This window comes from Oncorhynchus nerka, linkage group LG28 (genome assembly GCF_034236695.1).
Source record: "Oncorhynchus nerka isolate Pitt River linkage group LG28, Oner_Uvic_2.0, whole genome shotgun sequence".
In the NCBI taxonomy this organism is placed as follows: Eukaryota; Metazoa; Chordata; class Actinopteri; order Salmoniformes; family Salmonidae; genus Oncorhynchus; species Oncorhynchus nerka.
Window position 1 is genome coordinate 15,460,593 of NC_088423.1, and position 71,234 is coordinate 15,531,826.

The 71,234-nt window shown below is 43.7% G+C and overlaps 5 protein-coding genes across 7 annotated transcripts in view; 1 reads left to right on the forward strand and 4 right to left on the reverse strand.

The window, feature by feature from the left end:
- The window catches only part of gucy2cb (guanylate cyclase 2Cb), a 26,291-nt gene extending 25,596 nt beyond the window's left edge, over positions 1-695 (reverse strand). The window contains 1 exon segment of the mRNA XM_029639975.2: positions 23-695. Within this exon segment, the coding sequence (XP_029495835.2) occupies positions 23-230 (208 nt within the window). The 5' untranslated portion in view covers positions 231-695.
- A 3,657-nt stretch (positions 696-4,352) lies between these two features.
- On the reverse strand, positions 4,353-9,035 carry csdc2a (cold shock domain containing C2, RNA binding a). The gene is made up of 4 exons (XM_029639668.2): positions 8,828-9,035; positions 6,702-7,127; positions 5,790-5,912; positions 4,353-5,478 (listed from the first exon to the last, which is right to left on the reverse strand). The coding sequence occupies exons 2-4, from the start codon at positions 6,890-6,892 to the stop codon at positions 5,316-5,318; spliced, it is 477 nt and encodes a 158-aa protein (XP_029495528.1). The 5' UTR covers positions 6,893-7,127; positions 8,828-9,035; the 3' UTR covers positions 4,353-5,315.
- A 1,599-nt stretch (positions 9,036-10,634) lies between these two features.
- aco2 (aconitase 2, mitochondrial) lies at positions 10,635-29,307 on the reverse strand. The gene is made up of 17 exons (XM_029639978.2): positions 29,200-29,307; positions 27,790-27,932; positions 27,284-27,542; positions 26,832-26,924; positions 26,432-26,590; positions 26,169-26,319; positions 25,853-25,957; positions 25,074-25,165; positions 24,882-24,987; positions 24,507-24,664; positions 23,994-24,067; positions 23,651-23,762; positions 19,358-19,639; positions 19,029-19,220; positions 17,051-17,183; positions 12,656-12,777; positions 10,635-12,467 (listed from the first exon to the last, which is right to left on the reverse strand). Exons 1-17 carry the CDS (start codon positions 29,233-29,235, stop codon positions 12,336-12,338), a joined length of 2,349 nt encoding a protein of 782 aa, XP_029495838.1. The 5' UTR covers positions 29,236-29,307; the 3' UTR covers positions 10,635-12,335.
- A 362-nt stretch (positions 29,308-29,669) lies between these two features.
- On the forward strand, positions 29,670-41,696 carry phf5a (PHD finger protein 5A). Of its 2 annotated transcripts, none has more exons than XM_029639979.2 (4): positions 29,670-29,776; positions 40,817-40,840; positions 41,039-41,205; positions 41,500-41,696. In XM_029639979.2, exons 1-4 carry the CDS (start codon positions 29,725-29,727, stop codon positions 41,587-41,589), a joined length of 333 nt encoding a protein of 110 aa, XP_029495839.1. In that variant the 5' UTR covers positions 29,670-29,724; the 3' UTR covers positions 41,590-41,696. The 2 variants fall into 2 exon arrangements, with proteins under 2 accessions (XP_029495839.1, XP_029495840.1); XM_029639980.2 differs by lacking the exon at positions 29,670-29,776 and adding an exon at positions 39,163-40,542.
- Positions 41,697-45,721: 4,025 nt separating this feature from the next.
- On the reverse strand, positions 45,722-57,827 carry LOC115112919 (thyrotroph embryonic factor-like). Of its 2 annotated transcripts, none has more exons than XM_029639982.2 (5): positions 57,500-57,827; positions 49,503-49,877; positions 48,707-48,927; positions 48,152-48,363; positions 45,722-47,912 (listed from the first exon to the last, which is right to left on the reverse strand). In XM_029639982.2, exons 1-5 carry the CDS (start codon positions 57,576-57,578, stop codon positions 47,891-47,893), a joined length of 909 nt encoding a protein of 302 aa, XP_029495842.1. In that variant the 5' UTR covers positions 57,579-57,827; the 3' UTR covers positions 45,722-47,890. The 2 variants fall into 2 exon arrangements, with proteins under 2 accessions (XP_029495842.1, XP_029495841.1); XM_029639981.2 differs by lacking the exon at positions 57,500-57,827 and adding an exon at positions 50,610-50,950.
- Positions 57,828-71,234: the final 13,407 nt, after the last annotated feature.

Below are 71,234 nucleotides of genomic sequence, written 5' to 3' on the forward strand. Positions count from 1 at the left end.
GTACAATTATGATTCCATTTACCATTTGGACAGCAGGTGAGTTCAGCATTGTGCTGTATTGCACGTTCCACAGCACCACGGACAAACTTCATACTCCAGGGAGAGACGTCGTCATCCAGCAGAACCACGTTCATCATGATCCCATCCAGACACGGTGGATAGGTCGCCTCGCATCGTCCTACGATCAGCACCAGCCAGCAGACCCACAGCGACAAACCTCTATAAGCCATTCTGAGGACTGTTCCAACTTTTCACAAAGTGAGTCTGGATTTTCCAGCCTCGACGACTTGTTCTCTTGTCAATTCTTTTGAGATGTTCAATTACAAGGCATTTGAGCTGTGGGTTGGCAAAATCCAATTGCCAGAAATGTTCTACTAATTCCAAAAAGTAAAAACTTAACAAAAAAGATTGTTACTTGTCACCCCTTTTGATTCTGTATTCCAAATATCTCAATATTCTGACGCTATATTCCTTTCATGTTCCATTCAGTCCAGACACCTTTTCCAGTTTGAAAATAAACATAAAATCTGTGTGCAAAACCTATGAAGGATATGAAAATGTAGTTCTCAGAATGTCCCAATGTTTTTGAAATGTAATGACTGACTATGACTTGACTGCTTTGTTTAAAAAAAAAGATATGTGGATTTTACACACCTGCTTTGTTCCTCTTAGATTTGGCAACTCACGTGTGCTTTCCTAACGCACCTGTTAATGAACAACTGGAATCAACACACAGCCTGAGGGAGGTGGTCAGACAATAATAACCTTCTCACCATTGTTCCAAGGTCCATCAAAACCAATAATCACACACACTTCACATCATCAGGGATCGTGTCAATTCCATTTCAATTCCAGTCAATTCAAGAAGTACACTGGAATTGGGTTTGCTTTCTGAATTGTCCTCAACCCTGCACATCACACAACCACAATACACACAGGCCAGTACACAGCCATAGGCCTGTAGAGGGCATGTAGACCTATGGGGCAGTGGGAATTACTGGGGGCCAGGGAGGGCTAAACAATTTCTATAAAATGCCATTTGTACTGCTACAGTGGTAAATATGAAAATAAAACTATTCCAAATGAAATCGGAAACATTCCACCTCTGTGTCATGATGTAAAGAGAATAATAATAATGTATTCCAGCACGTATTCAGGTGTCCTTTAGTCAGCAAGACGCATCAATTCATTCAGGCTACAAGAGTGTAGACCTAATGACATTTGCCGAATGTCCTTACACTTTTTGGTGTTTTGTAACAAATGTATCTTTCCCTTCATCTTGGGCAAATATGCGCAGATAGCCTACTTTTTGAAGTGATTTGTTTGACAGTAAGATGAAAACATCATGACTTTGTGTACCGTTTTCTTAGCTGAAGAGCTACCACTCCAACTTAACTTCGAACAATGGTAAAACAGGGAATTAGGGTTTCTAATTGCAAAGCTAATTCTAAATTCTACATTCTGTTTCAAATGGCAGCCGAGATAAGAGCATAACCATGTGTAGGCATAAGGTGGACTCAGTGTCAGAACATTTTGGAACTCAGTTATGTTTCAAATTCAGATTCAAAGCTAGATGGAATGGGTAAGTGGTTGCAATTGATCAATGACCCATGCTGTTCATTTGGCAGTGAGGGTAGGAATAGAGGGGAGCCGTCAGCATCATGCCGTCAGCCTCGTGCAGTATTGTTAGGATAGCACACCTAGTCATAACAGATGGACACACTCACCTGTTTACTCAGATACAGAACACACCAATGCCTGGCTATTGTCTAAAGGTGATCTCAGCTGAGTTTCACCAAAACAGCTCACCTTGTAGATCATCCTGTCTGTGGACACACCTCCAGACAAACATTATGTCCGGCTATGGCCCTATTTCCCACGCCCCCCCTTTACCTGCACAAACATCTCATTCATCAATATGCCAAGTCAAGAGGACAGACCATTAGGTTTACTTAGTTCTGTGTGTATATTTTAGCTTGTGTGTGTGTGTGTGGTGCGCGTGCGTTTGTACGTCCATTCAAGCATGTGTCTAGGGGTGTGTGTGTGTGAGTGCGTCAGTAAATGCATTGTTATCATGGACCTGGGGCAGGAGGTCCTTATCTATTAAGGCAAATGCTTAATAGCAGGTTTAAAGTCTGGTTACTGACCAGAAATCTGATCACATGTTTCTGCTGGGCTCTGTATGTACAGTTGAAGTCAGAAGTTTACATACATCTTAAACTCAGTTTTTCACAATTCCTGACATTTAATCCTAGTAAATATTCCCTGTCTTAGATCAATTAGGATCACCACTATATTTTAAGAATGTGAAATGTCAGAATAAGGGTAGAGAATGATTTACTTCAGCTTTTATTTATTTCATTACATTCTCAGTGCGTCAGAAGTGTACATACACTCAATTAGTATTTCGTAGAATTGTATTTAAATTGTTTAACTTGGGTCAAACATTTCAGGTAGCCTTCCACAAGTTTCCCACAATAAATTGGGTGAATTTTGGCCAATACCTCCTGACAGAGCTGATGTACATGAGTCAGGTTTGTAGGCCTCCTTGCTCGCACACACTTTTTCAGTTCTGCCCACACATTTTCTATAGGATTGAGGTCAGGGCTTTGTGATTGCCACTCCAATACCTTGACTTTGACCATTGACCATTAGGTTTACTTAGTTCTGTGTGTATATTTTAGCTTGTGTGTGTGTGTGTGTGGTGCGCGTGCATTTGTGCGTTTGTACGTCCACACACACACACACAAGCTAAAATATACACACAGAACTAAGTAAACCTAATGGTCAAGGTCAAGGTTGTCCTTAAGCCATTTTGCCACAACTTTGGAAGTATGTTTGGGGTCATTGTCCATTTGCGAAGCTTTAACTTCCTGACTGATGTATTGAGATGTTGCTTCAATATATCCACATAATTTTTCTTCCTCATGATGCCATCTATTTTGTGAAGTGCACCAGTCCCTCCTGCAGCAAAGCACCCCCACAACATGATGCTGCCACCCCCGTACTTCACGGTTGGGATGGTGTTCTTCGGCTTGCAAGCTTCCCCCTTTTCCCCACAAACATAATGATGGTCATTATGGCCAAACTGTTCTATTTTTATTTCATCAGACCAGGGGACATTTCTCCAAAAACTATGATCATTGTCCCCATGTGCAGGTCTTGGCTGATTTCTTTTGACATTCCCATGATGTCAAGCAAAGAGGCACTGAGTTTGAAGGTAGGCCTTGAAATACATCCACAGGAACACCTCCAATTGACTCAAATGATGTCAATTAGCCTATCAGAAGCTACTAAAGCCATGACATAATTTTCTGGAATTTTCCAATCTGTTTAAAGGCACAGTGAACTTAGTGTATGTAACCTTCTGACCCACTGTAATTGTGATACACAGAATTATAAATTAAATAATCTGTCTGTAAACAATTGTTGGAAAAATTAATTGTGTCATGCACAAAGTAGATGTCCTAACCGACTTGCCAAAACTATAGTTTGTTAACAAGAAGTTTGTGGAGTGGTTGAAAAACAAGTTTTAATGACTCTAACCTAAGTGTATGTTAACTTCAGACTTCAACTGTATGTATTTAATTAATTAAGATATTTTCTTTTTGATGCTGGCTTGGAGGATAGTTGGCAGTCTGGAGGATAGATTAGACAGAAGCAAAGTTGACATCCTCATAAAAAAGAACTGGAAAGATTTAGATCTATACCGCGTTTTAAACTGAAGCAGTGTCCTCATGGCTTATCTATCTTGGATTTACAGTGCCAAAAAGTGGATCGTCCAAAATACTGTATGATGCATGACATCAGGGGCTAAAACAGGGCAGGTTTAACCATTACTTCACCCCCACTTTAAAGAGCTTGAGAGTTCACCTGTTTTGTGAAGTACTGTGTTGTGTATACCTTTCAATTTCTCAGAAATTGGTTGAGGATTACTTGTCCTTGTCTGCCCTCTAATTGACTATCAATATTACATACCATTGTAATAAGCAATATTTTAATTGCTAATAAACTTTTTTTGACCACAAGTTAACTTATTAATGCAAATAATCAACAAATGTTCACACAGGTATGTGAATAATACAGTAGGAATGACAAGCCGCTAGTCCCAGTGATTCAACAGAAAAAGTGCTCTTGAACACAGTGAAACTTCAGTTTCCCAACAGAAGAAGAGCGTTATGTAGTACACTAGCTACTATATATTTTTTGTCGCAATCAAACATGTGATTAAACATGCATAGAACCCTAATTATGTTTACAAAAGGCTAAAACAAGGACACTGCATGATGAAAGTATGAGACTATTGACAACAGCGTATGTCCATAAAAAAGAAAAAGACGTGTCTGTTAATCTGGATAGCATTGGTTTTAATGATAAAAAATGGGGTTTGAACCACATATAGTAATCATCAGTAACTCTGTTACAAAGATGAATAAATGGTCATTGGTCAACATTAGACTGAAGGAGTAGGTGTTACCAGGGCAATATCATCAGAGTGAATTGTGTTGCACAAAAACACACATTTATAAATAATCTGATCAACAACATCTACCTCACCTGTCATAACAAATGGAAAATAAATAAGTCAATCAATCAATCAAAAGTATGAATAAAAACAATACAATTTAGGAAGGTTTGATGCTCTGTTTCACGTTTTCCCTACAACAGTGATTTATTAAACTTACTCGACTCCTGCTATTTTAAATTATCTTAAATAAACCATCAACCTTTAATCTTAAATCAAAGTTAACCTTGATATTTTTTCTTAAAATTAAATCTTTTACTTTTCCTCATTCACATTCCAACTGAAACCTACGTAAAACCATCTTAAGCCTTTTACCACATTCCAACCCCTTTACTTATTCACTCCTTCCTCTGCTCCCTTTGCCCGTTTACCTCTCTAGGCTCCTTCCTTCCCTGCCTTCTCTCCCTACCCTGGACTCCACTTCTCCCTCTTCCCTCCCCTTTACCTCTCTAGGCTCCTTCCTTCCCTGCCTTCTCTCCCTACCCTGGACTCCACTTCTCCCTCTTCCCTCCTCTTTACCTCTCTAGGCTCCTTCCTTCCCTGCCTTCTCTCCCTACCCTGGACTCCACTTCTCCCTCTTCCCTCCCCTTTACCTCTCCAGGCTCCTTCCTTCCCTGCCTTCTCTCCCTACCCTGGACTCCACTTCTCCCTCTTCCCTCCCCTTTACCTCTCCAGGCTCCTTCCTTCCCTGCCTTCTCTCCCTACCCTGGACTCCACTTCTCCCTCTTCCCTCCCCAACCCCACCCTCCACTCTTCCCCACAACGCCTCTCTGAAGGTGCAGGTGGAGGTCTAGGAGCTGATGATCTGTCCAGACCAGGTCTCATGCTTGGTTCCTGGGGCCAGGTGGGTGATGATCACCTCCACCGCCTGCATCTTCTGGTTCTTGGGGGGGATGGAACAGACTTTGTACGTGACCTCGTCGCCTTCCATCGGAACATATTCTCCATCGATACTAACGAGGGAGATCATTTTTATGAGAGACTGCAGACCTCTCTAGGTCTCGGACATTCTAGGTTCAATTATAATCTACAGCAAAACACTTTAGGACTGACAATTATAATCTACACCAAAACACTTTAGGACTGACAATTATAATCTACACCAAAACACTTTAGGACTGACAATTATAATCTACACCAAAACACTTTAGGACTGACAAGTGTTATACCGCTATGCGCTGTACATAATATCATATATTATAATCACAATATACCTTATTGCTTTATCATACAATTATAATCTTAATGCTTCAGAACCACTCACTCAGAGATGTGTACAAAGATATCCTCTCCACCATTGGAGGGCTTTATAAAGCCATGACCCTGGCACCTGTAGAAGGTCCTGCACACGCCCTTATACACTGGGCCTGATCTGGCCCGCACCGTCCTGAGACACACAGCAGAAAAACAACACACATTAACCCTTGCAGAATATTCTCAGACCTCCCCAACATTATCCCCTGCAGACTGTTCTCAGGCCTCCCTAACATTATCCCCTGCAGACTATTCTCAGGCCTCCCTAACATTATCCCCTGCAGACTATTCTCAGGCCTCCCTAACATTATCCCCTGCAGACTATTCTCAGACCTCCCTAACATTAACCCCTGCAGACTATTCTCAGGCCTCCCTTACATTAACCCCTGCAGACTATTCTCAGGCCTCCCTAACATTAACCCCTGCAGGCTATTCTCAGGCCTCCCTAACATTAACCCCAGCTGACTATTCTCAGGCCTCCCTAACATTAACCCCTGCAGGCTATTCTCAGGCCTCCCTAACATTAACCCCTGCTGACTATTCTCAGGCCTCCCTAACATTAACCCCTGCAGGCTATTCTCAGGCCTCCCTAACATTAACCCCAGCTGACTATTCTCAGGCCTCCCTAACATTAACCCCTACAGGCTATTCTCAGGCCTCCCTAACATTAACCCCAGCTGATTATTCTCAGGCCTCCCTAACATTAACCCCTGCAGGCTATTCTCAGGCCTCCCTAACATTAACCCCTGCTGACTATTCTCAGGCCACCCTAACATTAACCCCTGCAGAATATTCTCAGGGCTTGCATCCAAAATGGCTCCTTAATCCCCAATAGTGACCAGGTCACCCTCAAGGTCATGCACACACACACACACAATCACATACACTACTACTTATACCACCACAGATTATTACTACTCACGCTGAGTATGTGCGGGTGCGTTTGGTGGGCAGAGGGCTGGGTAGCTCGCCTGGCATCAAGGGGGGTTTCCTCTCCCTTTCCCACACCCGACTTCCCTGCCTGAGGAAGGGGAAGGACAGGGAGAGGGGAGTACGGGGGGAGCTCAGAGGCTGTGGTGGATCGGAGGGGGACGAGGGGTCGGAATCAGCCATCTCTGTGGTGGTCCCCCTGGGGGTGTGGAGCTCCGTGGGAGAAGCTGCCTCAGTCTCGAGTGGGACACAGCTTGGGAGACAGGCCTAGACTGCCAGCATGATAAGGGTGATGTTGGTGTGTCAGTGGTGGTGGTGGTGATGTGTCGGTGGTGGTGGAGGGGGTGGTAGTGGATGTGGTGGTATTACTGTTAGGATGCGTCTGGAAAGCAGGACAATGGAGGAGCTTGGAGGTTTCCTGGAAAGAGAGGAAGAGAGAAAGAAAAAAAGTGTAAGAAATAGAGAGATAAATATATGAATAAATCCTCAAAGACTGCAAAACAAGGAGGGACGACAACACAACAACACACTCAGTGAAATAACAATAACACAGTGATTTGGTTTGAAGCACCAACACTGACCTCAATGTTTTCAAAATATCTGTCTATATAACCCAGCCTCGCCGAGTAGAGCCTTAGCTCCAATATTGAATACATTATTATAATACCAACCCCCCTATTCACATAGAGCTGGATAGCATTACGTTACTGCTCTTATACTGTATTTTGTATTCAGACGTCAAACCCTTTGAACAGACTGAGGCAGCGCAACCAGCAGATTCTTTGACTGAATAATCCCTAGACAATATCAAATGATTTAGCCATTGGGAGCATTGTTGTGTCATTTTGAGACTTATTACCATAGCCCTCCCCTCTTAGAGTCTGCCTGCTGATGTCTGGCAGTGCTCTCTATGTAAAAGATGAGTGAAATGTGTAGCAGACCACATCCCTAGGGCTTCTCCATCTTTCTATGTGACAAGTGGCACCATCTAAATATGGCTTCCTGCATGGTGGAGTAGAGTCTGCCCCATTATTGACTGGAGGGTCAGGGTGGAGACAGGGTGGATACCAGGGTTTAGTGTGGTAGAGATCAATAATGATCCAATAACGAGGAATGGGCATCCTTTATTGTTTATTGGTAAGAGGAGGTGTTCTGTTTTATCCCAAAACTCATTTAAGGGAAAGGGATTAATCAAATGTCCCCCATCCATGTGTCAAAGAAAGATGGCAGGTTTTATTCTGATGACAACATCACATAGGCTGGTGCAATGTTGAATTGAAGGTGTACACATATCTGGCACAATTTGGCACAGAAAAAAAACACAGTTTGAAAACTATTATTGACTTGAATTATTAGCTACTAAATGACACATCATGATATATTAATAACAACTACCTTAATATAACAATAAAGTTTATCTAATCGTATGTGTCTCACGAGGAACATTTAATATATTCCCGGTTGTAAAAGTAGTGAGAGTGACTGTAAACCTATCAAAGAGATAATGGGATTATAGGCAGTACACTGATATTTGGGTCGTTTTGGAGCACTGGAAACCCCAGGGCGGACCAGAGTGGCTTCAACTCGACAGAAAGGCTGTCCCAACTAGCCTTGCGCCTCCCAAAATCAGAAAAGCACTGTGGCTGCTTGTCATTAGCATCATCAGCATGGGAGACACGTAAATATTCAGTACACTACACACACAGACAGTGACACTCACGACGCTGCTCTTTTCCTTTCTGGACGCCTTTAATTTGTCTAATCCTTTTTCATTTGTCAAATAGCGGTTTCAAATATAATGTTGTCTAGATTCTCACTCGCTCCCAAAATTAATCCCACTGGCATCTTGATTCCAGAACATTCTCATGTGTAGCATACCAGCTGAGACAACAGGAGAATACATTGATCACTCAAAATAAGGTAGAAGCGGCACAAAAAAACAAAACAAAAATGTAAAGGCTAGTCTACTCATCATAAAAGATTCATCAAGATAACAGTTTACATAGATTATAAATATTTAACCCGGGTGGTAAATTGTATATAAATAGGACCTTTAAGAAAAGATATAGCCTAAAGCGCACTATCAAACTAAAGGCTATTGATTTATCGAGCTCTTACCGTAAAATGTCAAGCTGTTTTCGGTCAAACGTGCAGATGTCTTGACTCTTAACTGTTATATAACGATAATTATATAATTAAATAAAAAATAAACCTGCACAGACATGTGGAGAGAATACCTATTGCTTGTGGCTGGCTGGCTGCGCGGCACAAGCTGGTCTGTCTGGATGATTAGGGAGCAAAATGAAAAGGGAGCAGAAAGAGAAGGGTACAGGGGTTCCTGTGCCGACACAATGAAGACTGCAGGTGCGTTTATGTTTTGTATATTGTAATAGGCCAGGCGGCTATAAATTCCAAGTAGCCCTAATCATAGAAGAAGTGGGCTAACAATTGTGAACATCGGTGAGTGAGCTCTGATCAAATAAATATTGTTGAAAAAAAACATCAAACTGTATGAGAGCAGTCAGATAAGATTCTGATATAGTCACTGTGAGTGAAAAAATATAACATGATCGGTCTAAGAGACCATAAGGACTTCTAGAGCAGAGAGTCAAATTAATTTTGCATTCGGTCTTCAACGAGGCCGGGACGGAGGGCCGCTCTGACAATGTGTTCTATTTCCTCGCCATCAAAATCTGCAAAAAAAAATTGCCCTCTATCCATCGGTTTTTAAATGTTCGATTCTCCCTGACTGTCGAGCTTTTATTATGGTGATTATTAGCGAGCTGGAGACAGTCCAAAAGAAACTGTGAATGTAGGTCCATTATCATTTCTACAGTTTCGATTTTGTTTTTGTGTTCCCAGAACACATTTTATGTTCTTTAAATGTTTCATTGGGTTGTGGCAAATGTTCCTAAGGTTCCCAGAATGTTTCATTAGGTTGTGGGAACAGTCTGGTGGGAACATTGTGGAGACATCACCAAATATATGTTCCCAAAATAAAAAATAAACGGTCCAGTTGTGCCGATGATTATGCAATGTTTATTTTAGGGTGCAAAAAACCTTCACCTGGTGTTACAAGAACGTTCCCAGAACACATTTAGTCGGTTCTTAAAAGGTTCCCAGAATATTTCATTAGGTTGTGGGAACATTGGGTCAAGGACATAGAGAGGCAGGTGTTACCCAGACTAGTATTCTAGGCCCACTACAGGGTGATATAGACACTGCATTTCATTTTATTCATAGGACATTTGACCAGCATTTAATCATACAAACATATGGACATATACAACAAAAAGGTAAATTGAAAAAAGGTCAAATGAAACACAGCTTATTTGCAGTCTTTCCAGCTTCAATTTGAAGTGATTGTGCTACTGTAGCTGTGTTGTTGGCTAGCGTCTCTTAACAACAGCGTTCTGATGAGAGCACATTCTCTATGCCAGGCGAAATCGCACCTTATTAGCTCATTGTTATGGATGTATCCAGATAAATGTCACTAGAAAACAATTGCAAACGCAGTTACTTTGCTGTTATTCTGGCTGAACTTGACGTGACTAAGTTAGTCGTAGTTGCCTAGCTAGCAAGCAAGGGATAAGAATGTTGCAAGGGATAAGAACGATGCCTCGACTTTGTCTCAGGCCTAATTACCTGTGCCAATATCCTCCAAACACCGGCTTCTCAGGCATTATCACGTAATTGTGTTCTAGGAACGTTCTTTCAACATCAGGCAAAAGTTTTATACAAACATTCTATAATCATCAGCACGACTGGGCAGTTTTGGTGTTATGAAAACATTTGCCGCAACCTAACGAATGTTCAGGGAACTTTTGCAGAACGAATGTTGGTTTGCTGGGTTCTCGCTCAACCCCACACACAAATGAACAAAGGAAAACTCCAGACAACACAACTTAACCCACAGAAGCAGTGGTCTATATTCATTGAAATGTCAGTTTATTTTACAACCCACCGTGACTGAATAACACTAATTTATTCAACATCAGAGAAAAAAAAAACAGGAAAACCAAAAATATTTAAATATACATGATCCAGACACATTCAATACTGTAGACAGGAGGGGAGTGGTGATGGTATACAATGGAGATTATTACAAAGCAGAACACACCAAAACAGACTCAGAAAGTTGCTGCCCGTGGTCACAATTTTAATGCTGTTGGAGTCAATGTTTCAATGTGGTTAATAACTTTACAGAAATTCATAATTGTAATTCATTGTTGCAATGTTTCTAAGCAGAGTTAGCTAGTGTGTTTGAGAGAGTTCCCATTCACTGCCAAGCAATGGGAGTTGTGCAGTGGTTTCTAACCTTTTTCGGTTACTGTACCACCAACTGAATCTCTCTCTGCCTGGAGTACCCCTAGTTGGGAACAACTGGTCCAGCAGTATCTAGCTTTGACACAGGGGTTCACTTCTGTGATAAAGACACAATGGAAAACGCATAAGGGCCAGGAGATTTTCCCTGACCAGGACAAACTCTGCACCCTAACATAACAACACCCCCCCCAAAAAAAGAAAAGGCACTCAAAAATACACAGAACAGCACGAAAGCGTCTGGTAATCCAAATAACACGTTTCTCCAGAGGAGACCAAAATACAAAACGAGCAAAACACCACTTTAATGCACATCCAAGCTTTTAGAGGAAAAATAGGTAAGTAATCACTCTAAAATATTGGAAGCTTTGACCAGTGTGGTAATATTCAGTAAGATCCAAAAGCACAGGGGTGTTATGGAGATTGGCTGTTGTTACGAAGAGTTAACGCATACACACTAATTAATATATAAACAACACATACATACACAGATGTCCGTTTGCTGTGTGTTAACCAGTCTGTGTATTCTAGTCTTTGAGACTACAAGAAAATTAACAGCAGCTTACAGGGTGTGGATGGAGCTGAAAGGACAAAGCAAACACTCCATCACACAATCACTAAAGCAGATATCTCATGCAGCCTGTGACAGATACAGCGTTAGACTCAGAGACCAGATGAGCAACTACAGTTTGGATGGACTGTTTGAACAGCTGTGATAACTGGAGGAGCTGCAGTTGGCAGTGTGTTAGGTTACCGTTCCACTCAAAGAAGAACGTGTTGGTGTGTGTCTCAAAAACGGTAAGCCTTCCTTTGTAAACAGTATCTGAGTCTACTACAGCAATTCACACTACCTTAAACTGTACAGTAGTACTGGCCTGTGTCTACGCACTCCTGTCGTCTGTACTGCGAGGTTAAACATGTCTCTTACATATGAGAAGTTGTTGGACTCTCTACGGTGTGGGCAGCGGATGACACATGCAGTGGTTGATGATTGGACTGGACCGGAAGCTTCATATAATCTAAGGGGGTGTGGCTTTTATTCTTTACCATGGCCATGTCTCAATACTCTTTAAATAGTTTCCTCTCCTCCTTTCCCTACTTATCACTGATTGGTTAAATGGAGCAGATAGTCATTCAAATTTACCTTCAGATCAGGGTAACGAACATAAGGAGGAGGAAAGGAAGCCGTTTAAGATTGAAACACATCCCGTGTCTTTACACTGAACCTGCCCCCATCTCTGCCTAACCAGTGTCCCCCATCTTCTCCACGCCTCCCCCTGTATCCGTAGATCTTCCTCTCCAGTTACTGGAGTTCCTTCATCCTGTTGAGAGCGGAGCCGGCCTGGAACCACTCGATCTGTGTCTCGTTGAAGGTGTGGTTCAGCTGGAAGTCATCTTTGCTGCCGTCACTGTGCTTCACTACTGCAGACAGGGGCTGGAGGGGGCAGCAACACAAAGTTAGACAGACATACATGGTGAACCTTATCTGGAAACAAACTTCAAGCCTAAACACTGGAGCTGGCTGGTTCAGATCTTGTCTAATTTAGACCATGATTAGTTAAATCAGATGTAATCATGATGGGCTGAAACTAAAGCCTACAGATTGGCATTTACACCACTCACTTTTCCTGGGGTGAAGTTTGCGAGTCCTTTGATGGAGATCTTGTCGTCTGGTCGGATTTTGTCGTAGTCAGCAGGGATCTGGAAGGTCAGGGGCAGCATACCCTGTTTCTTCAGATTAGTCTCTGCAGATAGAAGAAAGAAAAAAGGTTAGCTTCAGGAAAGCAAACTGGTGAGGATCCCCCCCCAAAATGTAACTTTTTCCCCAGTACAGAAACACAAATTCATTGTGAAGTGCAAGAAAATCCATTTGCCAGTTCAGAGAATAATTAAGTGTATATTATGCATTTGTTAATCTGAATACTCCAACTTCCCAACTCACAAGACAGAAAAATTGTGTCATGGGGGGGGGGGTCAGCGCAGGGTTGTTTATTTAAAAAATATATATTTGTACATTACCCCCTTTTGCTCCCCAATTGGTAGTTACAGTCTTGTCCCATCGCTGCAACTCCCGTACGGACTCGGGAGAGGCGAAGGTCGAGAGCCGTGTGTCCTACTGCGTTTTGACACAATGCCCGCTTAACCCGGAAGCCAGCCACACCAACGTGACGGAGGAAACACCGTACACCTGGCGACCATGTCAGTGTGCACTGCGCCCGGCACGCCACAGGAGTCGCTAGTGCACGATGGGACAAGGACATCCCTGCCTGCCAAACCCTCCCCTAACCTGAACAACGCTGGGCCAATTGAGAGTCGCGCCATGGATCTCCCGGTCGCGGCCGGCTGCAACAGAGCCTAGACTCGATCCAGGATCTCTAGTGGCACAGCTAGCACTGCGATAGTGCCTTCGACCACTGTGCCACTCAGGAAGCCTAGGCGCTTAAGGTTTATCATGACATTAAATTATAATGTCTCCACCGACAGGAAGACATAGGGAACTATAAAATCTTTGTTGCCAAATTAGTTTTTTTCTCCTTCAGGTTTTCAAAACAAAAGAAAGGTAGAAAAACTAAATTGGATGTTCTAAGTCCACAACAATGTTTAAACCACAAAGGGAGACATTTTGAGGTCTGGGGATGGGAGAGTCTACAAAACAAAAGCCCACCAGATTCATAATGATATCATTCTGCCAGGTAGGCAACGTTTAATTGAGAAGGTTCTGGAAAAGCCTTTAGAAATGACTTTTTAGGCATGCCAACTGCTTACACATCATACGGTACCAGTCAAAAGTTTGGACACCGACTCATTCAAGGGTTTCTTTATTTTTACTATTGTATACATTATAGAATTATAGTGAATACATCACAACTATGAAATATCACATATGGAATCACATAGTAACCAAAACAGTGTTAAACAAATCAAAATATATATAATATTCTTCAAATTAGCCACCCTTTGACTTGATGACAGCTTTGCACACTCTAGGCAGTCGCTCAACCAGAATGCATTTCAATTTACAGGTGTGCCTTGTTAAAAGTGAATTTGTGGAATTTCTTTCCTTCTTGATGGTTTGAGCCAATCAGTTGTGTTGTGACAAGGTAAAGGGTGGTATAAAGAAGATAGCCCTATTTGGTAAAAGACCAAGTCCATATTATGGCAAGAACAGCTCAAATAAGCAAAGAGAAATGACAGTCCATCACTACTTTAAGACATGAAGGTCAGTCAATCTGGAACATGTCAAGAACTTTGAACGTTTCTTCAAGTGCAGTCACAAAAACCATCAAGCTCTATGAGGAAACTGGCTATCATGAGGACCACCACAGGAAAGGAAGACCCAGAGTTACCTCTGTAGCAGAGGATAAGTTCATCAGAGTTACCAGTCTCAGAAATTGCAACCCAAATAAATGCATCAGAGTTCAAGTAACAGACACATCCACTGTTCAGAGGAGACTGCTTTCATTGAATTGCTGCAAAGAAACCACGACTAGGACACCAATAAGAAGAGACTTGCTTGGGCCAAGAAACACATTAGACAAGTGGAAAGCTGTCCTTTGGTCTGGTGAGTCCAAATTTGAGATTTTTGGTTCCAACCGCCGTGAGTAGGTGAACAGATGATCTCTGCATGTGTGGTTCCCACTGTGAAGCATGGAGGAGGTGGTGTGATGGTGCTTTACTGGTGACACTGTCTTTAATTTAGAATTCAAGGCACACTTAACCAGCATGGCTACCACAGCATTCTGTAGCGACTATCATTTGTTTTTCAACAGGACAATGTCCCAAAACACCTGTGTACGGGCTATTTGACCAAGGAGTGTGATGGCACTGCATCAGATGACCTGGACTCCAATCTCCCGACCTCAACCCAATTGAGATGGTTTGGGATGAATTGGACCGCAGAGTGAAGGAAAAGCAGGCAAAAAGTGCTCAGCATATGTGGGAACTCCTTCAAGAGAGTTGGAAAAGCATTCCTCATGAAGCTGGTTGAGAGAATGCCGAGAGTGTGCAAAGCTGTCATCAAGGCAAAGGGTGCTACTTTGAAGAAACTCATATTTTGATTTGGTTACTACATGCTTCCACGTGTTATTTCAGTTTTGATGTCTTCACTCTTATTATACAATGTAAAAAATAGTAAACATAGAGAAAAATCCTTGAATGAGTAGGTGTCCAAACCTTTGACTGGTACTGTAGGTGCAAATAAACAGGCATTACTTCAGAAAGTAGCATGTTATGATAAACGGTACAATTAATGTTCCATACATCTAACTTTCTGTGCCGAGCCCAGAGGCTCAGTCAATGATTTCGATACGAGACACGCCCCCTCCCCTTCGGATCTACATGATTCACTTGGATGGTCTATTTTGAGATCAAACCGGTGAATATCGCCAAAAAGCAATGACTTTGCATCCCTGTATTTGAGTGGATGTTGGGAAGGAAGCAATGTACACTGCTCATAAAAATAAAGGGAACACTTAAACAACACAATGTAACTCCAAGTCAATCACACTTCTGTGTAATCAAACTGTCCACTTAGGAAGCAACACTGATTGACAATAAATTTCACATGCTGTTGTGCAAATGGAATAGACAACAGGTGGAAATTACAGGCATTTAGCAAGACACCCCCAATAAAGGAGTGGTTCTGCAGGTGGGGACCACAGACCACTTCTCAGTTCCTATGCTTCCTGGCTGATGTTTTGGTCACTTTTGAATGCTGGCGGTGCTTTCACTCTAGTGGTAGCATGAGACGGAGTCTACAACCCACACAAGTGGCTCAGGTAGTACAGCTCATCCAGGATGGCACATCAATGCGAGCTGTGGCAAGAAGGTTTGCCGTTTCTGTCAGCGTAGTGTCCAGAGCATGGAGGCGCTACCAGGAGACGTGGAGCAGCAGGACTGCTACCTTCGCCTTTGTGCAAGGAGGAGCACTGCCAGAGCCCTGCAAAATGACCTCCAGCAGGCCACAAATGTGCATGTGTCTGCTCAAATGGTCAGAAACAGACTCCATGAGGGTGGTATGAGGGCCCGACATCCACAGGTGGCGGTTGTGCTTACAGCCCAACACCGTGCAGGACGTTTGGCATTTGCCAGAGAGATTGGCAAATTCGCCACTGGCGCCCTGTGCTCTTCACCGATGAAAGCAGGTTCACATTGAGCATGTGACTGACGTGACAGAGCCTGGAGACGCCGTGGAGAACGTTCTGCTGCCTGCAACATCCTCCAGCATGACCGGTTTGGCGGTGGGTCAGTCATGGTGTGGGGTGGCATTTATTTGGGGGGCCGCAGAGCCCTCCGTGTGCTCGCCAGAGGTAGCCTGACTGCCATGAGATCCGAGATGAGATCCTCAGACCCCTTGTGAGACCATATGCTGGTGCGGTTGGCCCTGGGTTCCTCCTAATGCAAGACAATGCTAGACCTCATGTGGCTGGAGTGTGTCAGCAGTTCCTGCAAGAGGAAGGCATTGATGCTATGGACTGGCCCGCCCGTTCCCCAGACCTGAATCCAATTGAGCACATCTGGGACATCATGTCTCGCTCCATCCACCAACACCACGTTGCATCACAGACTGTCCAGGAGTTGGCGGATGCTTTAGTCTAGGTCTGGGAGGAGATCCCTCAGGAGACCATCCGCCACCTCATCAGGAGCATGCCCAGGCGTTGTAGGGAGGTCATACAGGCACGTGGAGGCCACACACATTACTGAGCCTCATTTTGACTTGTTTTAAGGACATTACATCAAATTTGGATCAGCCTGTAGTGTGGTTTTCCACTTTAATTTTGAGTGTGACTCCAAATCCAGACCTCCATGGGTTGATAAATTTGATTTCCATTGATCATTTGTGTGTGATTTTGTTGTCAGCACATTCAACTATGTAAAGAAAAAAGTATTTAATAAGAATATTTCATTCATTCAGATCTAGGATGTGTTATTTTAGTGTTCCCTTTATTTTTTTAGCAGTGTAGTTGCAATGTTCTAAAGACGTGCACACGGTCCCTTTTGGCCTGTGCTTAATGTTACCGTGGATCCTGGCGAAGCTTTTGACGATAATGCATCTTCCTCCCAGGTGTCTGGGCTCCAGGGCGGCATGCTCTCTGCTGGATCCCTCACCATAGTTGTCATCTCCCACAACCACCCACGACAGACCGTTGGCCTGGGAGAGATCAAACACATCAGGGAAACTATTAACCCTCCTGTTGTGTTCCGGTCAAATTGGACCGAAGTTCTCTCTGAAAAATGTAGTTCAATTAATCTGATTGTCATAAGGTTCCATGACTTTGTTCACGCAGGGCATCTGAACACACAAAATTTAGGATTTTCATTTAAAAAAAATGTTTTTACAATTATTTAACTTTTGTACACCTGTGGTGTTCCTGGTCAAAAATGACCGGTCATAAGAAATCAATGGGTGAGACTACATTTAGTATATAAAATTGAGTTCAGGCACATGCCCATTCATCAGATGGACACACTTCCTCTCCAAGACCCCCACATGCATGTGTGTTTGAGCACACACACACTCAGATTAAATATATTGGCTTCCATGGCAACCCCCACGGGAACCTTTCCCCAATAGAATCTTTCCCCCACGGGAACTACACGTTGGCATTCTCACAAATAATTGCAACATAGTTTTAATAATATATAGAACTTTTGTCGCAGCTCAGGTATATAAAGATTAAGGCCTTGCTCACAATTCATTCTGTGGCAGCACAATGACCAAACGATATACTGTATGTGAGGCTCTTGAGCATATCTTTGATCATGACACTGGTGAGGAGAGAGTCCTTGTTAAACTTTGACACAAAACAGTCTGTGATAAATAGCACAATATATTTAATCTGAGTATTTGTTATAGTCAAAATAATCCATAAATTACACTTTCTTTTACTCAAAAACAAGTTGTATGAGCTCAGGTCAATTAGGCCTACAGGCCATAAATAGAAATTCAAAACTTGTAATGTTCACAAGAACTTAAGTTGGTAAAAAGATCTAACACAACATTAGGTGATAATGTATGTATTATTATGGATTTATAATCATTGCTATTTCCTACACGGATGGCCAAATGTTTATGGGTATTCTGTATCTATAAAAAGCGCACAGCATACTTTCAAAAGGGACATTTAAATCAAATTTTTAGCCCTAATTTCATGGTATCCAATTGGTAGTAACAGTCCTGCCTCTCCCGAGTCCGTACGGGAGTTACAAAGGTCGAGAGCCATGCATCCGCACTACACAATGCCCGCTTAACCTGGAGGAAACACATTACACCTGTCGACCGTGTCAGCGTGCATGCGCCCGCCACAGGAGTCGCTAGAGCGCGATGGGACAAGGATGTCCCTGCCAGCCAAACCCTCCCCTAACCCGGGCGACGCTAGGCCATGGGTCTCCTGGTCGCGACAGAGCTTGGACTCGAACCAGGATCTCTAATGGCACAGCTAGCACTGCGATGTGCCTTACACCACTGCGTCACTCAGGAGGGTACACTTTTTTATTTTATTTTCAATTTGACCCCTTTTTCGTGGTATCCAATTGTTTTAGTAGCTACTATCTTGTCTCATCGTTACAACTCCCGTACGGGCTCGAAGGTTGAAAGTCATGCGTCCTCCGATACACAAGCCGCACTGCTTCTTAACACAGCGCGCATCCAACCCGGAAGCCAGCCGCACCTGGCAACCTTGGTTAGCGCGCAGTGCGCCCGGCCCGCCACAGGAGTCGCTGGTGCGCGATGAGACAAGGACATCCCTACCGGCCAAGCCCTCCTTAACCCGGACGACGCTAGGTTAATTGTGCGTCGCCCCACAGACCTCCCGGTCGCAGACAGTTACGACAGAGCCTGGGTGCGAACCCAGAGTCTCTGATGGCACAGCTGGCGCTGCAGTACAGCGCCCTTAACCACTGCGCCACCCGGGAGGCCCCCGAGGGTACACTTTTTAATCTCAAGTGAGGATGTTGTTTGAGCCAGGGGTCAAGGTTCATCATCCGGAGAGCTAACCTTGTAATGGCGGGCGACGTCAGGAACACCGCCATACTCTCCAGTCAGCTGGTTCTTGATCTTGTTGATGCCGTCGTTCTCGATGTTGACTGCTCCGATCAGCATGTTGTTAGAGATGTTGTCAAGGTGACCACGGAACTTTAGCCAGGGGCCGGCAGCACTGATGTGGTCTGTGGTGCACTTCCCCTTCACCTGGATGGACAGAGAGAGCGAGCATGGTGGGATGCAAGAAAGAGTAAGTTTGACCAGAAATATATTTTTAAATCAGAAAGATATGCAACTTTGCACCCTCCTGAACAGACCCTAGTTTTCCCCCTTTTACCCCTGACCTTGATGAGGACTTGTAGGTCCTCCAGATCTCCGCCCGCCCACTTGTCAAAGGGCTCCAGCAGCTGCAGCCGGGTGCTAGTGGGGCTGACGTCCACCCTCAGCTTGGATCCACCCTCTGCAGGGGGGTGCTGGTAGGTGTCCTGACCAGGGTCAAAGTCCAACTTGGGCAGCTCGTCTGCGCTGGGAGGCTCCAGCTTGAACTTCTCTCCGTTGGCGGCAGTGAGGTAGTCAACCTCGGGGTTGAAATCCAGGGTTCCTGCTATTGCCAGGGCTGTGACGATCTGGAGGAGGAGAGGACAAAGTAGTTGGTAGTGTGTAGTGTTTACCGGTGTACAATATCTATCATGGGAGTGAGTGAGAACAGTATGAAGGCGAATCAGCAAAGAAGCAGTGTGTGTGTGTCAAGGTATCTATTAGCCGGTAATAAAAAAAAATAAAAAAACAGATAAATACAACAGGACAACGGCCCTAACTGGCGCCGGCCAGAAAAAAAAAGAAACACATTACAAAATAATGCTTTTTAGCCTATTCATTGATGGAAATACATATAACATGTAATGCTTATCGATCTATAAGTTGCATGATTTTGTGGAATTAAATTGGCTCGTGTCTATTTTTGTTAGTGGTTGTGTTTATCACACGCGCACATTATTTCACCTTTATTTAACCAGGTAGGCTAGTTGAGAACAAGTTCTCATTTGCAACTGCGACCTGGCCAAGATAAAGCAAAACAGTGTGACAGACAACAACACAGATTTATACATGGAATAAACAAGCGTACAGTCAATGACACAATAAACAAGTCAATGACACAGCAGAAAAAAAGAGTCTATATACAGTGTGTGCAAAAGGCATGAGGAGGTAGGCAATAAATAGGCCATAGGAGCGAATAATTACAATTTAGCAGATTAACACTGAAGTGATAAATGAGCAGATGATCATGTGCAAGTAGAGATACTGGTGTGCAAAAGAGCAGAAAAGTAAATAAAATTTAAAAAACAGTATGGGGATGAGGTAGGTAGATTGGGTGGGCTATTTACAGATGGACTATGTACAGCTGCAGCGATCGGTTAGCTGCTCAGATAGTTGATGTTTAAAGTTGTTGAGGGAAATGAAAGTCTCCAACTCCAGCGATTTTTGCAATTTGTTCCAGTCACTGGCAGCAGAGAACTGGAAGGAAAGGAGACCAAATGAGGTGTTGGCTTTGAGGATGATCAGTGAAATATACCTGCTGGAACATGTGCTATGGGTGGGTGTTGTTATCGTGACCAGTGAACTGAAATAAGCCGGAGATTTACCTAGTATAGACTTATAGATGACCTGGAGCCAGTGGGTCTGGCAACAAATATGTAGCAAGGGCCAGCCGACTAGAGCATACAGGTCGCAGTGGTGGGTGGTATAAGGTGATTTGGTAACAAAACGGATGGCACTGTGATAGCAAACTGGATGCAGTCTGAGTAGAATGTTGGAAGCTATTTTGTAGATGACATCGCCGAAGTCGAGGAAGATAGAACCTATGAGTGGAAAATCTGTCAGCTACAGCTTCTCAAACAGCTAATTTCTTTCTGCTGTTGTGCTTTTATAAGCCCAATCATTGCATAACAATTCTAATTGCAAATCGCCTGTTTTTATATTTATCAACTGGTAATTGAAGCATGCTTCCCATTCGCCATTCAAGTGCATATAGGTAGGCAGGCTTCAGCTTCACACCACTTTGCAATGAGCTGGAGACCGTATGCATTTTGAAAACACAGTGCATTCGGGAAGTATTTCAGACCCCTTCCCTTTTCCAAATGTTGGATTAAATAAAAGTCCTCACTCTACACACAATACCCCATAATGACAAAGCAAAAATAAGTTACTTTTTTGAGCTCAGGTGCATCCTGTTTACATTGATCATCCTTGATTGGAGTCCACTTGTGGTAAATTCAATTGATTGGACATGATTTGGAAAAAGGGAAGGGGTCTATATAAGGCTCTACAGGAATTGTCCGTAGAGCTCCGAGACAGGATTGTGTCAAGACACAGATCTGGCTTGGTCAGGGAGGTGACCAAGAACTCGATGGTCACTGACAGATCTCCAGAATTCCTCTGTGGAGATGGGAGAACCTTCTGGAGGAAACCTGGCACCATCCCTGCAGTGAAGCACGGTGGTGGCAGCATCATGCTGTGGAGATGTTTTTCAGCCGCAGGGACTGGGAGACTAGTCAGGATCAAGTGAAAGATGAACGAAGCAAAGTACAGAGAGATCCTTGATGAAAACCTGCTCCAAAGCACTCAGGACCTCATACTGGGGCGAAGGTTCACCTTCAACAGGACAACGTCCCTAAGTAGGGGACGAGATGGCCTACAGGGAGGAGGTGAGGGCCCTCTGAGTGTGGTGTCAGGAAAATAACCTCACACTCAACGTCAACAAAACTAAGGAGATGATTGTGGACTTCAGGAAACAGCAGAGGGAACACCCCCCTATCCACATCGATGGGACAGTAGTGGAGAGGGTAGTAAGTTAAGTTCCTCGGCGTACACATCACAGACAAACTGAATTGGTCCACCCACACAGACAGCATCGTGAAGAAGGCGCAAGCAGCGCCTCTTCAACCTCAGGAGGCTGAAGAAATTCGGCTTGTCACCAAAAGCACTCACAAACTTCTACAGATGCACAATCGAGAGCATCCTGTCGGGCTGTATCACCGCCTGGTACGGCAACTGCTCCGCCCACAACCGTAAGGCTCTCCAAAGGGTAGTGAGGTCTGCACAACGCATCACCGGGGGCAAACTACCTGCCCTCCAGAACACCTACACCACCCGATGTCACAGGAAGGCCATAAAGATCATCAAGGACAACAACCACCCGAGCCACTGCCTGTTCACCCCGCTATCATCCAGAAGGCGAGGTCAGTACAGGTGCATCAAAGCTGGGACCGAGAGACTGAAAAACAGCTTCTATCTCAAGGCCATCAGACTGTTAAACAGCCACCACTAACATTGAGTGGCTGCTGCCAACACACTGACTCAACTCCAGCCACTTTAATAATGGGAATTGATGGGAATTGATGTAAAATATATCACTAGCCACTTTAAACAATGCTACTTAATATAATGTTTACATACCCTACATTATTCATTTCATATGTATACGTATATACTGTACTCTATATCATCTACTGCATCTTTATGTAATACATGTATCACTAGCCACTTTAAACTATGCCACTTTGTTTACATACTCATCTCATATCTATATACTGTACTCAATACCATCTACTGCATCTTGCCTATGCCGCTCTGTACCATCACTCATTCATTTATCTTTATGTACATATTCTTTATCCCTTTACACTAGTGTGTATAAGGTAGCAGTTTTGGAATTGTTAGGTTAGATTACTCGTTGGTTATTACTGCATTGTCGGAACTAGAAGCACAAGCATTTCGCTACACTCGCATTAACATCTGCTAACCATGTGTATGTGACAAATAAATTTGATTTGAAGTACACAGCCAAGATCAACCTGACAGAGCTTGAGAGGATCTGCAGAGAAGAATGGGAGAAACTCCCCAAATACAGGTGTGCCAAGCTTGTAGCGTCATACCCAAGAAGACTCGAGGCTGTAATAGCTGCCAAAGTTACTTCAACAAAGTACCGAGTAAAGGGTCGAACACTTATGTAAATGTGATTTATTTTTTAGGGAAAAAAACAATTTAATCCATTTTAGAATTGCAATCCCCCAATAAAAGACTTTCAAATATGTGCGTATTTTTAAAAAAATATATGGAATCGTTCTGTCAAAGAGAACTTGCTTTCGTTATCTTCTTGTAACATAAAATTCAAGGGGTCTGAATACTTTCCGAATGCATTGTATCATCCCACAAATGTCCCAGAGTGTTTGGAATAAGCTATTTCTTTCTCACACAGAATGATAACTAACCAATAGAATAGGTAAACTTTTCTACTATGGGGGATTCACATAGGCTAGTGATTTTGCAGTTCATTAGTCGTCTTTTTTTACTCATTTTGGCTGAGGAAAAGTGCGCATTGGAATTTGGTAAGAAGGACGCACACCCTTCCGTCCTCGAGTTCGATGTTCTGTTAAGAGGAATAACCCTAATCTTAATGTGATTTCTGTCATTCTGTGCACCATGAATTGATGCCCTAATCAGGTTACGCTCCCAATGTATATGTGTCTGGTAAATTTCTCAAATGTCCGTTAAATTAAAATGCTGCCAGTCAAATGTCCAGTGCCACATTTCCTTAACGGAAACCCCGGTGTTTGTATATTCAGTCCTAACAGTACCTCAGGGGAGGCGACGAAGGCGTGTGTGGCTGGGTTGGCATCATTCCTAGCGGTGAAGTTCCTGTTGTAAGACGTGACGATGGTGTTTTTCTCTCCTTTCTTCACGTCACGCCTGAACAGAAACAACAACTTAACACGGTCCCAGATAGCACCCTACTCCATATGTAGTGCACTACTTTTGACCAGAGCCCTTGGGCCATGGTCAAAAGCACTGCTCTACATATGGAATAGGGTGCCATTTGATACACAGGCAATATCTTAAGACACTTTTAATAGAAGACTTTCAACTTCAAAATGAATGTCAACCGAATGAACATGAATGAGTAAGTCAACTGACTATTACCTGTCCCACTGTCCAATGCAGGGTCCACAGGCGTTGGCCAGGACCATTCCACCAACATCACCGAGGATCTTGGACTACAGAACAACATACATACATACATCTTCAGTCAGGAGGAGCTAGCAGTAGGCCAGTCAGGAGGAGCCCAAGACACAGCAGTATCCTCCTGCTGAGGATCTCAACATACACCTGCATTGCTTGCTGTTTGGGGTTTTAGGCTGGGTTTCTGTACAGCACTTTGAGATATCAGCTGATGTACGAAGGGCTATATAAATAAATTTGATTTGATTTGACATAGAGCTCCAATCACAAACCCCCTACTTGCGATGCCCTTAAAATAGAGAGCAGGGCTGGGCCAATGTTAACATCCTTGATACTTAGGAGGATGTCAACAATATTTTACAACTGTTATCCTGTTGCCCTGATTTGTTGGGTGGAGAGATCAGCACCCCAGACACCCCTGCAGTTCGAACCCTGGTCATATCCCCTTCCCATCTACTGGTACCAGGGACTCACATATCCGTCTCTCTCGATGGTGGCGCGGATCTGTTCAGACCCGGGGGTGATGGTAAATGCGGCCTTGCACTTCAGCCCTTTGTCCAAGGCCTGTTTGGCCACGGAGGCAGAGCGGCCCATGTCCTCATAACTGGAGTTGGTGCAGCTGCCAATCAGACCTGAGGGGAGGGGACAGATTAAGCAGCCACCCACTGCATGTCTACTTTCTCATATTGAATAGAACAGCTATATATCTGTGTATAAGGCTAAAGACAGATAAAGTATATAGTAATATCACAGTTATAGCCAATTAATATTAAGGTCTGAACAAAGACACATGGTGGTGAGACACAGTGGCCAGCTGTGAGGTCAAAAAGATCTGAAGACTGCACTGACCTACTTTGACCTCCAGGGGCCAGCCATTCTTCGCTGCTGTGGCCCCAATGTCTGCCATGGGGTGAGCCAGGTCGGGGGTGAAGGGCCCGTTGATGTGGGGCTTCAGCTAGGAAGGACAGAGAAAGATAGCACGGGTCAGGTTGGATGTATGTGTGTGTATGTGAGAGAGAAAGAGCAGGGGAGGGGACTCACCTCATCCAGGTTGATCTCGACAATCGAGTCATATTCACAGCCCGGGTCTGGAACCAGCAGGTCAGCATAATCGTCAGCCAGGGCAGCAATGTCTGAGAGGGGTGGGAGGGCAACGGGGTCGGATAAATGGATCAAGCATCTCTTATAAAGAAATGACAAACCTTCCCGGGAGCGTCCCAAATGACACCCTATTCCCTTTATAGTGCACTATGTAGGGTGCCTTCTGTCCTATTCGGTGTCCTGTGTGAATCTAGGTGTGCGGTCTCTAATTCTCTCCTTCTCTCTTTCGGTGGACCTGAGCCCTAAGACCATGCCCCAGGACTACCTGACATGATGACTCCTTGCTGTCCCCAGTCCACCTGACCGTGCTGCTGCTCCAGTTTCAACTGTTCTGCCTTATTATTATTCAACCATGCTGGTCATTTATGAACATTTGAACATCTTGGCCATGTTCTGTTATAATCTCCACCCGGCACAGCCAGAAGAGGACTGGCCACCCCACATAGCCTGGTTCCTCTCTAGGTTTCTTCCTAGGTTTTGGCCTTTCTAGGGAGTTTTTCCTAGCCACTGTGCTTCTACACCTGCATTGCTTGCTGTTTGGGGTTTTAGGCTGGGTTTCTGTACAGCACTTTGAGATATCAGCTGATGTACGAAGGGCTATATAAATAAATTTGATTTGATGCAGTCCCAGAACTTCACACAAACATATTCAGCACATCACCTGACAGATCATTGCACATCGCGCACACAGACAGGCTTGTTTGATGACATGGACTGACCTCCGCGGCCAGTCTTCTCCAGGTAGGTCTTCATGCGGTGGTTGTAAGGGAACACAGAGGTGGTGGCTCCAATCTCAGCCCCCATGTTGCAGATTGTGGCCATTCCTAAAACACACAATATGCTGGGGGTTTCTATGGGCATTCCTACAAACACAAAATGTCCTACAATATTGCTTGATAGTGAACACTGTCGATTGATGATTGTGCTCCTCACACCATAAATAGAAAAACAGAAGTACATTAGACCAAAGAGCAGCGGTGGTCAGCTGGTCACCATCCTAGTTAGATAATGACAGTAATACAGTGTGCAGTAGACCTGTGCAGGAGATGGAATCCACCCCAGGTCCGTGGTACTCCACAATGGCTCCAGTACCCCCCTTCACGGTCAGAATCCCAGCCACCTTCAGGATCACGTCCTTGGGGGACGTCCACCCTGACAGCTTGCCTGTCAGTTTCACCCCAATCACCTGACAGGAGGAGAACATGGTTTAGTGAGGTTTATGTAGTATCATACTGTACTACATTACTGGGACTGGGGAAAAATAAATGTGTTCAATATAAACTGGGAATCCCACTTACCTTTGGACATTTGAGCTCCCAGGGGATGCCAGCCATGACATCAACAGCATCAGCCCCTCCCACTCCAATGCAGATGGAGCCCAGTCCACCACCATTGGGTGTGTGAGAGTCTGTGCCAATCAGCAACACCCCTGGGTAGGCATAGTTCTCCAGGATTATCTGAATGGGTGAGATATAAGAGTCAGTTATGGCACTTACCACTGTAAACAGATAGCTCTGCTCTTCATTATAAAAAGGTGCAATATCTTCTGTGAATAAATAATGAAATTCATATCAACATCTTTTGGAACTTAATTCTATAAAGACAGCTTATCTATTATCAAGTGAGTGCACTGCCAGCAATTAACACCAGGGAAACACGAGGCTTCAGTGTCATTTCAGAGTAGCCTTGTTACAGTACCTGATGGATGATGCCAGAGCCTGGTTTCCAGAATCCCACCCCATATTTGGCTCCAGCACTGGCCAGGAAGTTATACACCTCTGCATTAATGTCCTAAGGACCAAGAGAAAAGGCCAAATATTATTATGGGTACATTATTCCCTATTCCTGTATCCAGCCACCAGGACTGACGACCTTGTCCTGGGTCTCCCGAGCCGCGCAGCGGTCTAAGGCACTGCATCTCAGTGCTAGAGGCGTCACCACAGATACCCTGGTTCAAATCCAGGCTGTATCACAACCGGACGTAATTGGGAGTCCCATAGGGCGGAGCACAATTGGCCCAGCGTCATCCGGGTTTGGCCCGGTGTAGGCCGTCATTGTAAATAAGAATTTGCTCTTAACTGACTTGCCTAGTTAAATACTATATATATTTTTTAATCCATCCCCTGCTCAGGCCTTCCCTGACCTTTCACCTTTGCTCTCGCTAGGTCCTTGGCTCCTCCGATCTGGGCCTCGATCAGATGATCACAGTGGATAGTGGAGGGCACAGCCACACAAGGCAGGCCACTGCTAATGAACTGCAGCATGGCCATCTGGGCCGTGGCATCCTGCATGGCCACGCGGTCCGGCCGCAGACGTAGGTACGTATGCCCCCTGGCGATGTCCTGCCCCACAGGGTCATCCAGATGGCCGTAGACGATCTTCTCAGAGAGAGTGAGGGGACGGTTGAGTCTGGAAGGGAGGAAGGCAGAGAAGGTGCTAAGTTAATATAAAAGCCAAGTGCTACAAATAGCTTTAATTGTAAAGCTGACACTGAACAGAAAAAAAATTGGGTTACAGTCCCATCATTGCCTTGGCAAGACAATGAAGTTGGCTAAGTCAGAAACAGACTGGCACCCTGGCCTGTTGGCCATCTCACTATAAGCATGGAATGAAACAGGGACACATGCTAATGTAAACGGTGGAGGGGTAAACTGACCTTTTGCGCACAATGTTTACGTTCTCATTGAGCTTCTCATAGCTGACGTAGTTGCTGGGCTCAAAGCGGCTCATTGAAACTTTGGCCTTGGCATTGAAGGCTGCAGACACATGCAGACGCCGCACACCCTGGCCCAGGGCAAGCTGACAACAGAGTTAATTCAACATGAACAAAAAACAACATGTACATCAAAATAATTTGGGCCTAGATTTAGGTAAGTCTTTGGTTGCAGTACTGTAGCCCACCCTGGATGACAAAGAGCACCTGCACCAGCAAAAAGACAATAAATAAAGCATGAAGAGTGGGTTTATTACAGGAAGTTATGCGCAAGCGTGTGTACAGAGTGCAGTATGTGAATGGGACTGTCCAATATATTTTAGTCTTTTAGCAGGCGGCAGACACGCTTATCCAGAGCGACTTCCAGTTAGTGCATTCATCTTATGATAGCTTGGTGGGGCAACCAAAAATCACAGTAAGTACATTTTTCCTCAATGAAGCAGCTATCAGCAAAGTCAGAGTTATTAACAGAAAAAAGTATAGTACGAATGTCAGTATAAACTGACAGATTTTCTTGTTGAGCACATAAAGAATGATTCTAACTCAAGGTGAAACAGATTATAAATATAAAATATCAGGCAGAAAATTATCTGGCAAATTCAGATGTTTAGTCAATAATCAGCCCTAAATGGGTCCTTCAATGAAAATCCCTGACTACAAACAGCCGAGACATACATCATTGAAATTGTATTGTGCCTTTCCGTGTCGACAAGGAGGTGCTGTCACTCAAACCATATTAGGAACAGCAAACACCTATAAAATATCTATAACATATCAAAATAGAAGTAAAAAGAGCCGACGAAGTTTAGCATAAGGCCAATCACTCCCTTTGGGCTTTGAGATAAAAAATAAATAAAAAACAGTTAAGACTCGTATGACAAACTGTTTCAATGACAACTCTATGGGGGACACTATTCTAGCGGTGTTGTTTTGGTCACTGGCCAGACTGCGTCGTGCATCCCAGCGCCCTGTGTGGTTGCTATGTACCCTAACCTTGCGTTAACCTTGCAATCAATAAAACGTGTCCTCGGTTGAAATAACATAGAGAGCGATAACATCTTAAAGTTGAGTATATTCATCAAACTGTACACAATACAAGTGTCTTTAAATAGCCATATTAGTGTGTCAATGACAAACTTGAGCTCCTTGACGAAGCTAGCTAGCGAGCTTCGTGGTAACCCAGGACACGATGACCTGGGTCAGTGGCCGACAAGAATTTGATCGTACTCTCTCAAACAAACATATCTATACATAAGATTCACAAACAATGTGCTTTCACTTGTATTTAAGAGTGAATTCTCACACAACGATGGCGCATAAATTCAATTAAACTAGTGAAAAACTGTCGCTTACCTGGAGCCGAGCAACGGTAAGACAGTAGGTCGCCATTTTGTTCACTGACAAAGATGTGTCGATCAGAGGTGACGTCAGATTTCGCAGCTGTCAAAGTCGCGTGTCTTTGCAGGAAAATAGAACGGACGTGTAAAGTTGTTTTAGAAATAGAGATGTTATAGATCCTACTCGAATTTTTAATTCAGAGATGTATATAGAATATACTGTTCTTAACTAATATGCGATATGACTGCCACAAATGAAACTCTGAAATGTCTAATCTAATATTTTGTTAATGTAGCTAAAATGACCACGGGATAAATTCTGTGCGTTTCATATGTAATATTCACTCCTTGAATGTATCTGGATTAATTCACTGACATGTCCATAGCAATAGTAATTTTAACTAACGTGAAATAAACAAAAATGATATGATCCGAAAAATAAACTAAACTTAAATTTAAATACAAAGTTCAAATGTCGCGTGTTTCTGTGGGTCAAAGTTGAAAGTTCAAAATAACTATCGTATTCGCTCCGTTCGCGAGAATGGCTAAACATCATCCAGATTTGATCTTTTGTAGAAAACAAGCTGGTGTTGGTAAGGTGTTTATTTGATGTTTGATGCATATCATTGCATTAGTACTTACTTCTAATAAGCAATGATAAGTGCCGAGCTCTTGCCCTTTGTTGAAAGTGTCTGGCTAGATAAGATAGCTTGCTAGAAACAGTTAGCATACTGTTAGCACATTAATTTGCTAATTGTATTGGTCGCATACACATATTTAGAATATTTTATTGCGGGTGTAGCGAAATGCTTGTGTTCATGACCATAACCTGCTTCTTCACCAACCCATTAACGTCATTGCACCCGCCCATGCTATCAGCATGTCATATGCAGTGTTGCCAACTAATTTTCAGGGTAAGTTGCTAGAGGCAGGTTGACTTGTTGCTAAATGATGTTGTGATGTCATTGCGTGGTAACGTAAAACTGCGTCAATATGTTACACAAATTGACTGGCCATCTAAAAAAATAAAAAGTGGCCACATTCTTGACCAACTATATTCATTGGGTTTGGCTCGTCGAACGCCTACTGCTGTTGCAGTCAGCCAACAATGATTTGCAATTTGCTGAAATTGCTGCAGGCCTTCTGCTGCCGTGCACGAGCTGAGCGCCTGCTCCTGACGTCACTCACAACGCACTTTTGCAGCCAGGCACGTGTGTTGTGACTGAGTGTGTGACAGAGAAAGTCGTTTTTGTGTCATTTAGAGGGAACATTTTAGCGTTTAAGTCACTTTTCAAAAGTTGCAAATCCATTTTTTTAAAGTGGCTAAATTTGTTGCTTAGGTACTGTTTGAAAAAAAAGTTGCCAGGGTAGTCTGAAAAGTTGCTCAACAGAATTGCTAAATTGGCATCACTGGTCACATGTGCAACCAGAGGGGGAAAAAACTCTAGACCACCTTTACTCCACACACAAAGATACATAAAGCTCTCCCCCGCCCTCCATTTGGCAAATCTGACCATATTTCTATCCTTACAATAAAAAAAACTAAAGCAGGATGTTTCAGTGACTCGCTCAAAACGGAAGTGGTCAGATGACGCGGATGCTACGCTACAGGACTGTTTTGCAAACACAGACTGGAATATGTTCCCAGGATTCATCCAATGGCATTGAAGAGTATACCACCTCAGTCACCGGCTTCGTCAATAAGTGCATCGACCAGAAGCCATGGTTTACAGGCAACATCCGCACCGAGCTAAAGGCTAGAGCTGCCGCTTTCAAGGAGCGGGACACTTTTTTCCCCACCTTTTATTTAACCAGGTAGGCCAGTTGAGAACAAGTTCTCATTTACAACTGCGACCTCGCCAAGATAAAGCAAAGCACAGAGTTACACATGAAATAAACAAACATACAATAATACACAATAAAAAAATCTGTATACAGTGTGTGCAAATTAAGGAGGTAAGGCAATAAATAGGCCAATAGTGGCAAAATAATTACAATTTAGCATTTACACTGTAGTGATTTATGTGCAGATGAGGATGTGCAAGTAGAAATACTGGTGTGCAAAAGAGCAGAAAAACAAGGTACGTAGTTGGTTGGATGGGCTATTTACAGATGGGCTGTGTACAGCTGCAGCAATCGGTAAGCTGCTCTGACAGCTGACGCTTAAAGTTAGTGAGAGAGATATGTCTCCAACTTCAGTGATTTTTGCAATTTGTTCCAGTCATTATGGGTAGGGGTCAGTTTTACAAGGGTATGTTTGGCAGCATGAGTGAAGGATGCTTTGTTACGAAATAGGAAGCCAATTCTAGATTTAACTTTGGATTGGAGATGTTTGATATGGGTCTGGAAGGAAAGTTTACAGTCTAACCAGACACCTAAGTATTTGTAGTTGTCCACGTATTCTAAGTCAGAGCCGTCCAGAGTAGTGATGTTGGACAGGCGGGCAGATGCAGGTAGCGATCGGTTGAAGAGCATGCATTTAGTTTTACTTGTATTTAAGAGCAATTGGAGGCCACGGAAGGAGAGTTGTATGGCATTGAAGCTTGCCTGGGGGGTTGTTAACACAGTGTCCAAAGAAGGGCCAGAAGTATACAGAATGGTGTCGTCTGCGTAGAGGTGGATCAGAGACTCACCAGCAGCAAGAGCGACATCATTGATGTATACAGAGAAGAGAGTCGGTCCAAGAATTGAACCCTGTGGCACCCCCATAGACTGGCAGAGGTCAGGACAACAGGCCCTCTGAATAACACACTGAACTCTATCTGAGAAGTAGTTAGTGAACCAGAGGAGGCAGTCATTAGAGAAACCAAGGCTGTTGAGTCTGCTGATTAGAATACAATTATTGACAGAGTCGAAAGCCTTGGCCAGGTCGATGAAGACGGCTGCGCAGGACTGTCTTTTATCGATGGCGGTTATGATATCATTTAGGACCTTGAGTGTGGCTGAGGTGCACCAGTGACCAGCTTGGAAACCAGATTGCATAGCGGAGAAGGTACGTGGGGTTCGAAATGGTCGGTGTTCTGTTTGTTCACCTGGCTTTCAAAGACACTAATCCGGACACTAATAAGAAATCCCACAAGGCCCTCAGACAAACCATAAAACGGGCAACGTGTCAATTCAGGACTAAGATAGCGCCGATGTAGTATGATTCAAACGGTCGTCGGAATGTGGCAGGGCTTGAAAACTATTACGCACTAGAAAGGTAAACACAGCCACGAGCTGCCCAGTGACGCGAGCCTACCAGGCGAGCTAAATGCCTTTTATGCTTGCTTTGAGGCAAGCAAAACTGAAGCATGCATGTAAGCCCCAGCTGTTCTGTATGACTGTGTGATCACGCTCTCCATAGTCGATGTGAGCAAAACCTTTGGACAGGTCAACATTCACAAAGCCACGGGGCCAGACGGATTACCAGGACGTTTACTCAAAGCATGCGCAGACCAACTGGCAAGTGTCTTCACTGACATTTTCAATCTCTCCCTGATTGAGTCTGTAATACCTACATTTTTCAAACAGACCACCATAGTCCCTGTGCCCAAGGAAGCAAAGGTAATTTGCCTAAATGATTACCGCCCCGTAGAACTCACGTCTGTAGCCATAAAGTGCTTTGAACGGCTGGTCATGGCTCACATCAACAACAACATGCCAGAAACCCTAGACCCACTCCAATTTGCATACCACCCCAGCAGATCCACAGATGACTCAGTCTCAATCGCACTCCAGACTACCCTTTTCCACCTGGACAAAAGGAACACCTATGTGAGAATGCTGTTCATTGACTACAGCTCAGCGTTCAACACCATAGTGCCCACATAGTGCCCACATCACTAAGCTAAGGACCCTGGGACTTAGGGCTGTGCGACATGGCCAAAATATTATATCACAGTATTTAAATCACTAAGCTAAGGACCCTGGGACTTAGGGCTGGGCGACATGGCCAAAATATTATATCACAGTATTTAAATTAAATAAAAATACTATTTTTAGTTTCTGAATAATAAACGTTCTACATTTGCTTTATGAGTAGTGTGTGACCCTCGGGTGGCAACACATACATTCTAAGTGATTTCAATGAGTCTTTCTCCATTCAGATTTGTTTTTTACTGTTCAATTCAACTTCAACCAAAACCAATTTCAGCACTTATCATTTCTGCATTTACTGCACTCAATTGCACTGGTAGAAAAAGTACCCAATTGTCATACTCAAGTAAAAGTGAAAGCCACCCAGTAAAATACTACTTGAGTAAAAGTCTAGAAGTATTTGTTTTTAAATATACTTAAGTATCAAAAGTAAGTACATTTTATACATTTAAGTATCAAAAAGTGTGAATTTATATTGAGCAAACCAAATTGCACCATTTTCTTTTTAAATTTACAGATAGCCAGGGGCACACTCCAACACTCAGACATAATTTACAAACAAAGCATTTGTTTAGTGAGTCCTCCAGATCAGAGGCAGTAGGTGACCAGAGATGTTCTCTTGACAAGTGCGTGAATTGGACCATTTTCCTGTCCTGCTAAGCATTCAAAATGTAATGAGTACTTTTAGGTGTCAGGGAAAATGTATGGAGTAAAAAGTACAGTATTTTCTTTAGGAATGTAGTGAAGTAAAAATACAATTTGTCAAAAATAGTAAAGTACAGATACCAAAAAACCTGCCTTAAGTAAAAATAGTTTGAAGTACTACTTAAGTACTTTACACCACTGCTCAATTGAGAATTTCCACACAGCCACGTAGGGCTGCATGATATGGGCAAATAATGTAGAACTTATTTTTAACCAAATGTTGCAATTGCGATTTGACTTGCGAATTAGAGCAAAACTGTTGGAATCATGGAAATAGAATGACTATTCTATAGTTAGAATATAATTGTGGGGACTTTGAATACAGTGTTGTTTGAGATGACAACAAATTAAAATGCCGGCGAGGAGTTATTGTGACAGGGTAGGAACTAAAGTGTTGATAAGTGTTTCCTACTGGACCCTATAAGCTTTGGCTACATTGCATGTTTTCTCTTAGCTACTTCATGTTGCTAACATATTCTTGCTTTGCTTATTCCTCTTTTGATTTAGAAGATACTGTTGCACAAACAGCATGCTGATTTAGGTCTACACCATCACTTGTATTAGCTAGCTACTTTTGCTCCTACTCAGTACATTTATTAGCTAGCTATTAGCATTAGCGGCTAACAATTAGGCTCTCACAAGATTTAGGGCAACTTGCTAAAAAAATACAAACTACCTGTTTGCTGATGTAAGAAACACAAACTAATAGTAACATTCTAGAACGCTAGTGGATTTATATTAAGAAGCAAAGTGAAAACAGCATTGTTGTCGTCAACATTGTTGCATGTGCTGCATTGACCATGCAGACTGAACGCAAGTGTCTCGTAGTTGAGGAATATCGAATGCACTCCTTAAGTGACGGGGCGTGGCTAGGTCTGTGTGGAAAGTGGCATGGAGAGAGATTACTCAAGTAGTGAAGTAAACTATATTGACATTACACATGGCGTATCACATTTAACAAATCAAACATTCAAATACCGGTATAGAAGATAAAGTAAAAACCCTAACCGGTCCCTGCATAAATACCGGTATATCATAAAATACTGTATACCGCCCAGCCCTACTGGGAATAAACACCACCTTCTGCAACTGGATCCTGGACTTCCTGACAGGCTGGCCCCAGGTGGGTAGCAACAACGACACATCTGCCACCCTAATCCTCAATACTGGGGCCCCTCAGGGGTGCGTGCGTAGTCCGCTCCTGTACTCCCTGTTCACCCATGACTGCGTGGCCAAGCATGACTCCAAAACCATCATTAAGTTTTCTTAATCACTGATGAGGCAGCTTATAGGGAGAAGGTCAGACACCTGGTGCCAGGACAACAACCTCTCTTTCAATGTGACCAAGGCAAACAAGCTTATCATGGACTACAGGAAAAGGAGGGCCGAACAGGCCTCCATTAAATCGACGGGACTGAAGTGGAGCGGGTCGAGAGTTTCAAGTTCCTTGGTGTCCACATCACCAACAAACTATCATGGTCCAAACACACCAAGACAGTTGTGAAGAAGGCACGACAACACCTTTTCCCCCTCAGGAGACTGAAAAGATTTGTCATGGGTCCCCAGATCCTTAAAAAGTTATACAGCTGCACCATTGAGGGCATTCTGACCGGTTGCATCCCTGCCTGGTATGGTAACTGCTCGGCATCTGACTATAAGGCGCAACAGAAGGTAGTGCGTATGGCCCAGTACATCACTTGGGGCCAAGCTTCCTGACATCCAGGACCTATATACTAGGCGGTGTCAGAGGAAGGCCCAAAAAAGTGTCAGACTCCAGTCACCCAAGTCATAAACTGTTTTCTCTGCTACCGCACAGCAAGGGGTACCGGAGCGCCAAGTCTAGGATTAAAAAAATAAGACTACTGAACATCTAAACTAATGGAATGGCCACCCGGACAATTTACATCCCTTTTTCAGGACCCTGTCTTTCAAAGATAATTCGTATAAATCCAAATATCTTCACAGATCTTAATTGTAAAGGGTTTTAACACTGTTCCCATGCTGGTTCAATGAACCATAAACAATTCATGGACATGCACCTGTGGAATGGTCGTTAAGACACTAACAGCTTACAGACAGTAGGCGATTAAAGTCACAGTTATGAAAACTTAGGACACTAAAGAGGTCTTTCTGCTGACTCTGAAAAACACCAAAAGAAAGATGCCCAGGGTCCCTGCTCATCTGCATGAACGTGCCTTAGGCATGCTGCAAGGAGGCATGAGGACTGCAGATGTGGCTAGGGCAATAAATTGCAATGTCCGTACTGTGAAACGCCTAAGACAGCGCTACAGGGAGACAGGACGGACAGCTGATCGTCCTCGCCGTGGAAGACCACATATAACAACACCTGCACAGGATCGGTACATCCAAACATCACACCTGCGGAACAGGTACAGGATGGAAACAACTGCCCGAGTTACACCAGGAATGCACAATCCCTCCATCAGTGCTCAGACTGTCCGCAATAGGCTGAGAGAGGCTGGACTGAGGGCTTGTAAGCCTGTTGTAAGGCAGGTCCTCACCAGACATCACCGGCAACAACGTCGCCTATGGGTACAAACCCACCGCCGCTGTACCAGACAGGACTGGCAAAAAGTGCTCTTCACTGACGAGTCGCAGTTTTGTCTCACCAGGGGTGATGGTCGGGTTCGCGGTTATCGTCGAAGGAATGAGTGTTACACTGAGGCCTGTACTCTGGAGCGGGATGGATTTGGAGGTGGAGGGTCCGTCATGGTCTGGGGCGGTGTGTCACAGCATCATTGGACTGAGCTTGTTGTCATTGCAGGCAATCTCAATGCTGTGTGTTACAGGGAAGACGACATCCTCCCTCATGTAGTACCCTTCCTTACATGACCCTCTAGCATGACAATACCACCAGCCATACTGCTCGTTCTGTGCGTGACTTCCTGCAAGACAGGAATGTCCATGTTGTGCCATGGCCAGCGAAGAGCCCGGATCTGAAGCCCATTGAGCATGTCTGGGGCCTGTTGGATCGGAGGGTGAGGGCTAGGGCCATTCCCCCACAGAAATGTCCAGGAACTTGCAGGTGCCTTGGTGGAAGAGTGGGGTAACATCTCACAGCAAGAACTGGCAGATCTGGTGCAGTCCATGAGGAGGAGATGCACTGCAATACTTAATGCAGCTGGTTGCCACACAAAATACTGACTGTTACTTTTGATTTTGACTCCCCCCTTTGTTCAGTGACACATTATTCAATTTCTGTTAGTCACATGTCTGTGGAACTTGTTCAGTTTATGTCTCAGTTGTTGAATCTTGTTATGTTCATACACATATTTACACATGGTAAGTTTGCTGAAATTAAACGCAGTTGACAGAGAGGTAGTTTCTTTTTTTTGTTGAGTTTTTGTACACTGCTCAAAAAAATAAAGGGAACACTTAAACAACACAATGTAACCCCAAGTCAATCACACTTCTGTGAAATCAAACTGTCCACTTAGGAAGCAACACTCATTGACAATAAATTTCACATGCTGTTGTGCAAATGGAATAGAAAACAGGTGGAAATTATAGGCAATTAGCAAGACACCCCCAATAAAGGAGTGGTTCTGCAGGTGGTGACCACTTCTCAGTTCCTATGCTTCCTGGCTGATGTTTTGGTCACTTTTGAATGCTGGCGGTGCTTTCACTCTAGTGGTAGCATGAGACGGAGTCTACAACCCACGCAAGTGGCTCAGGTAGTGCAGCTCATCCAAGATGGAACATCAATGCGAGCTGTGGCAAGAAGGTTTGCTGTGTCTGTCAGCGTAGTGTCCAGAGCATGGAGGCGCTACCAGGAGACAGGCCAGTACATCAGGAGACGTGGAGGAGGCTGTAGGAGGGCAACAACCCAGCAGCAGGACCGCTACCTCCGCCTTTGTGCAAGTAGGAGCACTGCCAGAGCCCTGCAAAATGACCTCCAGCAGGCCACAAATGTGCATGTGTCGGCTCAAACGGTCAGAAACAGACTCCATGAGAGTGGTATGAGTGCCCGACGTCCACGGGTGGGGGTTGTGCTTACAGCCCAACACCGTGCAGGACGTTTGGCATTTGCCAGAGAACACCAAGATTGGAAAATTCGCCACTGGAGCCCTGTGCTCTTCACAGATGAAAGCAGGTTCACACTGAGCACATGTGACAGAGTCTGGAGACGCTGTGGAGAACATTCTGCTGCCTGCAACATCCTCCAGCATGACCGGTTTGGCGGTGGGTCAGTCATGGTGTGGCATTTCTTTGGGGGGCCGCACAGCCCTCCATGTGCTCGCCAGAGGTAGTCTGACTGGCATTAGGTACCGAGATGAGATCCTCAGACCCCTTGTGAGACCATATGCTGGTGCGGTTGGCCCTGGGTTGCTCCTAATGCAAGAGAATGCTAGACCTCATGTGGCTGGAGTGTGTCAACAGTTCCGGCAAGAGGAAGGCATTGATGCTATGGACTGGCCCACCCGTTCCCCAGACCTGAATCCAATTGAGCACATCTGAGACATCATGTCTCGCTCCATCCACCAACGCCACGTTGCACCACACTGTCCAGGAGTTGGCGGATGCTTGAGTTCAGGTCTGGGAGGAGATCCCTCAGGAGACCATCCGCCACCTCATCAGGAGCATGCCCAGGCGTTGTAGGGAGGTCATACAGGCACGTGGAGGCCACACACACTACTGAGCCTCATTTTGACTTGTTTTAAGGACATTACATCAAAGTTGGATCAGCCTGTAGTGTGGTTTTCCACTTTAATGTTGAGTGTGACTCCAAATCCAGACCTCCATGAGTTGATAAATGTGATTTCCATTGATCATGTTTGTGTGATTTTGTTGTCAGCACATTCAACTATGTAAAGAAAAAAGTATTTAATAAGAATATTTCATTCATTCAGATCTAGGATGTGTTATTTTAGTCTTCCCTTTTTTTTTTGAGCAGTGTATTTATTATGGATCCCCATTAGCAGCAGCTACGCTTCCTGGGGTCCAGCAGAAATTAAGGCAGTTTATACAATTGTAAAACATTACAATACATTCACAGATTTCACAACACACTGTGTGCCCTCAGGCCCCTACTCCACCACTACTACATATCTACAGTACTAAATCCATGTGTACGTGTGTGTATAGTGCGTATGTTATCGTGTCTGTGCCTATGTTTGTGTTGCTTCACAGTCCCCGCATTTCCATGAGGTGTTTTGTTATCTGTTTTTTAAATCTAATTTTACTGCTTGCGTCAGTTACTTGATGTGGAATAGAGTTCCACGTAGTCATGGCTCTATGTAGTACTGTGCACCTCCCATAGTCTGTTCTGGACTTGGGGACTGTGAAGAGACCTCTGGTGACATGTCTTGTGGGGTATGCATGGGTGACCGAGCTGTGTGCCAGTAGTTTAGACAGACCGCCCGGTGCATTCAACATGTCAATACCTCTCGTAAATAAAAGTAGTCATGAAGTCAATCTCTACTCCACTTTGAGCCAGGAGAGATTGACATGCATATTTTTAATATTAGCTCTCTGTGAACACCCAAAGGCCAGCTGTGCTGCCCTGTTCTGAGCCAATTGCAATTTTCCTAAGTCTTTTTTTCTGGCATCTGACCACATGACTGAACAGTAGTCGAGGTGTGACAAAACTAGGGCCTGTAGGACCTGCCTTGTTGATAGTGTTAAGAAGGCAGAGCATCGCTTTATTATAGACAGACTTTTCCCCATCTTAGCTACGACTGCATAAATATGTTTTGACCATGACAGTTTACAGTCTGGTGTTACTCCAAGCAGTTTAGTCATCTCAACTTGCTCAATTTCCACATTATTTATTACGATTTAGTTGAGGTCTAGGGTTGAGTGACTGATTTGTCCCAAATACAATCCTTTTAGTTTTAGAAATATTTGGGGCTTATTCCTTGCCACCCACTCAAACTAACTGCAGATCTTTGTTGAGTGTGCAGTCATTTCAGTCGTTGTTGTAGCCAATGAGTATAGTGTTGAGTCATCCCCATACATGAAACTCTGGCTTTACTCAGTCAGTGGCATGTCGTTAGTAAAAACTGAAAAAAGCAAGGGGCCGAAACAGCTACCCTAGGGAATTTATCTATGCATTTACCTATGCATACCTCAACAAACCTGTACGCCCGCACATTGACTCAGTACCAGTACCCCCTGTATATGACCTCGTTGCTGTTATGTAAATGTATTGTTACTTTTTTATTGATTGGATATTTTTAAACTTTTGTTTATTTAGTAAATTTTATTAACTCTATTTCTTGAAGTGCATTGTTAATGGCTTGTAGTAAGAGGTTCACGGTAAGGTAACACCTGTTGTGTTCGGCGCATGTGACAAAACATTTGATTTGAACGTTATAGCTATGTGATGGTGGTTAAGTAGATTAGCTAGTAAGATTATAGCTCTTGATCATGACTCTCAGTTCCATTAAACACGAGTCATTGGACAAAGGCATCTTCTGTAGTGGGGAGTTTTTTTGTTAAGATCCCTGACGCTCGGTCTGAACATTTTAAGTTAACACGCATCGCTTGTGGTATGGTTTTGGAAGCATAAGGAACTTATAAGCGAGAAATGCTGAATTAGAAAAAAAGTCTACACACCTTGATAGGGTTAGTGTTCTCACACTACCATATCTCCATGATACACGCTTGTCTATGTTAGGCGAGGCCACCACCTGTGCTAATTAGCTATCTAGCATGCTCCTCCGAACACGTGTGTAAGCGTGAATCGGGAAGTGTAGTTTTGTTGGATGGATCTGTGAAACACGTAGCAGTTTTATTTTAAAAAAATGGTGCGTTTCTTTCTCACTGATGAAAGGTAAGCGCTATATGTTTCGAAAGCCGTATAGCAAGCGGTGATTATTGATGTTTCTAAATGTTAAAAACAGCGTCGGGATTGTAGTTTACATGAGGCAGTTGTGGGCGACGCTAATGGCTAATAACTAGGGAGAAGGCGGTAAGCCCCTTGAGTTTTTGAGAGCTTGTAAGATGTCTTATTGAGTGCATAACCCTTAGCTTTATGGAGCAATGCTTTGTTGGCTAGCTACATTATTCATGTTCACTCACTGTTTGTTCTATTGTTTACTTTTCAGCTATTGGAAGATTGTGCGAGAAATGTAAGTTTCAAAAACATGTTTTACATAATGTTGTCCCTTTCTCCCATACAGGGTGTATTTGCTGCCCTTTAATTTACCCCCATAACTCCTAGAGTAGAGACAGTAATCATCAACACATGGTTTACTATTATATTTAATTACCCCAGTTCAAAATGCCACGGCATTAAAGTCTCATCCCCCTCTTCCCTCCTCTCCTAGGTGATGGAAAGTGTGTGATCTGTGACTCGTATGTGAGGCCTTGCACACTGGTGCGCATCTGTGACGAGTGCAACTACGGGTCGTACCAGGGGCGCTGTGTCATATGTGGAGGTCCCGGGGTGTCTGACGCTTACTACTGCAAAGAGTGCACCATCCAGGAGAAAGACGTTAGTCTCTCTCTCTTTTATATATATATATAAATAAAAGGTGTAGAATAACCCTCACACCATTCAATGCTCCCGTATGCAATGTTTCCAATAAACTATACAGAATAATTCAATATTGTGCTTCTTCGACATATTCCGTTCTTGATCAATGTCGTGTGAAAAATGGAAATGTGTCTGAGATGCTGAGTAATGATATGTGGTTGTACAAGTAATAGTCATTTTAAACCATCTCAATGTAATGTGAGAATACACCAACAAGGTTTTTTTTCTACTCCTCTCTACTGGATGAGACAGCGAGATGGATGCCCCAAGATTGTGAACTTGGGCAGTTCAAAGACTGACCTTTTCTATGAACGGAAGAAGTATGGCTTCAAGAAGAGGTGAAGACAGGCCTGTCCAACGAGTGCTTTGCTTCTGTTTTTTTGTATGAACGTTTTTACCTTTGTGTGTGAACATGTTTTGATAATACAATAAAGCTTTATTTTACATTATTGCAATGCACATGATTGCATTTTCCCTGTAGTTTTGGGTTAATTATCTAGTGTTCATCATTTTATAGGATGAACTGAGTTTTACACATGAATGAAATCTAATTTCATATAATGAAACTAGAACTGGGAAGAATTACCATCAGGAAAGATTGGCAATAGTTTCCCACAAATCTCTATTCCCCAAACAATGAACTGGGGTGCTTCTCGTTGTTTAAGGGAGATTTTCAGGGATGGTTACATCACTTGCAAATCTAATAAACCTCTGCATGTTAATTTGTTAAAAGCATGTGCTTCCACAATGCTGTATTCTACTGTTTATCGGTTTAATGGTGGAGTTAGATGAGCCGTTTAGTGTTTACATGCCAAAGTGATTGCTTTTTGTAAAAATGCTTTATCTGCCTTCACAATGGAAACTACTTTGTAAATTCGAACATATTTTATGGAAAATAGACGTATTGTAAAAACTATTGGTCGCTAAATCCGGAGAAATGACGGACCATGTAAAAAAAACTGTTGGTCGCTAAATACGGTTAGAAGGACCACGTAAAAACGATTGGCTGGTATGCCTTCACCTGTTTGAGCATACGGCTGTAAATGCCCTCACCCGCTATATACTTAACGTATGGGTTGGTTCTGTCCTCAATAGTGCTGTCCAGTTAGAACATGATGTTAAGGCCCATCACTGTACTCATGATAGTCACCACCACACACAGACCCAGCTGTTTCCTTTGAAGATGTTTATATGGTTTTGGGAATCCGAATGACTTGGAATCTTATTGTTATGGCTATTTTGATGCACACACAACATTCAGACATTCGTGTTACTGTCGACAATAAACAGTCCTAAGGAACATGTGTCTTCTCCCTTCGGATAACACTGACCTGAGTGGGCGGGTGCAGTGTCCAGTTGTGCATTTCCAATCGCTCTGATTGGTTGGGAATGGCAGGTCTATGATGGTTGAGGGATAACTAAGGTAGGCTGAGTAGCCAAACTAACGGGACTTTAGCGAAACTGAAGGGACTGTGAGGGGAAGTTAGGCAGTAGTGGGAAAATGTACCCAGTTGTTATACTTGAGTAAAAGTAAAGATACCTTTAAAAATCACTCAAGTGAAAGTCACCCAGTAAATACTAGAGTAAAAGTCTAAAAGTATTTGGTTTTAAATATACTTAAGTATCAAAAGTAAATGTAATTGCTAAAATATACTTAAGTATCAAAAGTATAAATCATTTCAAATTCCTTATTTAGCAAAACAGCACCATTTTCTGTTTTTTTTTTGTTTTGTTACGGAGCACGATCCAACACAACACATTTACAAACGAATAATTTGTATTTAGTGAGTCCGTCAGATCAGAGGCAGTAGGGGTGTTCTCTTGAGAAGTGCATGAATTTCACAGTGTTCCTGTCCTGCTAAGCATTCAAAATATAACGAGTACTTTTGGGTGTTAGGGAAAATGAATGGGGTAAAAAGTACATTATTTTCATTAGGAATGTAGTGTAGTAAAAGTAGACAAAGAATATAGGTAGTAAAGTAAAGAACAGATACCCCCAAAAACGACTTAAGTAGTACTTTACACCACTGAAGTTAGGATGTCTTCAAATGTAGTTGTATGGTTTGTAAATGGCTTTAAGCTATATCACCGCCATCTAGTGGCCACAAATGAATGACACAAGATGTGATTCAGGACTCCAGCACTGCGGGTCACGGTAAATCACCATTTTAACCTTTATGCTTTTTTTCAACACAAAATAAGAACATTGACTTCTTCAAAACGGAGATGGCCTCAATGGCAAGTATGGGTAACTGCATTCGTGGAGTATTGCTGCGTTCAAAACAACTCAAGAAAAAAAACGAGCTCTGACTGGAGGAAAAAATAAGAGGTTTTGAACGGTCATTCAACTCGGAATTCCAAGTCAGGTACTTGGGCCTATTTCTAGAGCTCTAACATTCTGACCTAAAATGACTGACGTCATGATTTGAATTTTTTTCTACAAGTTCACAGTTAACTTAAAAGCATCATGTGGCCTCCTGAGTGGCGCAGCGGTCTAGATAAAAGCACTATGTGTCTAAAAGTGGGCATTGCGAAATAAGTGGGAGGGTCAACATATGGAAACAACAGCAGATTGGTTGCAACGCAAGACAAATAAAATTGTATTCGTTGCGTACACAGTTTAGCGGGTGCAGCGAAATGCTCATGTTCCCAGTTCCTATCAATCAATGCAGTAAATGTCCACAAGCACACAATAAATCCAAAATGTGAAAGAGAGTGACCCGACTTTAAGTATTTTACTGGTTTGTGACTAACTGACACCGCCCCCGGTTAGAGGGGCATAAAGCAGTCCAAGAGTTAATACACCCAGGAACTTTATTCAATCACAGTAGAAGATGAACATGGGATGCAAAGTGGGAGAGATAGTGGAATAGTAGTGGAATGGTAGTGGTTCTGTAACAGGAGAAACAGAGTCATAATCCAGTCCAATGTACACAATACTATAACTGAGAGTACAAGTAGAGCAACAAGCCTATTAACAAGAGAAGGACTGTATGCAAATGTGTATGCTACCTGCAGGGTAGAGTACCCAGTGGTAGCCGGCTGGTGAATGAGGGGCAGAGTACTGGGTGGAGGCCGTCTAGCAGTGGCTGTTGAACAGTTTGATGGCCTAGGGATAGAAGCTGGGTATCAGTCTCTCGTTCCCAGCTTTGATGCACCTGTACTGTCTCCGCCTTCTAGATGGTAGTGGGGTTAACAGGCCGTGGCTCGGGTGGCTGAGGTTCTTGATGATCTTCTTGGCCTTCTTCTGACACCGGGTGCTGTTGATGTCCTGGAGGGCAGGCAGTGTGTCCCCAATGGTGTTTTGGGCTGACCACACCACCCTCTGGAGAGCCCTGAAGTTGTGGATGGTGCAAAGTTTGTGAGGGACTTTGGGGCTGCTTGCTGTTTTCTTGTAGCATTTTAGCTAAACTGTTTAGGATTATTAACGTGGGAGGTCAGGAGAAGAGTTAGGGTTAGGCTTAGCTAAAATGCCATGAGGAAGTAACAAAACAGACTTGAGTATCAACCAATCTGTCCAATTAGCTATTATGTTTCCATACCCCCACGTATGTTGTTCCTCCCCATTATTTTGCAACACCACTTTCAGAAACATTCCACATATGCAGTTATTTATGACTCCTCTATAGTCCTGCCTATGCTGTCAGACACCATAATGAGACAAATATAAAGATGAGTCCTCTAACTAACACTATGGTTGGTCCCATGCATAACCTCATGGACTACCCACTGGGCAGATGTCAGTTCAATGTCTAGTTAAGATTTAAACCTTTTGTTGAGTTAAATTCAACGTTTCGTGGTTTCTCCCAGTCTGAGACTTATACAACAGTGACTGAATGTGTTACAACACCTTGCATGGCCAGAGGTTTCTTTTAAGCCCAGTAAAATTCCATAAATGCCCTAATGTTGACTTTTTGCAAGTCCAATCAGTTTGCCATGTTGATTCAACGTCACAATGATTTTTTTGGTGTGGAAATAACATTGATTCAACCAGGTAAAACGTCATGTTTCATGGGTCAATTGTGACTGACAATAAGTAATGAGTAGTTATTTATGATGCAAGGTTCGTTGTAGATCTGTCAGTCAATAGTCGGCTGCAATTTCAATCAAGCCCTATTACTTGCTGGTCTTGGCCAGTTCCTCATCATTTCTTCCTCCCTATCTCCCCCAACAGATGGCATCGTTTCAGAGGCTTATACAACAGTGACTGAATGCATTACACAACACCTGGCATGGACAGAAGTTTCTTTTAAGGCCAAGTAAAATGCCAAAAAAGAGCCAATGGATAAACTCTGTCCTGAAAGGCTATTCATGGTGTGTTCCTTTGTCTGGCTGGTTTCTTCTAAAGACTCATGTCTGTCAGCTTTTACCCAGTGCCTCATGAAAGTAGATAGTACTGCAGCGAGACAGGGTGTCATATTACACTTAAAACAGACATGTAATTTAGCCACAAAACAACACCTTCACTGTGCGCTCAGTTTTCAACAATGCTTTATTCATATACAGGGCATATGTTATCCACACATAAAATGCCACAATTTGTATACAACGTTAAAAAAAAGATTAGATCATTCTCCAACAGTTCTAAAAAAATTCCCTGCACCAGTTGTATAACATATGTGCACATTTTCTTAAAATGTTGTAGCATACTTTTTTCCCAAAAAATATTGAACATGTCAGGAAGTGTGCTAATGTTTAGCGGTAACCCAATCAAGTCAGTGTTTTACTGACATTGTTTACTGGTTTATGGAAATCAAGATATTATCTTATGTTTTATAAAACTTACATCGTCTACCAGCTTTTCCAAATCAAAATCTTGGAACGCTTTCCTACATTATTAATGAAAGCCCGAATGATGCTACACATCATTTTGTGCAGATATCAGCTTTGAGCACCGAGCTAGAGTTATAGTGGATTATAACAGCCAACAGAATTCATATAGAAGAGCAGAAAATACTGGTTATTTAAGCCAGGGTAATAATGACTTTAGTTGGAAACTGACCCTAGAGAAGTCTAAAGACTGGAAGACCTCTAACACACAAAGGGTTGTCTTATCTTGTCCAGATTTAGCAAACAACCAATAAATGAATCTTTCCATTTGAATGAGGTTCTCATCTGTTAACACACTATCAAATATCTTTACAAAAATAAAATCCAGACTACTTTCCAAAAGGTAAATCTTCAAAGAATTTCCCAAACATGAGCTGGAAGCACTGTATTCACCTATTTTCCTCTTATTACATCAGCAGGTATTAGGAACGTGACAAGTAGGCTTAGTAACACAGAAACACACAGGCCAAAGGGCAAAACCCAGGAGACAGAAACCCTGAAAAGAGACTTGATTTTTGGGGTCTGATATGGTCATGTAAACAGACACTGGGCATCGCAATGAGTCGGCTGAAGACACTTGGAGGTCCTTGTTGAAACTGTGAGACCCAGTTCAAACCACATCGATGAGTTGAGAAACCTGGCTTTACCAAAAGGAATTTAAAAAACAGTAACATTTACCAAAAGCTATTTTAAAAACCGTCAACATACACAAACTTAACCAAATTTCAGGTGTAGCCTGTTTACCGGTTTCATATGAGGTAACTAAAATGTATTCTACTCATTGCAGATGGAGCACAAGCACAATAACGTTTCACCTTTTTACATTGAGTGTGGTAACTGTCCATATCTGTATGTCTGTAGAAGATCAAGGTCCCAGAGAAGTTGGATAAACTGCTTTCCAAGCATTCCATAGTAGTAAACAGGAGCAAGGTTGGAGTTTTACTTTTGGTTGAACACATACTCTAACTGCAGAAAACTCATAAATTGCACAGTTATGTCATAGATACTGTAAGTCAACTGGTTTATAATGTTTTTGTATCGAGTTATACTTCGAACTAAGGAAAAAGTCTGGAAAATATAGCTCTGCTACTATTTACATTTTTTGTGGGTTCTATACTGTACACCACTTTTCGAAGCATTTCTTAATAAAAACCACAAAACACAGAACCTGAAGAGTGAATCAATTTCCTTGAAATGACAAGGATCCAAGAGCAGTGGACAATAGACTGAAGACAGAGAGACTTTGAAATATTACAAATCATTATATACAGTTTGGAGCAAGTTTTAACATGTACTTGTACAGGAAGAGATTTGTATTGAAGGTCTTCCTAATATGGTTTTAAAACTACTACCAAGCAGTAATAGTCCCCTGATTAACTTGAGTTATTGTATTTGAAGGTTATTTATGCATTTTATTTCGCTGTTTTTCTTTTGCAGGGGAAGTCCCATTGAGACCAAAGTTCACAGTAAAAGTATAAGCCATGCTAGTTTAGACTAAAACCCTAAAAGATAAAAATCCTTTTCAGTTTACTAAGTAAAATATCACCACCCTCACCCCACCAATTTCAATCCCTCAAAATATGAACACAATTATCTTTTTACTGGCCAATGGTGTACAAAACATGACCAAAAATACACTCACTTGCAGTGCTTTGAAATAAGCACTTAAATATGAAAATCTACTCACACAAGTTTTAAAAACAATAAGCAGGGGTCTTCCACATTCCTCCTCCTGTTCTTCTTCATCATCTGATCCATCAATCCATTAGACTCATTTATTCACCGTTTCGCCACAAATAAAATCACTAGTAGCCTACTTGTCTTCCAGCGGTGCACTTGAAAGAAAAGAGAAAAAGTAGATGATTTACCAGGAGAGGAAGAGGAGTTAACATGAGGTGAAGAGGGGAGGGTTAACGTTTCATTATCACATGAAGCTCAACAGTGGGTATTCACAACTGATTCCTGACCACAATAAACTAAGGATGTTACTACTTAGTGACCTGACCAAAATGAAGTGACTGGCTGATGCAATCTGTGTGCACCGGCCAGCGGTTGTCTGTGTTTGGTCCCTTACAGCTCTCCGAATTTGGCCGCGTATTGGGCCACGACATTCTTGCTGCGGGCAAAGTCCTTCCGTAGCTCGCCCACTTCCTGTCGTAGCGCCGTGTTCTCACGCTCCAGGAATGCCGCCCGCACTGTGATCTGGTTCTCCTTGAGTCGCCGCGCGTCCCGCGAACGCTTCGCTGCCACATTGTTCTTCTTCCTCCTCTGCCAGTACTTTTCATCCTGGTGAGGAGATAGAGGTGTAGAGGGAGAAAGAGCAGAGTACCAGGAGAAAGAGAACAAGGTTTTTATTGAAAGCGATCTTGATGCTGAGAGCATGCTTTCAATTCAATGTTGCTGCTAAGTTATTGAAAGCGTCCTTGAAAAGGCAAACTCTTGTTTTCCCTCACGGGTGATAAATAATTTAAAGCGACCTTCAAAATGGCTGACTAATGATGGTACTGTAATACAAAATTAAATATTACAATTTTTTTATAAACAATTCCTCTTCTTGGAATTAGAAAAAGCTGTTTACACCTACCTACATACCAAACCCACATTTCCAGCCTCCATGTCTCTGATTTACCTTAGAATCCTCAGGTACATACACCTTCTTGGCCTTCTTGATCATCGGTTGAGGTTTGAGTTCCTCCTCTGAGAACTTGTGTTTGCGTGGGTTGAACAGCGCTCCTCCAGGAACACTGGACAAGACCAGGTCGGTAGGATCTGGGTCAAAGTTCACATCCACCTCAATCTCCTCTGGGTCGGTGGGTTCAGGGGTCAGCCTGTCCTTGTCTGTCACCACCTCTGTGGGGAGACACAGGTGACCAAGCATTAGGGTTCAAGTATACCGTTTGGGTTCATGTGAAAATGCTACGATCAGTTTTACGGGTTGGTAAATAAATGCTCATGGTGTAAATTAGGCATTCTTTTATGTGAGACTGCAAGTAATGTAAGTCCTGTTCTAGAACCATATATTTGGCTATATCCTGTTTATATCCTGAACTGGAGTTGATTAGAATAAATCCAGTGACTCAAATTGGCAGACATCAAGTTAAAGACTTCTACATTTGATAAGGATGGCCTTCACGGAGCCCAGCCCACATCTGTTGGTCAGCATAGCTACGATCTATTTTCCCTACCATCTACGGCAGCAACAGTGTTTCCCTGTACATGTGTCGTGTGTCATTGGTGCTCAGATTATCTGACTGTCTATAGCAGAACAGAGAACAACTTACTTGGTTTACTTTGATCTTTAATGCATTTTTTTCTCACTTTTTGTATTACTTACACATTATACCATGTAACTACCAGTGTAACAACACTAACAGACTAATATATAAATGCATAAGGCCCTAAAGGTCTCACAGATGTCGGCCTACCTGTCTCATCTGCGATATCAATACTGTTGAGGGTGATAGTGACCCCTTCTTCCTCACACTGATCCAACTCCAGGATGGGCAGCAGGGAAATGGGGGCAGATGGGGCTCTCTTGGGCTTGGCTGCCATGGTGGTGGGCATCTCTGTCTTCCCTGCATTCTCCATGTTGAGAGCATCGTCCAGGGATGAGGGTGAGGTGGAGATGCCGTTCTCCATGAGGAACTCCTCCAGGTCCATGTACTCCAGGTGGAAGGTCTCCCCATTGTACGGGATGGTCTTATCCCAGATGGCAGGGGTCAGGGCAGCCGACGGACCCATCCCACTCCCTCCTTCAAGGTCCACATTGTCCCCCATAAGCAGCTTCTCCTTGTCATTGTCTGTGGCAGTAAAACAATGGTTAATTTTATGAGTTATGGCAGGGTGGATAAAACAAATGGAGGAGAAGACAATCATTGGAAAAGGGTTTATGGTCATTCAGTAGATTGTAAATGGCTGTGGATAAAACACTCAGGACACACACACATGCAGAAATAAATAAAGTGGTCCATGTGACAATCTTAGACCACAAGTTTGATCATGCAGGCTTCATGTTTCAAACAATGGAGGAGATATGATGAAATACTACATCCGCATTTGGTAGAAAAGTGGACCTTAACAATAGGAGACAGAAAAATGTGACCTACTAATAGTGGTTCCAGTAAAGTTACAGAGTTGTGATGAGGTTTAGAGAGGAGTTTACTGTCAACTAGCCTTATGCTATTTTTAGTGCTACATTGATATTGCTTACTCCATTGTTGTTGGCGCTTGCAAGAAAGGCATTTCACTGTACTTGACATTAAAAATGGTGTGCTGTCTGCGAACCCCAGAATTTAAGTGTAGCTACCCAATTTGTTTAAATTCAGATGAAGGGATAACTTCATTCTTATAGATAATAACACTATAAAAACAACAGACAGAAAGGGTGTGATTCTGTGTACCAATTTCCTGCATTGCATACGTTGTATTCGCATTCGGCTTTCTCCGGCACAATTCGGCCTCTTCTCAGTTATTTTCCTAGAACAAACGATGCGTTCAAACCCCACACAGAGAAGCATCTAGAGTAGACTTACCATCGTCGCCCTCGAGTAAATTCGGTGGGGGCATTTCCATTATTTTCTTCAATACCACGGGAAAAGCACCCGGTGACCCCATGAAGGTTTCCAGTGTGGTGGTGATCGGCTCTCCTGACATTTTTTACGGCAATTACGCAAAAATAAATTTTAAGATAGGCTCCTTCAACAATGAAGCATAGGCGAATGTAACAGAATATCCTCTCCGTAAAACAAAAGTATCCGTTAGTGAAACTGCAATTTGGCTAAATGTTACAATGTAACAGCGAACGATACGACATTAGACTACCTCTTCAGAGTATGAACTGACTCTACAAATAACGCAACAAAAACGTTGTTGGACAACAGAAACCACACCTCTAGAGTAGAAAATATACAATAGCCCTGTTCTGATTGGTGTTTTTCTTCTCTACCATTATGAATATTAACATTCTCGGAGCAACGTAGGCAAGGTGTGATATACCATTGGTTGACCGAATTATATATCTGTCTGTTGTAACTCTGCATAAATTAGAGGAAAACGTGTTGGGAGGGTGGAACAACCTCAATTATATATATATCCATACTTTATACTTAGGAAAGCAAATTTTGGTACAGTTGGTGTGTAGTGACAGTACCTTACGCATGCAGTGTCAAAATGTACTTTGACAATTGCCCCAATTTCTCTAGGAACAAATGTGTTTTTAGGCCTATTTATTTGACCAGCTATTCTGGGCATCAAACAATAAACATTTGTTTTATTGTCTAGCCTATGCCATATAACATAGCAATTGTGTGTCACAAATTGCCCGGTTTCCCAAAATAATTTAAAGCCTAAAATAAAAGGAAACCGAGCCCTGGTTCATTCGCTTCGTTCTCACATGGCAACACGTGCCATCATCGTATGCTAAAATAAAACACGGAGAACCAATGAAGACTGCGCAGTGATCGCCTACTATTCAAATTGAGTACAAGTGAAGGACCGGTCTGCTCTGCTGCATTGCCAGGGGGAGGTGCGGAGCTATGCGATTTGAGACAGGTGTCGCTATTTTACTGGCATTTTACCGTGACACATTTTTTTCAGTCACTGTATTTATGGACATATCCCCGTACGATATTGTGCCAGTCACTCACATTAAGCATGATACTTTACTATACACACGACACTTATTTAGACACTAAACAGCCTACATATATTCAGACATGGGCTAGTCCATACGGATGCGCACAATTGACCCAGCGTCGTCCGGGTTTGGCTGATGTAGGCCCATCATAGTAAATAAGAATTTGATCTTAACTGACATGCCTAGTTAAATAAAGGTTCAATTAAAAAATGTATATGCATATACACCAGTGGAGGCTGCTGTGGGGAGGATGACTCATAATAATGGCCAGAATGGAGCAAATGGAATGGCATCAAACACATGGTTTTAATGTGTTTGAAACCATTCCATTTATTCCATTATACTCAATTCCAGCCATTATTATGCCCAATAATATTTTTTCCATGTTTTGTCCTGCTACCATGTTGTTCTGCTGCCATGTGATGCTACCATGTTGTTGCCATGTTGTGTTGCTACCATGCTGCGTTGCTATGTGATGCTATGTTGTTGTCTTATGTCTCTATTTATGTAGCCTTGGTGTCTTGTCCAGATGTGTGTTTTATCCTATATTTTAATTTTCATTATTTTTTCATTGTTATGCAACTGACTTGCCTCGCTAAATACAGGTTAAATAAAACATTCATTATGAGCCTTCCTCCCCTCAGCAGTCTCCACTGATATACACCATGAAAACCAAATGCACAAGCCCTTACTAAAAACATTATTCTAAATTGCGAGTTGTCAAACATTTGTTTTCAAACTGATCAAGCAAAGGCAAGGACAGCATTCATGTATTGTAGTTGTTTTTAAGAGTAGAGTTAGCTGTACTGTCAGTATAGCATAGCTCTTCCCACCAGCCTCCTCTGACACAGAACTAGTCCAGCATCCACACCACAGCACAAGAAGAGAAAACAGAGATGATGTCCACTGCTATGTCTTTATGACACCTTCATAAATCCTTTACAAGGCATTCATAGATGCTTCACAAATTATTGAAAAGCTGTTAATAGTCCTAATATACAGTATAAAATGACGCCGGAGAGGACGGCTGACGTTTTACATGCTCCTAACCAATTGTGCTATTTTGTTAGGTATACCACTTCAGTCATCGGCTTCATCAATAAGCGTATCGACGACGTCACCCCCACAGTGACCGTACGTACATATCCCAACCAGAAGCCATGGATTACAGGCAACATCCGCATCGAGCTAAAGGCTAGAGCTGCCGCTTTCAAGGAGCGGGACTCTAACCCGGAAGCTTATAAGAAATCCCACTATGCCCTCCGACGAACCATCAAACAGGCAAGAGTCAATACAGGACTAAGATCTACACTGGCTCTGACGCTCGTCGGATGTGGCAGGGCTTGAAAACTATTCAAGGGCAACCCAGACGCGAGCTGCCCAGTGACGCCAGCCTACCAGACAAGCTAAATTCCTTTTATGCTCATTTCAAGGCAAGCAACCCTGAAGCATGCACTAGAGCACCAGCTATTCTGGATGACTGTGTGATAACGCTCTCGGTAGCCGATGTCAGCAAGACCTTTAAACACAGGTCAACATTCACAAAGCTGCGGGGCCAGATGGATTACCTGGACGTGTATTCAAAGCATGCGCAGACCAACTGGCAAGTGTCTTCACTGATATTTTCAACCTCTCTCTGACTGAGTCTGTAAAACCTACATGTTTCAAGCAGACCACCATAGTCCCTGTGCCTAAGGAAGCGAAGTTAACCTGCCTAAATGATTACCGCCCTCGGAGCACTCACGTAGGAAAGCCATGAAATGCTTTGAAAGGCTGATCATGGCTCACATCAACAGCATCCTCCCAGAAACCCTAGACCCACTCCAATTCGCATTCCGCCCCAACAGCTCCACAGATGATGCAATCTCCATTGCACTCCACACAGCCCTTTCCCACCTGGACAAAAGGAAAACCTATGTGAGAATGCTGTTCATTGACTACAGCTCTGCGTTCAACACCATAGTACCCATGAAGTTCATCACTAAGCTAAGGACCCTTGGACTAAACACCTCCCTCTGCAACTGGATCCTGGACTTCCTGATGGACCGCCCCCAGGTGGTAAGGGTAGGCAACAATGCGTCTGCCACACTGATCCTTATCACTGGGGCCCCTCAGGGGTGTGTGCTTAGTCCCCTCCTGTACTCCCCGTTCACCCACGACTGCGTGGCCAAACACGACTCGAACACCATCATTAAGTTTGCTGACGACACAACAGTGGTAGGCCTGATCACCGACAATGATGAGACAGCCTATAGTGAGGAGGTCAGATAACTGGCAGTGTGGTGCCAGCACAACAACCTCTCCCTCAATGTGAGCAAGACAAAGGAGCTAATTGTGGACTACAGGAAAAGGGGGGCCAAACAGGCCCCCATTAACATCAACAGGACTGTAGTGGAGTGGGTCGAGAGTTTCAAGTTCCTTGGTGTCCATATCATCAACAAACTATCATGGTCCAAACACACCAAGACAAGAAGGCACAACAAAACCTTTTCCCCCTCAGGAGACTGAAAAGATTTGGCAATGGTCCTCAGATCCTCAAAAAGTTCTACAGATGCACCATTGAGAGCATCCTGACCGGTTGCATCACCACCTGGTATTGCAACTGCTCGGCATCTGACTAGGGTGCTACAGAGGGTGGTGCGTACGGCCCAGTACATCACTGGGGCCAGGCTTCCTGCCACCCAGGACCTAAATAATAGGTGGTGTCAGAGGAAAGCCCATAAAATTGTCAGAGACTCCAGTCACCAAAGTCGTAGACTGTTTTCTCTGCTACCGCACGGCAAGCCTAGGACCAAAAGGCTACCGGAGCGCCAAGTCTAGGACCAAAAGGCTCCTTAACAGCTTCTACCCCCAAGCCATAAGACTGCTGAACAACTAAACTAATCAAATGGCCACCCAGATTATTTACATTTGTAAACTCACGTCCCTTTTTCAGGACCCTGTCTTTCAAAGATAATTTGTAAAAATCCTAAAAACTTCACAGATCTTCATTGTAAAGGGTTTAAAACACTGTTTCTCATGCTTGTTCAATGAACCATAAACAATTAATGAACATGCACCTGTGGAATGGTCGTTAAGACACTACACTTAAAGTCATAGTTATGAAAACTTAGGACACTAAAGAGGCTTCTCTACTGACTCTGAAAAACACCAAAAGAAAGATGCTCAGGGTCCCTGTTCATCTGTGTGAACGTGCCTTAAGCATGCTGCAAGGAGACATGAGGACTGCAGATGGGGCCAATAAATTGCCACGTCCGTACTGTGAGACGCCTAAGAGAGCGCTACAAGGAGACAGGACGGACAGCTGATCCTCCTCGCAGTGGCAGACCACGTGTAACAGCACCTGCACAGGATTGGTACATCCGAACATCACACCTGCGAGACAGGTACAGGATGACAACAACAACTGCCAGAGTTACACCAGGAACGCACAATCCCTCCATCAGTGCTCAGACTATCCACAATAGGCTGAGAGAGGCTGGACTGAGGGCTTGTAAGCCTGTTGTAAGGCAGGTCCTCACCAGACATCACCGGCAACAACGTTGCCTATGGGCACAAACCCACCGCCGCTGGACCAGACAGGACTGGCAATAAGTGCTCTTCACTGACAAGTTTTGTCTCACCAGTGGTGATGGTCGGATTCGCGTTTATCGTCAAAGGATGAGTGTTACACCGAGGCCTGTACTCTGGAGCGGGATCAATTTGGAGGTGGAGGGTCCGTCATGGTCTGGGGCGGTGTGTCACAGCATCATCGGACTGAGCTCGTTGTCATTGCTGGCAACCTTAACGCTGTGTGTTCCAGGGAAGACATCCTCCTCCCTCATGTGGTACCCTTCCTGCAGGCTCATCCTGACATGACCCTCCAGCATGACAATGCCACCAGCCATACTGCTCGTTCTGTACGTGACTTCCTGCAAGACAGGAATGTCAGTGTTCTGCTATGGCCAGCGAAGAGCCCAGATCTCAATCCCATTGAGCACGTCTGGGACCTGTTGGATTGGGGGGTGAGGGCTAGGGCCATTCCCCCCCAGAAATGTTTGTGAACTTGCAGGTGCCTTGGTGGAAGAGTGGGTAACATCTCACAGCAAGAACTGGCAAATCTGGGGCAGTCCATGAGGAGATGCACTGCAGTACTTAAAGCAGATGGTGGCCACACCAGGTACTGACTGTTACTTTTGATTTTGACCCCCCTTTTGTTCAGGGACACATTATTCAATTTCTATTAGTCACATGTCTTTGGAACTTGTTCAGTTTATGTCTCAGTTGTTGAATCTTGTTATGTTCATACAAATATTTACAACAACATAAAAATATTTATCGCTAGACAACCATTTTCAGGTCTTGCCATAGATTTTCAAACATATTTAATTCAAAACTGTAAATCGGCCACTCAGGAACATAACCTGTCTTCTTGGTAAACAACTCCAATGTAGATTTGGCCTCCTGTTTTCGATCATTGTCCAGCTGAAAGGGGAATTAATCTCAAAGTGTCTGGTGAAAAACAGATTGAACCAGGTTTTCCTCCAGGATTTTGCCTATATTTAGCTCCATTCCGTGTATTTTTTATGCTAAAAAAACTCCCCAGTCCTTAACGACTACAAGCATACACATAAATTGACGCAGCCACCATTATGCTTGAAAATATGGAGTGGTACTCAGTAATGTGTTGTATTGACAAAAAGTAAATTGCCTTGCCACATTTTTTTTGCAGTATTACTTTAGTGCCTTGTTGCAAACATGATGTATGTTTTGGAAAATACATATCCCATCTCGCACTGCCTGGCAGTTGAGCTGTGTGCAATGAATTAAGTGCGGATAGATTCATTTTTGGAGGCGCTGCGCAGTTAGCTATTTAGCTGACAACTGTGGCTAGCCAAAAATGAATCATTTTGAAAGTTGGATAATCTTATAATTTGAGGCTTAAAATTAATAAATTATGCTTTTGAACATTCAAAGCAACTGGGAAACGTCCATGGTAGAGATTGTTGTCACCTTAGCTTTCTATATAACTTCTCAGTGATAGAAAGCACGAGCACCACCAATTAGCCTACACACACGTCGTTACTATTAGTTGTCATAGTAACGACGTGTGTGTAGGCTAATTGGTGGTGCTCGTGTCAGCAAACGACTGCTGTTTGAAAACACACACATCCGATTTAGTGTTTGAACAGTCAGTAGTCCAAAACTGATTTGAGCGTTAAGGCCTGCTGTGTGAACAAGGCTATAGTCAATTGCACAACTTCCGCATTTAACCCAACCCCTCTGAATCAAAGAGGTGCAGGTGCTGCCTTAATCGACATTCACACCAGGGGAGCAGTGGTTTGGTTAACTGCCTTGGTCAAGAGCAGGGTAGATTGTTCCACCTTGCCGGCTCGGGGATTTGAACCAGCAATCTGTCTTTTACTGGCCCAACACTCTAAACCTATAGCCTACCTCGAACCAGCCACCGTTCGGTTACTGGCCCAACGCCCTTACACACTAGGCTAATCTGAGGTCGTTCTAGTAACCACTGTCAAAATGGCACCCGGATTTTATTGATGTTACGCAATATATAGGATTCGCAGTGAGAAATCACTCCAAAATATTGTATTTATAGTCGAAGAGACTGTTAAGATACATTTATTGAAAACAAACGTACTGTATCAAATGTGTTTTGATTTGCAACATTGTCGCACGTGGACTCATTTACTACAGCGCTGGGAAAACATTATTCCTGATCATTCAGTCACAATGCAATTTATTGACAATTTGCACACAAGAAAATACGATTATTTCGCTTCTTCTTACCGTTGTAATCAAGGGTAGGAATAGTGAAGGGATCCTCAAGCAGAGCTTTGAACATCTCCGGAATCTCAAAATAAGACATATTTCTCGACTTGTCTAAACGCTGGTAAAGATGACCTGGTCTGACTATCAAATAAAAGCTGGAGCAGATATATGAAGGTGACAAGGTTTGTCAACGCTTCCAAGTTCATCAGAAGACAAAAAAATCACATATAGAACGAAATGTTGATGAACTGAGAAAACTGAAACTTTTTTTCACGACTGGTTTGTATGTCCCTACAGACGCCTTGGTTAGAATCCAGGCTGTATTACAACTGGCCGTAGTTGGGAGTCCCATAGTGTGGCGCCCAGCGTCGCTCGATACATAGCTTCCTGTCAGCTTGATTGTAGCCATACTAGCATCGAAGTCGCTCCTTTTATAATTATCTCTGTAAATTAATATAATCATATTTCTATAGCGTTTTTTTTATAATTCTTGTTGAAAATTCTGTTTATCCGTTTAGTTAGTGATTTTTGTAATTCAATTAATTGTGTTCTGTGTCTTTTTTTGTCTCTTAGCTAGCTAGCTATTAACGCGCTAACTAGTAAGGTGGCTGGCAATTACCAACCATGGATGGCACTGTTTTACTCAAGGCGCTTGCAAGAGCTGCCAAAGACTACAGTGAAGGTTGTACATCGTCTGTCCAAGACAAATAGCAAAGCACCGACCTCCAAGTGGAAAAAAGGATTCAAACGTTGTCTCCAGTTACCTTTTCAACTATGTATAGCCAAATTGCCTATCAGACCAGACAAAGACATATACTGAAAACTGTAATGTAGTTTAAGACATGCCTTTTACGGTAGCTAGCTAACATGATTGCTCATTCTTTTTATTCCAAACAGTTTAGAACAGGGACAAAGTGACAGGAGAGGTCAGCATAAGGGTTTTCCGCTACAGGTGCATGAGGAAAAATGAGAAACCACACAGTTTGAGTGTAGGGTGAAAAGTCAGCTGTTTGTCACACATTACATTTACATTTAAGTCATTTAGCAGACGCTCTTATCCAGAGCGACTTACAAATTGGTGCATTCACCTTATGACATCCAGTGGAACAGTAGTGCATCTAAATCTTTTAAGGGGGGGTGAGAGGGATTACTTTATCCTATCCTAGGTATTCCTTAAAGAGGTGGGGTTTCAGGTGTCTCCGGAAGGTGGTGATTGACTCCGCTGTCCTGGCGTCGTGAGGGAGTTTGTTCCACCATTGGGGGGCCAGAGCAGCGAACAGTTTTGACTGGGCTGAGCGGGAACTGTACTTCCTCAGTGGTAGGGAGGCGAGCAGGCCAGAGGTGGATGAACGCAGTGCCCTTGTTTGGGTGTAGGGCCTGATCAGAGCCTGGAGGTACTGAGGTGCCGTTCCCCTCACAGCTCCGTAGGCAAGCACCATGGTCTTGTAGCGGATGCGAGCTTCAACTGGAAGCCAGTGGAGAGAGCGGAGGAGCGGGGTGACGTGAGAGAACTTGGGAAGGTTGAACACCAGACGGGCTGCGGCGTTCTGGATGAGTTGTAGGGGTTTAATGGCACAGGCAGGAGCCCAGCCAACAGCGAGTTGCAGTAATCCAGACGGGAGATGACAAGTGCCTGGATTAGGACCTGCGCCGCTTCCTTTGTGAGGCAGGGTCGTACTCTGCGGATGTTGTAGAGCATGAACCTACAGGAACGGGCCACCGCCTTGATGTTAGTTGAGAACGACAGGGTGTTGTCCAGGATCACGCCAAGGTTCTTAGCGCTCTGGGAGGAGGACACAATGGAGTTGTCAACCGTGATGGCGAGATCATGGAACGGGCAGTCCTTCCCCGGGAGGAAGAGCAGCTCCGTCTTGCCGAGGTTCAGCTTGAGGTGGTGATCCGTCATCCACACTGATATGTCTGCCAGACATGCAGAGATGCGATTCGCCACCTGGTCATCAGAAGGGGGAAAGGAGAAGATTAATTGTGTGTCGTCTGCATAGCAATGATAGGAGAGACCATGTGAGGTTATGACAGAGCCAAGTGACTTGGTGTATAGCGAGAATAGGAGAGGGCCTAGAACAGAGCCCTGGGGGACACCAGTGGTGAGAGCACGTGGTGTGGAGACAGATTCTCGCCACGCCACCTGGTAGGAGCGACCTGTCAGGTAGGACGCAATCCAAGCTTGGGCCGCGCCGGAGATGCCCAACTCGGAGAGGGTGGAGAGGAGGATCTGATGGTTCACAGTATCGAAGGCAGCCGATAGGTCTAGAAGGATGAGAGCAGAGGAGAGAGAGTTAGCTTTAGCAGTGCGGAGCGCCTCCGTGATACAGAGGAGAGCAGTCTCAGTTGAATGACTAGTCTTGAAACCTGACTGATTTGGATCAAGAAGGTCATTCTGAGAGAGATAGCGGGAGAGCTGGCCAAGGACGGCACGTTCAAGAGTTTTGGAGAGAAAAGAAAGAAGGGATACTGGTCTGTAGTTGTTGACATCGGAGGGATCGAGTGTAGGTTTTTTCAGAAGGGGTGCAACTCTCGCTCTCTTGAAGACGGAAGGGACGTAGCCAGCGGTCAGGGATGAGTTGATGAGCGAGGTGAGGTAAGGGAGAAGGTCTCCGGAAATGACCTGGAGAAGAGAGGAGGGGATAGGGTCAAGCGGGCAGGTTGTTGGGCGGCCGGCCGTCACAAGACGCGAGATTTCATCTGGAGAGAGAGGGGAGAAAGAGGTCAGAGCACAGGGTAGGGCAGTGTGAGCAGAACCAGCGGTGTCGTTTGACTTAGCAAACGAGGATCGGATGTCGTCGACCTTCTTTTCAAAATGGTTGACGAAGTCATCTGCAGAGAGGGAGGAGGGGGGAGGGGAGGAGGATTCAGGAGGGAGGAGAAGGTTGCAAAGAGCTTCCTAGGGTTAGAGGCAGATGCTTGGAATTTAGAGTGGTAGAAAGTGGCTTTAGCAGCAGAGAGAGAAGAGGAAAATGTAGAGAGGAGGGAGTGAAAGGATGTCAGGTCCGCAGGGAGGCGAGTTTTCCTCCATTTCCGCTCGGCTGCCCGGAGCCCTGTTCACACTACAGTCGTGGCCAAAAGTTTTGAGAATGACAAAACATATACATTTTCACAAAGTCTACTGCCTCAGTTTGTATGATGGCAATTTTCATATACTCCAGAATGTTATGAAGAGTGATCAGATGAATTGCAATTAATTGCAAAGTCCCTATTTGCCATGCAAATGAACTGAATCCCCCAAAAACATTTCCACTGCATTTCAGCCCTGCCACAAAAGGACCAGCTGACATCATGTCAGAGATTCTCTCGTTAACACAGGTGTGAGTGTTGACGAGGACAAGGCTGGAGATCACTGTCATGCTGATATGAGTTCGAATAACAGACAGGAAGCTTCAAAAAGAGGGTGGTGCTTGGAATCATTGTTCTTCCTCTGGTTACCTGCAAGGAAACACGTGCCGTCATCATTGCTTTGCACAAAAAGGGCTTCACAGGCAAGGGTATTGCTGGCAGTAAGATTGCACCTAAATCAACCATTTATTGGATCATCAAGAACTTCAAGCAGAGCGGTTCAATTGTTGTGAAGAAGGCTTCAGGGCGCCCAAGAAAGTCCAGCAAGGGCCAGGGTTGTCTCCTAAAGTTGATTCAGCTGCGGGATCGGGGCACCACCAGTACAGAGCTTGCTCAGGAATGGCAGCAGGCAGGTGTGAGTGCATCTGCACGCACAGTGAGGCAAAGACTTTTGTAGGATGGCCTGGTGTCAAGAAGAGCAGCAAAGAAGCCACTTCTCTCCAGGAAAAACATCAGAGACAGACTGATATTCTGCAAAAGGTACAGGAATTGGACTGCTGAGGACTGGGGTAAAGTCATCTTCTCTGATGAATCCCCTTTCTGATTGTTTGTGGCATCTGGAAAAAAGCTTGTCCGGAAGAAGACAAGGTGAGTGCTGCCATCAGTCCTGTGTCATGTCAACAGTAAAGCATCCTGAGACCATTCATATGTGGGGTTGCTTCTCAGCCAAGGGAGTGGGCTCACTCACAATTTTGCCTAAGAACACAGCCATGAATAAAGAATGGTACCAACACATCCTCAGAGAGCAACTTCTCCCAACCATCCCGGAACAGTTTGGTGACGAACAATGCCTTTTCCAGCATGATGGAGCACCTTGCCATAAGGCAAAAGTGATAAGAACTAAGTGGCTCGGGCAACAAAACATTGATATTTTGGGTCCATGGCCAGCACTCCCCAGACCTTAATCCCATTGAGAACTTGTGGTCAATCCTCAAGAGGAGGGTGGACAAACAAAAACCCACAAGCATTGATTATGCAAGAATGGGCTGCCATCAGTCAGGATGTGGCCCAGAAGTTAATTGACAGCATGCCAGGGTGGATTGCAGGGGTCTTGAAAAAGAAGGGTCAACACTGCAAATATTGACACTGCATCAACTTCATGTAATTGTCAATAAAAGCCTTTGACACTTATTAAATGCTTGTAATTATAATTCAGTATTCCATAGTAACATCTGACAAAAATATCTAAAGACACCGAAGCAGCAAACTTTGTGGAAATTTTCAAAACCTTTGGCCACAACTGTACATGCCGGTTACACAGTCAGAGATGAAGCCTAGTCTTAGACTAAGAAGTTCCTGTCAATGAAAATCTGCATTAAGAGGCATTGCTTAGTCTAGGACTAGGCCTAACCCATGTCTATGAAACCGTTCTTAGTGTAGTATTTTATTTTTATATCCCCACGTAGGTTGTACTTAAGCACTCTGAGCCAGTAAAAATGACAACATCACTGTTCATGTGTTTCTGGCACTGCACTATGCAACCACACAGTTGCATTACTATTCCAGTCTGCACACTATTCCTAGATGGGAACATCAGTCGTCCCACCTGTGCACAGCTGCACAAAGGCCGAGCAGCAGTGGCATAAGCCAAGGACTATGGTATGTTTTAATAGCTATACCACATATTAACATCATATGTTTATCATCACATCATAATAATCACAGCGGCTGCTAATAAATTATTTAATGAAAACTTAAATCGTCTCATGATTCGATTTAGAATAGTGCCCCTGTACTGTCTTTTTACAGGGTCTACAACCTGGGCCCATTGGCAAAATGACCATCACCAAGCACATCAAAAATCACATGGCAGAAGGAGGGATTAGGTGAGTATTCCCTAATAGCCAGTATAGTAGGTAGTAGCTGTTTATATCCTATTACACTTTGACGATATCAAATTATTTAATTTCAGGTGGTTTCAAGTACATGGTTTAGATTGGCTAACCACAGTGGCTGCTTTGCAGCACTCTAAACTCTACAGAGCCATTTTGGAACGCCCCTGAAGAGACATACAGGAACTTTGACCCTCAATCCAAGCCATTGATCTGCAACATGGGGGTGTCTGCTGAAAAGCTTTTAGTCGACTCCCACTTTGTAAAGGTACTGGTGGGGAGCCTCCTGTCTTACCAGCAGCCTCCAATCACAATGTAACACATAGTTCACCATATGGAGACACCACCATTCCCTTCACTGCCCCTGGATGGCTACAGGCTGGATAGCAACTTTCAAGGCTGCACATTTGTGGTCAGTGAAGAAGACCAGCTTCACATAGTCTCTTCAGGTGAGAAAATACATAGAGACCCAGTGGTGTTCTCACTAATTAGGGAGACGGGTGACTGGTACTACTTATCTGTACATGCAAAAGTTATTTGGCAGGAAATACTAAATAACAAGGGACAGCGTCCTTTATCTTTCAATGAAAGAGAAACAACCCAACAAATCTGTCTGTGCAATTAATAATTTAAAAGAATTCAGTTACATTTTTCTGTTCTCTTGTCACTGTAAATAAACTCTTTATAATATTTTGGTTGGAGTAGAAGCAGAGATGTTTATTAACAATAAATTGACTACAGGGTGTTAGACAATGTGGATGGTCACAGCAAAAAAAAGGAAAGATGCATTGCAGTAGTAGTTCATTGCTCCTTGGCCCACACCTTCACAAGAGGCCCACACTGGTAGTTTTGTGAGGCGAGCCACAGCCCAGATGCAGTTGATGCTTCCCATCAGTGACATGGTAATATTCCACTGGAATAGCAACGGTACTGCTCCCTTCTTCAGATGTCGAAGCCCACTAGAAGGTTCAATGAAATCTTATACATTTCTTCACTTTCAATAAAGATGCCGTACCAACTAATAACGTTAACGTAGTTTGCATTAGCGTTAGCTAGATACTGGTAGCTAACATTTTCTAGATAGAGACAAAAAAAACACACAGAACATGATAGAATTACAAAAATCACCAACTGAACGGATAAACAACATTTTCAACAAGAATTACACTGCTCAAAAAAATAAAAGGAACACTTAAACAACACAATGTAACTCCAAGTCAATCCCACTTCTGTGAAATCAAACTGTCCACTTAGGAAGCAACACCGATTGACAATAAATTGCACATGCTGTTGTGCAAATGGAATAGACAACAGGTGGAAATTATAGGCATTTAGCAAGACACCCCCAATAAAGGAGTGGTTCTGCAGGTGGTGACCAGACCACTTCTCAGTTCCTATGCTTCCTGGCTGATGTTTTGGTCACTTTTGAATGGAGGAGCACTGCCAGAGCCCTGCAAAATGACCTCCAGCAGGCCACAAATGTGCACGTGTCTGCTCAAACGGTCAGAAACAGACTCCATGAGGGTGGTATGAGGGCCTGATGTTCACAGGTGGGGGTTGTGCTTACAGCCCAACACCGTGCAGGACGTTTGGCATATGCCAGAGAATACCAAGATTGGAAAATTCACCACTGGCGCCCTGTGCTCTTCACAGATGAAAGCAGGTTCACACTGAGCACGTGACAGAGTCTGGAGACGCCGTGGAGAACGTTCTGCTGCCTGCAACATCCTCCAGCATGACCGGTTTGACGGTGGGTCAGTCATGGTGTGGGGTGGCATTTTTTTGGGGGGCCGCACAGCCCTCCATGTGCTCGCCAGAGGTAGCCTGACTGCCATTAGGTACCGAAATGAGATCCTCAGACAATGCATTAGGAGGAACCCAGACCTCATGTGGCTGGAGTGTGTCAGCAGTTCCTGCAAGAGGAAGGCATTGATGCTATGGACTGGCCCGCCCGTTCCCCAGACCTGAATCCAATTGAGCACATCTGGGACATCATGTCTCGCTCCATCCACCAATGCCACGTTGCACCACAGACTGTCCAGGAGGCCACACACACTACTGAGCCTCATTTTGACTTGTTTTAAGGACATTACATCAAAGTTGGATCAGCCTGTAGTGTGGTTTTCCACTTTAATTTTGAGTGTGACTCCAAATCCAGACCTCCATGGGTTGATAAATGTGATTTCCATTGATAATTTTTGTGTGATTTTGTTGTCAGCACATTCAACTATGTAAAGAAAAAAGTATTTAATAAGAATATCGATTTTTGCAGATATTATACTAATTGTCTCTTCAATTAAACGTTTGATCTCAAAACAGTTTCCTGTTCCCAAAACGAAATTCTGTTACGAACAGAGTTGATTAAGTTTTGTAGATTTTACCCTTTGCAAAAGTTGTTTAGAAGGAGGGAAAGGTGAATTGACGTATTGGACTTCAGAGTAGGCGTTGCCTAATGGAAATATGCAAATATGTGGTAGAACGTGCCAATAGGCTCTCGCTAGAATGTGCTTGGCCCTGCCCCTGTCCTTGCTTGTTTTGCCCACTGTGACTAATTTGTTTCTATTGGAAATGACAGGCTCTGTTCTATCTTGGGATAGTTATAAAAACGTTTGTATGTGCGCTACAAAAAACCTCTGAAGTTGCCTCCTGCTGCAGTTAGTATACTGAACAAAAATGTAAAAGCAACATGTAGTGTTAGTCCTATGTTTCATGAGCTGAAATTAAAGATCCCAGAATTGTTCCATATGCACAAAATGCTTAGTCTCAAATTTTGTGCACAAATTTGTTTACATTCCTGTTAGTGAGCATTTCTCCTTTGACAAGGTAATCCATCCACATGGCAGGTGTGGCATCAATCAATCAATCAACCAATCAATCGATCAATCACATTTATTTATAAAGCCCTTTTTACATCAGCCGATGTATAACCAGCTGGCTGGTTATACGCTGCACCGGCAGGATAGAACAGCGGCGTCTGGTAAGACAAGGGACGGCGGACTATGTATTTTTTGTAAATAACAGCTGGTGCATGATATCTAAGGAAGTCTCGAGCTATTGCCCGCCTGAGGTAGAGTATCTCATGATACGCTGTAGACCACACTATCTACCTAGATAGTTTTCATCTATATTTTTCTTAGCTGTTTTACATACCACCACAGACTGAAGCTGGCACTAAGACAGCATTGAATTAGCTGTATTCCGCCAAAAGCAAACAAGAAAACGTTCACCCAGAGGCGGCGCTCCTAGTAGTCAGGGACTTTAATGCAGGGAAACTTAAATCCGTTTGACAAAATTTCTATCAGCATGTCACATGTGCAACCAGAGGGAAAAAAACTCTGGACCACCTTTACTCCACACACAGAGAAGCATACAAAGCTCTCCCTCGCCCTCCATTTGGCAAATATGACCATAATTCTATCCTCCTGATTCCTGCTTACAAGCAAAAATTAAAGCAAGAAGCACCAGTGACTAGATCAATAAAAAAGTGGTCAGATGAAGCAGATGCTAAGCTACAGGACTGTTTTGCTATCACAGACTGGAATATGTTCCAGGATTCCTACAACGGCATTGAAGAGTACACCACATCATTCACTGGCTTCATCAATCAGCGCATCGATGACGTCGTCCCCACAGTGTCCGACGTACATACCCCAACCAGAAGCCATGGATTACAGGCAACATCCTCACTGAGCTAAAGGCTAGAGCTGCCATTTTCAAGGAGCGGGACTCTAACCCAGAAGCTTATAAGAAATACCGCTAAACCCTCCGACGAACCATCAAACAGGCAAAGCGTCAATACAGAAGATCGAATCATACAACACCGGCTCTGACGCTCGTCGGATGTGGCAAGGCTTGCAAACTATTACAGACTACAAAGGAAAGCACAGTCGAGAGCTGCCCAGTGACACAAGCCTACCAGACGAGCTGAATAACTTATATGCTCGCTTCGAGGCAAATAACACTGAAACATGCATGAGAGCTGGAACCAGCTGTTCCAGAAGACTGTGTGATCATGCTCTCTGCATCCAATGTGAGTAAGACCTTTAAACAGGTCAACATTCACAAGGCCGCGGGGCCAGATGGATTACCTGGACGTGCAACGCGAGCATGCACGGACCAACTGGCAAGTGTCTTCACTGACATTTTCAACCTCTCCTTGACTGAGTCTGTAAAACCTACATGTTTCAAGCAGACCACCATAGTCCCTGTGCCTAAGGAAGCAAAGTTAACCTGCCTTAACCTGCCTAAATGATTACCGCCCCGAAGCACTCACGTACGAAAGCCATGAAATGCTTTGAAAGGCTGGTCATGGCTCACATCAACACCATACCCTTAGACCCACTCCAATTTGAATACCGCCCCAACAGATCCACAGATAATGCAATCTCTATTGCACTCCATGTTACGTTCCCCAGTTTATGTGTTGTAGTTTGTGTATTTTCATGTGTTTATTTCAGGAAATGGCTTCCTGAAATCCCTCAAGCAGCTGATTGGTCGACTCCATGGCTAATTGGAGAGCTGACTCCGCCCCCTCGTCAAGATGCAGCTGTCGCCAATTACCCATTCCTTCAGAAGCTATATAAAAGCCAGTGTTCTGTTCAGGAGAGAGAGATTTTGCTGGAGGTAGATTTGCTAGACATTTTGCAGAAGGTAGATTTGCGAGAGATTTTCTGGGAGGTCATTGCAGAGAGATTTTGATAGAAGTTGATTTTGCTGGGAGTTCATTGCTGAGAGTTGGTATGTTTTGTGAGTTTGTTGCTCAGATAGAGCTTATTTGATGTCCTTTGTTTCTTAGTTTGTTTGTGAAATTGTTTAATATTCTGTTTCATTTGTTCCCAGGGGGGAAGGGGAAGGCACCTAGGGAGTGCTTAGGCAAGAGGCCCGCGGGCATACATTCGCTGTCTAGGCACACTAGGTAAGACCTGGGCGAACCACCACCTGTATTTTGGTTAGGGCACCAGGTGGTGCTAAATTAGGTAAGTAGTGGGTAGGCAGGTAAGATAGGAGAGGGGGGGCTTTGAGATTTACTTTCTTTGCTTTGGTTCCGTCCAGCCCCTTTTCCCCATATTACCGTGTAAAGGAATAAAGTCCTTATAAACGGTACCACATTCTGCCTGTTGTCATTCTTGCTCGCACCTACAGTCCATACCTTTTTCACTTCACAGAGAGTTTAGTTGTAGCAGGGTGTTGCGTTCCCTCTTCATAGAGGCGTGCGTAACACTCCACACAGCCCTTTCCCACCTGGACAAAAGGAACACCTATGTGAGAATGCTATTCATTGACTACAGCTCAGCTTTCAACACCACAGTGCCCTCAAAGCTCATCAATAAGCTAAGGACCCTGGGACTTAACACCTCCTTCTGCAACTGGATCCCGGACTTCCTGATGGGCCGCCCCCAGGTGGTGAGGGTAGGTAACAACACATCCGCCACGCTGATCCTCAACATAGGGGCCCCTCAGGGGTGTGTGCTCAGTCCTCTCCTGTACTCCCTGTTCACTCATGACTGCACAGCCAGGCACAACTCCAACACCATCATTAAGTTTGCCGATGACACAACAGTGGTAGGCCTGATCACCGACAGCCTATAGAGAGGAGATCAGAGACCTGGCCATGTGGTGCCAGGGCAACAACCTCTCCCTCAATGTGATAAAGACAAAGGAGATGATTGTGGACTACAGGAAAAAGAGGACCGACCACACCACCATTCTCATCGACGGGGCTGCAGTGGAGCAGGTTGAGAGCTTCAAGTTCCTTGGTGTCCACATCATCAACAAACTAACATGGTTCAAACACATCAAGACAGTCGTGAAGAGGGCACGACAAAACCCATTCCCCCTCAGGACACTGAAAAGATTTGGCATGGGTCCTCAGATCCTCAAAAGGTTCTAGAGCTGCACCATCGAGAGTGGTGACATCACTGCCTGGTATGGCAAATGCTCAGCCTCTGACCGCAAGGCACTACAGAGGGTAGTGCATATGGCCCAGTACATCACTGGGGCCGAAAAATTGTCAGACTCCAGCCACCATAGTCATAGACTGTTCTCTCAGCTAGCGCACGGCAAGCGGTACCGGAGCCCCAAGTCTCGGTCCAAGAGGCTTCTAAACAGCTTCTAGCCCCAAGCCATAATACTCCTGAACATCTAATCAAATGGCTACCCAGACTATTTCCATTGCCCCCCCCCCCCTGACCTCTTTTACACCGCTGCTACTCTCTGTTGTTATTATCTATGCATAGTCACTTTAACAACTCTACCTACATGTACATATTACCTCACTAACCGGTGACCCTGCACATTGACTCTGTACCGGTACCCACCTGTATATAGTCTCGCTATTGTTATTTTACTGCTGCTCTTAAATTACTTGTTACTTTTATTTCTTATTCTTGTCTGTATTTTTTTTAACTGCATTGTTGGTTAGGGGCTCGTAAGTAAGTATTTCACTGTAAGGTCTACACCTGTTGTATTCGGCGCATGTGACTAATGCAATTTGATTTTAACTAATGGCCACTCTAAAATGTGCCGCTTTGTCACACAACACAATGCCACAGAGGTCCCAACTTTTGAAGGAGCATGCAATTGGCATGCTGACTGCAGGAATGTCCTCTAGAGCTGTTGCCAGAGAATTTCATGTTAATATCTCTACCATAAACCACTTCCAACATCGGTTTAGAGAATTTTATAGTACATCCAACCGGCCTCCACATCCGGCTTCTTCACCTACAGGATCGTCTGAGAAGAGCCACCCGAACAGCCATCCGAACAGCTGATGAAACTGAGGAGTATTTCTACCTTTAATAAAGCCCTTTTGTGAGGAAAGACTCATTCTGATTGGCTGGGCATGGCTCCCCAGTGGGTGGGCCTATGTCCTCCCAGGCCCACCCATGTCTGCACCCCGGCCCAGTTGTGAAATCCATAGACTAGGGCCTAATGAATTGATTTCAATTGACTGATTTCCTTATATGGACTGTAACTCAGTAAAATTGTCGAAATTGTTGCATGTTGCGTTTATATTTTTGTTCAGTATATTTTCTAAATACAGTAGATCACTCATCTATGTGTATACTGACATAAAATGGGAAAACTGTTCTCTGCACAGAAAATAGGATTATGCATATTAGATAGAAGTAGTATTCCATTTATTCCTTTGAGGTAAAGTAGGGCAATATACAGTACCAGTCAAAAGTTTGGACACACCTACTCATTCAAGGGTTTTTCTTTATTTTTACTATTTTCTACATTGTACAATAATAGTGAAGACATCAACTATGAAATAACACATATGGAATAATGTAGGAACCAAAAAAGTGTTAAACAAATCAAAATATATTTTATAATCTCTCAAAGTAGCCACCCTTTGCCTTGATGACAGCTTTGCACACTCTAGGCATTCTCTTAAACAGCTTCATGAGGTACTCACCTGGAATGCATTTCAAATAACAGGTGTGCTTTGTTAAAAGTTAATTTGTGGAATTTCTTTCCTTCTTAATGCGTTTGAGCCAATCAGTTGTGTTGTGACAAGGTAGGGGTGGTATACAGAAGATAAACCTATTTGGTAAAAAAGCAAGTCCATATTATGGCAAGTACAGCTCAAATAAGCAAAGAGAAACGACAGTCCATCGTTACTTTAAGACATGAAGGTCAGTCAATGTGCAGTTTCAAGTGCAGTCACAAAACCATCAAGCGCTATGATGAAACTGACTCTCATGAGAACCGCCGCAGGAAAGGAAGACCCAGTTATCTCTGCTGCAGAGGATAAATTCATTAGAGTTACAAGCCTCAGAAATTGCAGCCCAAATAAATACTTCATAGAGTTCAAGAAACAGACACATCTCAACATCAACTGTTCAGTGGAGACTGTGTGAATCAGTCCTTCATGGTCAAATTCCTGCAAAGAAACCACTACTAAAGGACACCAATAAAAAGAAGAGACTTGCTTGGGCCAAGAAACACGAGCAATGGACATTAGACTGGTGGAAATCTGTCCTTTGGTCTGATGAGTCCAATGTGATGTTTTTGGGTCCAACTGCTGTATCTTTGTGAGACGCAGAGTAGGTGAACGGATGATCTCTGCATGTGTGGTTCCCGCCGTGAAGCATGGAAGAGGAGGTGTAATGGTGTGGAGGTGCTTTGCTGGTGAAACTGTCAGTGATTTATTTAGAATTCAAGGCACAGCATGCCTACCACAGCATTCTGCAGCAATACGCCATCCCATCTGGTTTGCGCTTTGTGGGACTGTCATTTGTTTTTTAACAGGACAATGACCCAACACACCTCCAGGCTGTGTAAGGGCTATTTGACCAAGGAGAGTGATGGAGTACTGCATTAGATGACCTGACCTCCAATCACCCGACCTCAACCCAATTGAGATGATTTGGGATGAGTTGGACCGCAGAGTGAAGAAAAAGCAGCCAACAAGTGCTCAGCATATGCGGGAACTCCAAGACTGTTCGAAAATAATTCCAGGTGAAGCTGGTTGAGAGAATGCCAATAATGTGCAAAACTGTCATCAAGGAAAAGGGTGGCTACTTTGAAGAATCTCAAATATAAAATATATTTAGATTTGTTTA

Bases quoted from the DNA above. Each gene is read 5' to 3' on its own strand.
- aco2 (XM_029639978.2), bottom strand. From the start codon at position 29,235: ATGGCGACCTACTGTCTTACCGTTGCTCGGCTCCAG. The intron at 27,543-27,789 runs GTCAGTTTACCC...CCTCCCTTCCAG, and splicing joins GTAAACATTGTGCGCAAAAG to ACTCAACCGTCCCCTCACTC. The intron at 25,958-26,168 runs GTCTACTGCACA...TGTGTGTTTTAG, and splicing joins GGATTCCATCTCCTGCACAG to GAATGGCCACAATCTGCAAC.
- LOC115112919 (XM_029639981.2), bottom strand. From the start codon at position 50,730: ATGTCAGGAGAGCCGATCACCACCACACTGGAAACCTTCATGGGGTCA. The intron at 48,364-48,706 runs GTAAATCAGAGA...TCTCCTCACCAG, and splicing joins ATGTACCTGAGGATTCTAAG to GATGAAAAGTACTGGCAGAG. The intron at 47,913-48,151 runs GTAAGGGACCAA...TTTTCTTTCAAG, and splicing joins GCGGCCAAATTCGGAGAGCT to TGCACCGCTGGAAGACAAGT.
- csdc2a (XM_029639668.2), bottom strand. From the start codon at position 6,892: ATGGCTGATTCCGACCCCTCGTCCCCCTCCGATCCACCACAGCCTCTG. The intron at 5,913-6,701 runs GTGAGTAGTAAT...TGTGTGTCTCAG, and splicing joins CGCACCCGCACATACTCAGC to GACGGTGCGGGCCAGATCAG. The intron at 5,479-5,789 runs GTGAGTGGTTCT...CTCCCTCGTTAG, and splicing joins ATCTTTGTACACATCTCTGA to TATCGATGGAGAATATGTTC.
- phf5a (XM_029639979.2), top strand. From the start codon at position 29,725: ATGGCTAAACATCATCCAGATTTGATCTTTTGTAGAAAACAAGCTGGT. The intron at 40,841-41,038 runs GTAAGTTTCAAA...CTCCTCTCCTAG, and splicing joins TGGAAGATTGTGCGAGAAAT to GTGATGGAAAGTGTGTGATC. The intron at 41,206-41,499 runs GTTAGTCTCTCT...TGGATGAGACAG, and splicing joins GCACCATCCAGGAGAAAGAC to CGAGATGGATGCCCCAAGAT.